The sequence below is a fragment of the Microtus oregoni genome, unplaced genomic scaffold, assembly GCF_018167655.1.
Source record: "Microtus oregoni isolate MIOR12 unplaced genomic scaffold, Mior012 000023F_ref0000262, whole genome shotgun sequence".
Taxonomy (NCBI): Eukaryota; Metazoa; Chordata; class Mammalia; order Rodentia; family Cricetidae; genus Microtus; species Microtus oregoni.
In genome coordinates, this window is record NW_024543082.1 from 6,587,330 (window position 1) to 6,648,277 (window position 60,948).

Consider the following 60,948-nt stretch of genomic DNA (forward strand, 5'->3'; position numbering starts at 1 on the left):
TTGCGGACTCAAAAGGGAGTCCCTCGAGACATGAGAAGTAAGGGTACAATCCACACAGCTATGCCTGCCAAGCAGGCTGGCTGCTAGGGCTAGAGAGCCTATGTCTTAACCTCCTGCCATATGGAGCAGAAGCTGCCAGGCAGGTTTGCTATGAAGGAAACTAGACTCAAAGCTACAGCTTCAGGACAGTAAAAGGAGATTAAATATGCTTCTTTTCCATTCTAAAATTTTGCTTCTTGGTCAAAAATCTTTAGTTTGTAGCTGTATAAATTTATATCCAAGGTAGATTAATTTCAGTACTGTGGTTCTGTAAAAAAGTTTTAAAATCAAAAAAAAGTTTTAAAATCAAAGATTGTAATACATTCAGAGGATTTTAAAATTGTTTAGGCTATCCTGAGTTTTTATTTCTTCCTTATAAAGTTGAGGATTGTTCTTTGAGTTCTGTAAGAAGTTTTGCTATAATTTTAATAAACATTTACATTAAATCTGTAGGTGAGTTCTGTGAGGAATGTTTGTTATTCTTTTTAAAAAAAATGCTCCAAGATCCCCGGGGCAGTAGGCAGCAGAAATGCTGTAGGTCCCAAATGGTGGTAGCGGGCCATGTGGTGGCAGGCAGCGGGCTCTGGGAGCAGCCAGTCCCAGGCAGAGACAGCTGCTGGTCTCAGAGCAGTGGTGGCGGGCTATGTGGCAGCAGGCAGTGGGCCCCAGGCAGAGACGGCTGCTGGTCCCTGAGCAATGGCTGGTTCCAGGCAGGGAGACACATGGCGGGCGGGCAGAAGACAGAAACATGGATAGACATGACATGCATGGTGAGGTTGAATGTTTATTCAGGGAGTTATGGAGGAGGAAGGGTGAAGGGGGGACAGAGAGAGAGGGAGAGAGAGAGAGAGAGAGAGAGAGAGAGAGAGAGAAGAGGAGAAAGAGACAGAGAAGAGGGAAGCAGAGAAGTGGGGAGGGAGGCAGAAGCGAAGCTGCCTCTCCGAGAGGAAGATGGAAAAGAGAACGAGCTCAGGCCAGAAGCTGAAGATCAGCCTGCCTCTGCGGATGGGGAGGGGAATGGGTGTGGCTTGTCTCTTAAAGGGACCAAAACCATAACATTCCCAGGTCTTCCTTATAATAAAAAGCATACACGTCAAGGAAGCAGAAAAGGAAGGGCCCACGATGGTGGCGGGCAGGTCAGAGGTAATGGGAGTGGGCGTGGCTTGTCCCTTAAAGCGACAGGAAAGCACAACAATGTTGCTATAATTTTAATGGACATTTACACTGAATCTGTAGATTGCTTTCAGTGAGATTGTCATTTTTGCTGTGTTTCTTCTACTTTCCCAAGAAAATAGGAGATCTTTTTATTTTCTAATGTCTTAATTTTTTCTTAAAAGAGTTAAAGTTCTTATCATACAAGTTTTTCCATTTGTACAGCCCACTCTTGGGTGGGAGTTGTCTTGTCTCAGCTTGTGGTCCTTTCCTGCTTCCAGGTGTTGCTTCAGGGTGGACTGCTGAGACTCAGGCTCTTACTAAGTTCATCAAGGGCCAGAGTTATACTCTAACAAATGATAATGGTTAAAAATAAAAAACATAACATTTCCGCCTTCACAAGCAGAGATGACAGGACCCAAACTTCTTTCCTGCTTGCTTAGAGTTACTCCAAGATATTTTATAAATTTATGGATATTTAAAAGGATGGTGTCTCATTTATCCTAGGTGTAAAAGAGATATATTTGGGTTGTTTTCAGATTCTGGCTATGATAAAGTAATTCTGCTATGGGCATAGCTGAGCACATGTCCTTATGTTATGGTTAAACAACTTTTGTATTTAGGCCCAAAAGGGGTATTGCTGAGTTTTAAGGTAAATATTTGCCTAATTTTAAAAAAATAGACATAAGGGGGGCCCCCAATGCTGGGGAGACTCTCACTCAGGTCTCAGGATGGCACGGCCCCCCCAGTGACTCATGGGAGACCGTTCTTGCTATGGTCGCATGGGGCTTTGGTTGGCAGGGGAGGAGTTTGGCCCCAAGTGAGGGAAGAGGCCACAGCCCAGTGATCCAAAAGGGTCTTAAAAAATTCCAAAAATTCAATGATGGTTGCAGGGCGGTGACTCCCTGCCTCTCGGGACCACTCCCAGGGTGATCGGCTAGTTCCTAGAACAATACAATGATAATCGCAGGGGGGAAACTCCCTGTTTCTCAAGATTGCGGTCTGGCTTCGTCTTCAGCTGGTTGCTGGGGCAGGGTCACTGAACCGGCTAGTCCTAGATTTTTGATTCTTCTCTTCCTGCGGGAGGAGTTTGGATTTTTCCAGGTCTTTCAATACTATGTATGATCCAAAAGTGACTGCCAGTTTACACCTCCAACACCAGTTTACACTTCCAGCAATGGAGTTTTTTCTTTACCCATATTTTCTTAAGCATAAACTGTTAGTAGTAATTTTTAATCTTTTCCACCCATGTCTTTTTCAGATAGCGTCTCTTCGGGACCCTGGAATAACTGACCAGCCAGGTGGGTTACAATGTACAGTGTCAGATAACTCTAATTTAAAAGAATTTTTTTTTGTAAAAAGCAGCCCAAGGGCATTTGAAGATCTGGTTTCAAATTGCAGGCACCCATATTACAAGTCTATGCTGAGATTTGGGATCGGGACTCAAAGCCTTAGTACAATACATCCACCATAAGACTTTTGAGTCGAAAAGAGAGAGGTATGAGAAATCTTGGGTAGTATGTCTCCTCTGAATGAGGACCATGAGGGAAAGAACTGCCTAACCCCTTCTGGTGGGGGCAGGTGCCTGGCATGGGCCTGCCACTTCAACAACAACGCAAGAAACATATAGGCTCTGGTCCATAATGGCAGTGACTTGAAAAGGGGGAAACTCACAAAGACACAGGGCTAGGCTACCAAGTGAGAACCTGTCTCAGTATACATCATTTTTTTCAATAACTTTCAGATAACTAAATGGAAATACTGTCATCCACTGACAAGCTGAGTTTAGAAAAGCAGTAATTATTTCTTTAAAGCAGTTCAGGGTCCTACAAAGAAAGTCATTATACCACCACTGAAAAAAATTAAAAATCTAATATTTAACAACTTTACAGAAAAATGTACAAATCTGTTGTTCTCAGAATGTTTTGAAAAATCCCCTTCATTTTCTTTTCTCCCTGTGACCCACAGGTATTCATAGTTCTTCTAAAGTATAATCAGAGCATGTGTCCATCTCATAGATATTCTAAAGTATAATCAGAGCATATGTTTGTCTCTGTAGGTTCCCTTTTGTGTAACATTATTTAACCAAATACTGTCTATTTCTCATAGCATTTTCATGTTGATCCTTTTAGGATGGCACTGGAGGATAACATTTTAGTATACCACAGTTACTTTCTATGATCTGTAATGTCAGAAGAATCTTACCTTTCCTCCAGCATTTTACTATCATAAAATAAACATTCTAGGTGTCATTTTCTTTGTTTTTTATTAAACATAAATTTCTTCTGGATAAATTCTACCCATTGGTCAGGGTTGGAAATATTTATGATTCTTTTAATAAAGCACTATTTTACCCTTCAAAAAACTGAATCAATTTATATTGTTTTTATTAATGCTGAGAATATCTTCTCTCCCAAGGCCTTGCAAGCATATATTTTCATAACTATTTGAAAGTTTTTTGTATTTTTTTAGATATAAAATAAAACTTCACAGTAGGTTTAGTTTGCAGTTGTCTTAGTCACAAGATTGTCTTTATATTTTTAAAGTCTTTGCTTACTGTTGGTGTTTTCTTAGTGAACTATCCTTCCATTTTTGTTTAGTGCACAACTGGGAGCCAGCAAAATGGTTCGGAAGGTAAAGGCGCTTGCTGCCAAGTCTGTTCAACCTGAGTTTGATCCCCAGAAACCACCTTGTGGATAGAGAGAACCAACTACATAAAGTTGCCCGCTGACCTCCACATATATGTCATGAGGTGAGAGACACCCACACTAAATAAATGTAAAAAGTATAAACTGTGTTTTTAATAGCTTCTATGTAGTCTTTATGTTTTTTGCCTATTTAACTTTTGCCTCTGTGTAAACATTTTCTCTACCTTCTGAAATTTTAAGTCTTATCTTATTAGTATTCTTCCTATCATAGCTGAAATTATCTAAATAATTACAATTTTAATCTTAAAGATTTATTCTATTATTTTAATTATGTCTATGTGTGTGCACCTGTGTGCAATTATGTGCACAAGAGGTGTCCTCAGAGGCCATAGGACTTGAATTCCCGGAAGTTACAAATGATTATAAACTGACTGATTTGGGTCCTGAGAACTAAATTCAGATCTGAAAGAGTTACACATTTACTTAAACACTGAACCATCTCTCCAGCTCCAAAATGATCTTAATGTGTACAGGAACCTGCAAAAGTCAGAAGAAGGTTTTGGACTCCCTGGAACCAGAGTCATAAGCAGTTGTGAGCTGCCATGTGGATACTAGGAAAGGAACCCAGGTCCTCTGCAACAGTAAAGAAGTACTCTTAACCACTAAGCCATCTTCCTAACTTCCTAAATCTATCTTTTAAATCTTCCTTTCCAGGGCTGGAGGGATGACTCAAAGGGAAAGACTAGCTTCTCTTCCACAGGTCCTGAGTTCAATTCCACCTACCACACTCAGAAATGATGGCTCACAACCATCTGTAGTGAAATCTGATGCCCTCTTCTCTTATGTAGGCATACATGTGGTCAGAACACTGCAGATATAATAAATGAATAAAAGCTTTAATTTTTTTCTACCCATAGTCAAAAGATGATTTCCCAATCTGTTAGTCTTTCCTATATGGGTACATATCTTGTGGTTTTTGTTTTGTTTTGTTTTATAAGGCATTTAATTCTTAATCCGTAAAAGTTAGCTCAATTTGGGAAATAATCAGGCTAGCTTAAAGATAAACAATTATATTTTTACTTATTATAAGGGAAATTCACACCACAAGAATGGAAAGTCCAAGTTCCACTGTATCCTGTGGGAATCACCCAGAGAGAGCAAGCACCTGGTCTGTCCCAGTTTTTCTCCTGGGATCCAGAAAGCCACACCTTAACTAGGTTCCACTTCCTGAAGATGACTGGTTAACAAAGCTTCCCCTATCACCTCCCCCTTTTGTCTAAACAAGATTGACCCAAACCCAATACAACTATATACAATAGGAACAGATACCAAGTATAAAATTACAAACAACATAAGCAATATTAAGCAAGGAACACATGACAAATGTTTTAATAAACATTCTATTTCAAGGAGTTTAAATCTTGCATTGGAAATAAATTTGGCTAAATCATGAGGAAGATAACTATGACTATCTAATCTTCAACGCCATTGAAGGCCTGAGAAGGGAAATAATATTACTTGAGCAGGCAAGAAGTGCAATCAAGCAGCTTTCAAAGCAAGCAGGAAGACAATTGGCTACCTGAGCAATCAGCTAAAGTCTCATTTGCAACACTGAGTCAACCAACTTTGGCTTAAGCCTAATGTAGCTGACAGACCATTTTCAGAGGCAGGAATTTTTTTTAAAAACTGTCTTACCCTGTCTTGGCAAGATTTGACAGTCTTTTTTCTTGTGTCCTGCTTATCCATTCCCGATACCATGTACTTTGTCAGTGGTTGAGGTATGGGCAGTTCCTTGCCCAAAGGCTAGTTTTGCCAAGAAGAAAACACACTCCAAGTGAAGTGTCTTTGGTGCTTAACATTCTCTCTGGAATAGATTGGTACTGTCATGTCTCTTGTCAAGAGAACCCTAAGTTATTTAAATGCCATGTTCCACAGATCCTTGAAGTGGTTGAAGATTACCTATCTAGACAGAATACAATCTCTATGTATCTAAAGAACCTAATTGATCTGACTGTATGTACAACAAATATGAACAACTATTGACCTATAATAATTAATACCTGTATAACTTAAAGACTAAAACTTCATGTCAGAATATTAAATAATCTGTAAACAAATGTGCAACAAATAAGGACAAAGACCTCAAAATGTAAACAATCTATAAGTATGTTCATCAGAGGTAGGAGTAATATATAATGCAATATGAAAATATATATCCTAAAAGTTGTATGAATATACAAAATGTCCTAGGCAGAGATAAGAAATACATATATACAGTCTAATAGAGTAATTTGTATAGGTGTACAAATAATGTAAACAAAAATAATAAATATAATTTGAACTTGTATCAATATATAAAAATTATGCCAATATAAATTATCCATGAATAATAGTTCACAATATTTACTCTATTACCCGCTATTACTATCCCCTCTTTTTTTTAACAGTTTTCACCCCAACCCTCTATGTAATATAAATAGTAATCAGCAACTCCTAAACCGTGTTCCCAGCCCTATAGACCAACTTTTCTGAAAGGGGGGCATTGTCCTCTAAAATTGCTTCTCGCTGACATGGGGATGATATTCTCTTCATGGGATCCTGCAAAAGTAAAGTGATGGTTAAGTTTCAAGATTACTGTCTAGCATAGCTGCAAACGGTTTCCAAGCAGATGATAGGGTTTTTTCCCCAAAGTGCTTATTTGGAGTTCTGGCCAGAATGTCATGAGAAGGTATACCATGTCAACAGCTGGTACCCCAAAACTGGTCTTATAGTAGTGCTATCAGTATTGTGATGTCATCTCAAACAGGTGGAATTGTTGCTGTGGGGCCCCATCTTCTTCCTGGAAACTTCAAAGATTACTGCAAGAAAAGGATCTGTAGGGAAGTCTATTATTCATCATGGAAAGCTTAAACATTATTCATAGAGACATACATTCAAGAAAGAATACAATGTAGACAAATTAGACATGGAGAAGAAAAAAATTTTCTACTTGTTTTTCTTTCTGTCCCATAACAGATAGCTCCCTATTTGAGACAGAAACCCTGATTGGATTTAGAGAAGTACAGAGCCATTGTCCAACTCCAAAGCCAGTTCTACATATTCACATATGTGTGTATGTGTGTATTGATCAGCTGACCTCATAAATCATATTCCCTTTTCTTGATGATCTTTATTGGATAGTTATTTTTCCTTCTGTCATCATCCATACAATCAGGGTCTCTTGAATATTTTTTGAAGATGCACATTTTCCTGTAAAGTGAAGAGTAAATCCCTGCCCCAAACCTATATGGTTTCTTTACCACCTGTATGGTTGTCACCATTGTTGAGGAGCTATAATTTCTCTTTTTAAAAGGGTCTCTCCTTACTACAGAGACAAGTACTACCAACAGATTACAAGAGACAGAAGAAAGAATATCAGACACTGAAGATAACATAGAGAAAATAAACACACTGATCAAAAAAAACAGCAAAACCAACAAATTCTCATAACAAAACATTCAGAAAATCTGGGACACAATAAAAAGACCAAACCTAAGAATTATAGGGGTAGAAGAAGGAGAAGAAGTACACCTCAACGGTCCAGATAATATATTTAATAAAATTATAGAAGAAAACTTTCCCAACCTAAAGAAAGTTATTCCTTTGAAGGTTCAAGAAGCATACAGAACACCGAATAGACTGGACCAAAAAAACCCCATCTCCTTGCCAAATAATAATCAAAACACAAAACATACAGAATAAAGAAAGAATATTAAGAGCTGCAAAGGAAAAAAGCCAAGTTACTTATAAAGTTAAACCTATCAGACTTACACCTAACTTCTCTATGGAAAACAAGAAAGCCAGAAAGTCCTGGATAGATGTACTGCAGTAGCTAAAAGACCATGGATGCAAGCCCAGACTACTATACCCAGCCAAGCTTTCATTCACTATAAATAGAGAAAACAAAATTTTCCAGGATAAAAACAAATTTAAACAATACGTAGTCACAAATCCAGCCTTATAGAAAGTAATAGAAGGAAAATCACAACCCAAGGAGTCCAACAATGCCCACAATAACTCAGACATCTAATGACCCTTCACCAGCACAACTCAAAGAAGGGAAACACACAAACTCTACTACCAAAAAAAAAAAAAGAAAGAAAAGAAAAAATGACCAGAGTTAACAACCACTGGTCATTAATATCACTTAATATCGATGGACTCAACTCACCTATAAAGAGGCACAGGCTAAGAGACTGGATACAAAAACAGGATCCAACATTCTGCTGTTTACAAGAAACACACCTCAACCACAAAGACAGACATCTACTCAGAGTAAAGGGCTGGGAAAAGGTTTATCAAGCAAATGGACCTAAGAAACAAGCAGGTGTGGCCATACTAATTTCTAACAAAGTTGACTTCAAACTAAAATCAATCAGAAGAGATGGAGAGGGACATTTTTTTTACTCATAACAGGAACAATTCATCAGGATGAAATCTCAATCCTGAATATCTATGCCCCTAATATAAAAGCACTCACTTACGTAAAAGAAATATTACTAAAACACAAGGCAGTCATCAAACCACACACACTAATAGTAGGAGATTTTAACACTCCTCTCTCACCAATGGACAGGTCAATCAGACAGAAACCTAACAGAGAAATAAGAGGATTGAGGGAGGTAATGAATCAAATGGACTTAACAGACATCTATAGAACATTCCAGCCAAATAGGAAAGAATATACCTTCTTCTCTGCAGCTCATGGAACCTTCTCAAAAATTGACCACATACTCGGTAACAAAACAAACTTACACAGTAACAAAAGAATATTAGTAACTACTTGTGTCTTATGAGATCACCATGGATTAGTTAGAATTCAACAACAATGCTAACTCCCAGAAAGCCTACAAACTCATGGAAACTGGACAGTCAACTACTGAACCACACCTGGATCAAGAAAGAAATAAAGAAAGAAATTAGTCTTTCCTGAATTCAATGAAAATAAAGAAACAACATACTCGAACTTATGGGACACTATGAAAGCAGTCCTAAGAGGAAAGTTCATCGCACTAAGTGCCCACTTAAAGAAAACAGAGAAAGCACATATTGGAGACTTAACAGCCCACCTGAAATCTCTAGAAAAAAAAGAAGCAGACTCACCTAGGAGGAGTAGAAGATTGGAAATAATCAAACTGAGGGCTGAAATCAACAAAATAGAAACACAGAAAACATTGCAAAGAATCAATGAAACAAAAAGCAGGTTCTTGGAGAAAATCAACAAGATTGATAAACCCCTATCCAAACAAATCAAACGGCAGAGAGAGAATACACAAACTAACAAGATCAGAAATGAAAAGGGAGACATAACCACAGACACAGAGGAAATTCAGAAAATCATTAGATCTTACTACAAAAGCCTGTATGCCACAAAATTGGAAAATGTAAAAGAAATGGACACTTTTTTAGATAAGAACCATATACTAAAGATAGACTAGGACCAGGTGAACAATCTAAATAGGCCTGTTAGTTGCAAAAAATTAGAAGTTGTTATAAAAAAAAAACCTCCCTACCAAAAAAAGCCCAAGTCCAGATGGTTGCAATGCAGAATTCTACCAGAACTCCCAAGAAGACCTAATACCTATACTCCTTAATGTATTTCACAATATAGAAACAGAAACATCATGGCCAAACTCCTTTTATGAAGCTACAGTTATCCTGATACCAAAACCACACAAAGACTCAACCAAGAAAGAGAATTACAGGCCAATCTCACTCATGAACAATGATGTGAAAATCCTCAATAAAATACTGGCAAACCGAATCCAAGAACACATTAGAAAAATTATCCATTATGATCAAGTAGGCTTCATCCCAGGGATGCAGGGCTGGTTCAACATATAAAAATCTATCAATGTAATCCATCATATAAATAAACTGAAAGAAAAAACCATATGATCATTTCATTAGATGCTGAAAAAGCATTTGACAAAATTCAACATCCCTTTATGATAAAGGTCTTAGAGAGATTAGGGATAGAAGGGTCATACCTAACTATAATAAAACCTATTTATAGCAAGCTGACAGCTAACATCAAATTAAATGGGGAGAAACACAAAGCCGTCCCACTAAAATTAGGAACACGACAAGGCTGCCCACTGTCTCCATACCTTTTCAATATAGTGCTTGAAGTTCTAGCAATAGCAATAAGACAACGTAAGGGGATCAAAGGGATTCAAATTGGAAAGGAAGAAGTTAAGCTTTCATTATTTGCAGATGATATGATAGTGTACATGAGCGACCCCAAAAACTCCAGCTAATAAACACCTTTAGTAGTGTGGCAGGATACAAGATCAATTCCAAAAAATCAGTTGCCATCCTATACACAAAGGATAAGGAAGCAGAGAGGGAAATCAGAGAAGCATCACCTTTCACGATAGCCACAAATAGCATAAAATATTTTGGGGTAACTCTAACCAAGGATGTGAAGGATCTATTTGACAAGAACTTTAAGACCTTGAAGAAAGAAATTGAGGAGGATACCAGAAAATGAAAGGATCTCCCTTGCTCTTGGATTGGGAGGATCAACATAGTAAAAATAGCAATTCTACCAAGGGCAATTTATAGATTTAATGCTATTCCCATTAAAATCCCACTGAAATTCTTCACAGATCTTGAGAGGACATTAATCAACTTTATATGGAAAAACAAAAAAAATACAGGATAGCCCAAACAATCTTATACAATAAAGGAATAGCTGGAGGCATTACCACCCCTGACTTCAAACTCTATTACAGAGCTTCAGTATTGAAAACAGCTTGGTATTGGCATAAAAAACGAGAAGTCGATAAATGGAATAGAGTAGAAGACCCAGATTTTATCTTACAAACCTATGAACACCTGATTTTTGATAAAGGAGCTAAAAGTATTCAATAGAAGAAAGAAAGCATCTTCAACAAATGGTTCTGGCAGAACTGGTTGTCAACCTATAGAAGAATGAAAATAGATCCATATCTATCGCAGTGAACAAAAATCAAGTCAAAATGGATTAAAGACCTCAATATCAGTCCGAACACACTGAACCTGAAAGAAGAGAAAGTGGGACGTACTCTACAACATACGGGCACAGATGATCACATCCTACGCATATCCCCAGCAGCACAGTCATTAAGGACAACATTGAGTAAATGGGACATCCTGAAACTGAGAAGCTTCTGTAAAGCAAAGGACACTGTCACTAAGACAAAAAGGCAACCCACTGACTGGGAGAAGATCTTCACCAACCCTACAACAGACAAAGGTCTGAGCTCCCAAATATATAAAGAACTCAAGAAACTAGACTTTAAAATGCTAATTAACCCAATTAAAAAATGGGGCACTGAACTGAACAGAGAATTCTCAACAGAAGAAATTCAAATGGCTAAAAGACACTTAAGGTCATGCTCATCCTCCTTGGTGATCAGGGAAATGCAAATTAAAACAACTTTAGATTCCATCTTACACCTGTCAGAATGGCTAAAATCAAAAACACCAATGATAGCCTTTGCTGGAGAGGTTGTGGAGTAAGGGGCACACTCATCCATTGCTGGTGGGAATGCAAACTTGTGCAACCACTTTGGAAATCAGTGTGGCGATTTCTCAGGAAATTCGGGATCAACCTACCTCAAGATCTAGTAATACCACTCTTGGGAATATACCCAAGAGATACCCTATCATATGACAAAAGCATTTGTTCAGCTATGTTCAAAGCAGCATTATTTTTAATAGCCAGAACCTGGAAACAACCTAGATGCCCTTCAATGGAAGAATGGACGAAGAAAGTATGGAATATATACATATTAGAGTACTACTCAGCGGTAAAAAACAATGACTCCTCGAATTTTCCATGCAAATGGATGGAAATAGAAAACACTATCTTGAGTGAGGTATCCCAGGCCCAAAAAAATGAACATGGGATGTACTCACTCATAATTGGTTTCTAGCCATAAATAAAGGACATTGAGCATATAATTTGTGATCCTAGAGAAGCTAAATTAGAAGGTGAACCCAAAGAAAAACATATAGTCATCTGCCTGGATATGGGAAGTAGACAAGATTGCAGGGCAAAACCTGGGAACTTGGGGGTGAGGTTGCTTTGGGCTAAGGGGAAATGGAGTGAGAACCGTGAGAAGGGGAGAATGGGGGGAGCTTGGGGAAATGGGATGGTTGGGATAAAGGAAGGGTGGACACGGGAGCAGAGAAATATATATCCTAATTAAGGGAGTCATCTTAGGGGTGGCAAGAGACTTGACTCTAGAGTGGCTCGCAGGTATCCAGGGAGATGTCCCCAGCTAGTACTTTGAGCAACTGAGGAGAGGGAACCTGAAATGACCCTATCCTATAGCCATACTGATGAATATCTTGCATATCACCTTAGAACCTTTATCTGGCGATGGATCAAGATAGAGACAGACCCAAATTGGAGCACCGGACTGAGCTCTTAAGATCCAAATGAGGAGCAGAAGGAGGGAGAACATGAGCAAGGAAGTCAGGGCCACGAGGGGTGCACCCACCCACTGTGACAGTGGAACTGATCTATTAGGAGCTCACCAAGGCCGGCAGGACTGGGACTGAATAAACATGGGATGAAACTGGACTTTCAGAACGTGGCAGACAATGAAGGCTGATGAGAAGCCAAGGACAATGGCACTAGGTTTCGATCCTAATATATGAACTGGCTTTGTTGGAGCCTAGCCTGTTTGGATGCTCACCTTCCTGGTCCTGTATTGAAGTGGGAGGACTTTGGACTTCCTGCAGGGCAGGGAATCTGGACTGCTCTTCATTCTCGAGAGGGAAGGGGAATGGAGAGGGGGGAGGGGGAGACGGGTAGGGGAGTGGGGGGAGGGAGCGATGTGTGTGAGGAGGGGGAGGGAAATGGGAAACGGGGAGGAGGCAGAAATTTTTTTTTGCAACAACTAAAAAAATATAAACAATAAAATTTTTTAAAAAAAGGTCTCTCCTTTACAAAGAGAATCTTTATTAATTTTGATGGTATCCATAGTTTTTCTTCTCCTGTGGAAACAAGAGTGAAACCCCTTCCCCAGCGTAGCACATTTCCTGGTTTTCATTGTGAGGTCAACACATCCTTGAAATATACTGGATGATTCAATTCAGAAGTTTTTTTCATTATCCAATGATTCTCTGCTGCTCATGTTCCTTTCTCATTAGTGTTAAGTAAATTCAAGGTTAATAAAGCATTATGCAATCTATTTCTGGGGTGTATTTTCCATCTCTTTCTGTTAGTTCAGCATATCCTTTATAGTGCAATTTGACCTTTATATAACTGCCTGATCGGTAGGATTTTTTTGGGATATCTGTAATATGCTTTATTTTATAATAAGCAAAACACTGCTTCATTTTTATAGAAACATATGCCGGATCATTGTCTGTCTTTATTTGTGTAGGTATACCCATGATGAACATAACTTCCAATAAATATATGATTACTAAATCATCCTTTTCTGAGATTAAGGCAGTTGCCCATTGAAAATCTGAATATGTGTTTATGGTGTGGTATACACATTTTAATTTACCAAATTCTGTTAAGTAGAACACATCATTCTGCCAAATCTCATTCCTTTGAGTACCCTTTGGGTTACTCCCTGCAGGCAACGGTGTTTGATTATAAAAAGAGCAAGTAGGATACCACTTTGTAATCTCCTTAGCTTGTTGCCATGTAACAGAAAATGCTTTCTTTAAACCATTGCTATTGACATGATGTTTTTTGTGAAATTCAGAGGCCTGCAACATACTTCCAATCAATAATTAATCAATTTCTGCATTACCTCGTGCTAGAGGACCTGACAGACCCATATGGGATTGGATGTATGTTATATATATAGGACAAAGCCTATTCCTGATTATGTCTTGCACCTGGATGAATAATGAAATCAATTCTGTATCATCTGGTATAAATTCAGCAGTTTCAATATGCAAGATAACTCTTTCTGCATATTTTGAATCAGTAACTACATTGAGAGGTTTTTTAAAATGCCCTAGTAACATAAGAGTAGCATATAATTCTGCCTTTTGGACAGAATTATAAGGGCTTTATTCTATCTTACTTAATTCTTCTCATCTGTAATCTGCCTTCGCTGATTTATTTGCATCATTATAGGATGTACAGTATAAAATGTCCAGTTACTGGTGCATCACATACAATCTGAAGAAGAATCCAAGAAGTTCTCTTTATAAGGATAAGTCTGCTGCTTTGGGGATAATTACTGTTAATTACTCCCCCAAAAATAGCACAAGCTCTTTGCCAGGGTTATTATCTTCCCATTAACTTTTTTATTTTATCAGCAGTAAAAGGCACTATAATCTCTGCTGGGTCTATACCTGCTAATTGATAAAGTCTCAATTTCCCTTTTATATTTAATTCAGATACTTTTTTCCACATAAGTTTTTAATTTTTTTTTAAATTTATTTATTTGTTAAGGATTTCTGCCTCGTCCCCGCAACCGCTTCCCATTTCCCTCCCCCTCCCCCGATCAAGTCCCCCTGTGGTAAAAAGATCCATTCTAAGATAATATCATCCCTCTGCATTAATATTCATGTCAGAGAAATTAGGAGAAATTCTGGAAAACAATATGACTAGAATACAATAAAGATTTGGATTCACGCTATCCACATGTGCCTCTTGCAATTTTTCCTCAATAATCATCAATTCCTTTTCTGCTTCAGCTGTTAATTCTCTGGGACTATTTAATTCTTTATCACCCTCTAAGGTTTTGCTTAAATCAATTATTAAATCAGCTGTTACCCCAACAGCTGGTCATAGACTGGAAATGTCTCCTAATAATCTTTGAAAGTCATTAAGAGTCAGTAACTGGTCTCTCCTAATTTGTGCCTTTTATGTTTTAATTTTCTGTAAACCTATTCTATAACCTAAGTAATTAACAGAATCAATCACCTCTTTGAATCTTATTAGGAGCAATTTGTAATCACCATTTAGGCAAAACTTTCTCCTTTTTTGGCAAAACTTTCTTTACTTCTTCAAACATCCTTTCTAAAGTATTTAGAATCAGATAATAAAATGACATCCATGTAATGGTAAATTATAGACTTAGAAAATTGTTTACATATTATTTCCAATGGCTGGCTGGCTGACAAAGTATTGGTATAGGCTGGGGCTATTGAGCATTCTTGTGGAAAGGAAGTACATTGATATCTCCTAATATGCTGAGAATTATTTTAAGTAGGTACTTTTTCTTGTAAAGTTATAGTGAAGAAAGAAAAAATTCTTTAAACCAATAACAATGAGAGGTCATCCCTTTGGTAACAGAGAGGGCAGACGAATTCCAGATTGCAGAGGGCCCATAGGTTGAAAAACCTTGTTGATAGTTGTAAAATATGTCACCATTCTCCATTTTCCAGATTTCTTCTTAACAACAAATTCAGGAAAATTCCAAGAACTGGTGATTCTTCTATATGTCGAGCTTCTAGTTGCTCCTATATAAACTGTTCTAAAGACTGCAACTTTTCCTCAACTAGGGGCCACTGCTTAACCCATATTTGCTTTTCAGTCAACCAGCTTAAAGGCAGGATTGTTGGTACATCTGAAGGGTTATCAATTGCTTTGTGTTCTTGTACAGCCTGAATGTCCAGTGTCTGTTGTCTGTAATATCTTCTAACATTTTCCTCAGAAATATATGTTTTTGGGGCTGTAGAAATGTTAATCTGGCTATTGCAATGCTACAATTGGTCATAAACCCACAAATTCACTACAATATTGGCGATATATATGGCCTTAGTTTTCCTATTTGCCCTTCTAGCCCTATGAATCCATCTCGTGCTTTGTCTTACCCAAGATAGGGTTCCAATTCCCCAGAACTGAACATCTACCTCCTTAAGAGTCCAATTCAGATGCCAAGATTCTGGAGTAATGACACTTACATCAGCACCCGTGTCTAATAAGCCTTCAATAAAATTGCCATTTATACACAGTCTTAACTTTGGTATTTGTTCATTTATAGAAGTGTGCCAAAATTTACTTTCCTATCAGTCCTCTGTCCTATCAGAGTTCTTGACTCATCCTCCACATTTATCCCATCATTTAGATCAGCATTGCTTTTTATAGCAGCCATTAGATTTTTTTTCTTTTTTTAAAAAAGATTTATTTATTTATTACATATACAGCATTCTGCTTGCATGTGTACTTGCAGGCCAGAAGAGGGCACCAGATCTCATTACAGATGGTTGTGAGCCACCATGTGGTTGCTGGGAATTGAACTCAGGACCTCTGGAAGATCTCTGAGCTATCTCTCCAGTCCCGCATTAGATTTTTAATTTTCCTGGTGAGACACGTGATGGAGGAAGGTCATTGGCTAATAAAGGCACTGCCCTGGCCCATTTTATTGGTTACAGGATAGGTGGGAGGAGTAAACAGAACAAAATGCTGGGAGGAAGAGGAAGTGAGCTCAGAGTCGCGACAGCTCTGCTCTCAGGAGCAGACGCCTCAGCAGAGACGTCATGCCCTGCTCCCAGCATGAAGCTCCGACCCAGGATGGACATAGGCTAGTATCTCCCCGGTAAGCGCACCTTGGGGTGCTACACACAGATGATTAGAAATGAGCTAAATTAATATGTGAGAATTAGCCTAGAAGAGAATGGGCCAAGCGGTGCTTAAAAGAATACAGTGTCTGTGTGTTGTTATTTCGGAGCATAAGCTAGCCGAGCAGGCGGCCAGGGTGCTGGGAACGCAGCCCCGCTGCTCTTACTACTACAGACACGTTCTTCACAGTAAATGAGAATGCCTGGACCACATTCATCATGGGGGCCTCTGAGAGGACTCCACAGTGTTTCCCAATGGAATCAGGTTGACTTGTCTATCTTTCATTGACCCACATTCATTGGTCCAATGTTGACCTTTGCCACACACCTCCTACATACATCTGAAGGCTGATTCCTCCTATTTCTGTCATTCCCAGAGGAGGTATTATTCATAAAAATCTATTGTCTACAATCCCTTCTCAGATTTCCCATTCTACCACAATAAAACATTTGGTATTTTGATGTCTTCTCTTACCATTGCAAATTGCTTCTCCTACCCAAGCTTCAGTGCTATAGTCAAGTGTCTTGATATTTATAGTATGCAAGCCCATTTATCCATGGGTGCTGATCTGATCTTTAAAGGCCCAAGGATCCTTTTGCACTCTATGTTGGGAGTCTCATAAGCCAAAGATTCAATTGTTATACATCTGGCTTCTGGGTCAGTTATTCCTATTTGTACAGCCCTTGTTAATCTTTGCAACAAGTCACTAAAAGGCTCCCTCTGACCCTGTTTAACCCTAAGATATGATTCAATTCTCTTTCCTAGTTCCTGAATTCTATCTCAAGCCTTTAAAACTGCTGTGCTACAAAGGGAAAGGGTGTGGTCATCATAAAGAGCTTGATCCTGAGGATCAGAGTAAAGACCTTCACCTAGAATTTGATCTAGGGAAATCTCATGTCTTTTTGCTTTTTCTTGTTGCTATAAAATTTTCACTTCCTCTTTAAGATAGCATCTCCAAAGCAATTGTGGTCCACTTTCTAGGACTGCTGAGGTTAACTGAGCCCAATCTTGAGGCATGGCCTTGCTACTGAAAGTCCATGTTTTGACCACTTCCCTAACAAAGGACAAATGTATTCCATAATCCACAATTGCTTAATTTCTTTTAGATCAGTCATACATATGGGCTCCCATATGCATTCTTTGACAACCTAATGGTACTTGGAGCAAGATACTTTTTCAGGTGTTATTACTGGAAAGACAGGTAGAACTCTGGGGAAGCTATTTTGGAGATTTTTATATACTGATGATGTTAAATTTTGCCTGTTTACCTTTTGTTCCTGGTCATCAAATTCAATTATTTCCTCAATCATTTCAAATCTGTTTACCACAGCCTTTTGTAATGTCTGGACCCCCTGTCCAGTGTTCTACTCTAATGATCTCATTGAGGATTCCAAGGAATAAAGTCTGTCCAGTAGAGATAATGTCTCATCCTTAAAAATAATCTTCATGGCATGCATATTACCTTCTTGGAGAGATATTCTATCAGTCAATCTGTGATACCTCCTTCACAGAATCCAATTGATACATTCAACAGTGCAAATTCTCTCAAATAATGTTTCAGCATCCACTGTCATTGATTGGGTTTTATGTGTCAAAGCGACTGTTTTCTTCTCCAGAGTGCTGAATCTCCCTTTAAATAAATTACTATCAGTCTGTACCATTTCCAAAAGCATCTCAGTTGACAGATTCTTGTTAGTTAAATTCTTAGAATTGTCTTTCAGATGTACAATCTCTTTTTTGAGAAGTTTGTTGTCAGTCTATACCACTTATAAAAGTACCTCACTCAACTGAGTTTTGTTAGTCAAAGTGTTTGTATTCTCCTTTAGATGTACACCCTCCTCTTCAAGAAGTTTCGTACTAGTCTGTACCATGTCTAAAAGTACCTCAGTTGACTGAATATTGTTAGTTAAGGTGGCCGTGTCCTTCTTCAGATTCCCAACTTCTTTCATAAGTAGCCTGGATTCAGTCTGTAACGACTGAACCATTTCTAAAAATGCCTCATTTTTGGCCCTATTGTCAAACAATATTTTTAAGAAAAAAATATTGAGGACAAGACTAAGTCCCAGAAATAAAAATAGTGGATGTAGAAGGTACATCACATATATTTTGTAAAACCTTACACATGGAGTAAGTGAAGAGGCTATAAAAACTTGGAAAGTTAGGTTGTCTGACATATTGCCTTTTTCAATCAGCAACTTATGAATTATAAATCTCACCTGTGGTTTAATTAGCTGGAGTAGGTGCAATAACCATTACCTGCCACTTACAAAACTAACTTTGCAGGGCATATCAGTCCTCACATGGCTGGTCTGAAATCTGATTTTAGAGCAAAATGTTGAAAGATAAATCACAGACTGTATGCTCTGTGGATGTCTGTGGCTGTTCAACAGCCTCACAAGACAGTCAGCAGAGGGAGGCAGATGCCTCCTGCTCAGGACAGAGGGTGTGTTGCCGGCAGTGGCATGACAGAGCTGGGCTGGGTGTGAACTCCTCAGTTCTTGCCCCCAGTGGTGGTGGCAGTGCTGGTCATGAGCTCCTCGGCCTTTTCTACCTTGGCCTCCTGCAACTCCCCTGCAACTCCCGTGATTGCAGGGAACCAGAAGTCAGGCGGTAGCAGCGGCCAATATGCAGGAATTCTATGCTGGCCAGAGCCACCAGAGACTCTAGTGGTGCCATGAACCAGGCACCAACTGTAGAAGTTAGTTCGATTTGGGAAATAACCAGGCTAGTTTAAAGAAAAACAGTTATATTTTTACTTATAAGGGGAAACTCATGCCACAAGAATGGAAAGTCAAAGTTCCACTGTATCCCGTGGGAATAACCCAGAGAGAGTAAGTACCTGATCAGTCCCAGTTTTTCTCCTGGGCTCCAGGAAGCCACGCCTTAACTAGATTCCACTTCTTAAAGATGATTGGCTAACAAGGCTTCCCCCATCATTAATCTACCTGTAAGTTATTTTGCAGAGAATGGTGGGAGGTGTGGATTTTTAATGCCTATTTCCTCCATATTTATAAAACCCCAAATTTGTATCATAACTTCTTTGGTGTCTAGAATACCATTTTGATACTCTTTTCCATTTATTTTCCCATACAAAAATAAAATTACATTAATTCCATAAAGAATTTCATTATCAACACCATAGTAAGCTATGCTGAGTGGGAGTACATGGGCATGGTCCTGGCAAAGCTCAGTCTACATTAATTTTGATGTCTCTGTGAGAAAAACATAGTACATTCTCCATGTTACCCTCCCCCACAAAGGTCCAGAATTCTAGTTCTTGCCTCTTGGGATATCTGAGGATTCTATTCTGCTGTCTGTGCCTGCTCAGAGTTTTCAGACTACATCCTCATTTGTCTCTGGAATTTCACAGGTATCAGTGAGGACTTTGCAGCTCTCTCTCTACAGCATAAGCAGTAAGCTTCCAGGGGCACAATGTCTGGAATGGATCAGCAGAGTGCCTGGATTCAGTTGTCTTTAAGCTTCTCCCTAGCTGGATTCTTGTTCTTCTGATTCTTGGTGACTGACTCTGTTTCTCTCCTCTGCCTCAAAACTTCCTGCTTTCTCTATTTTGTTGAGATTTGTTGGTATCTGTAAATAGGGATAATGACTGGCCATAGCTAATCTACCCCCAATTCCCAAAGCTTTTCTGGCCATCCAGTGGGGTGAGTTGCCTGCTGCTGGCTATCTTTACTCCATTCCACCCTTCCCCCCCAAGCCTGCCTTTTCATCTGAAAGATCCTTGGATTCCACAACACAGCCTGCTTCAGGGAGGGGGGAATCTGAGGCCTGCTCCTGTGCTGAGGGATCTAAGAGAGGGCAGACCAAGAAAAACTCCCAAGTACATCATTAGCCACAGCAAAGTTTAGTCCAGGATGCCAAGACTCTGCTGGCCACATTTGAAGAAAGAGGTGGGCAGGCACCAATACAAGAATTCCTCCACAATCCTGAAAAGCAACATGGTAACACCAGAATCCAGTGAACACACAACAGAAAGACTTCAACATCCTAACCCAGAAGAAGTAGAAGAAATCAACTTTAAACGTAACCTTATGAAAATGATGGAGACCCTTAAACAGGAAATGAAAAACTCCCTTAAACAAATAGAAGAGAAGACAAACAATAAGTTAGAAGAAATTAATAAATCCCTCAAAAATACACAGGAAAACAACAAAACAAACCAATCAAACAGGTAAAGGAAAGAGTTCAAGACCTGAAGACCAAAATGGAGGTAATAAAGAAAACACAAACTGAGGGATGGCTGGATATGGAAAATATGGGTAAATGAACAGGAACTACATAGACAAGTAAAACAACAGAATACAAGAGATAGAAGAAAGGATCTAGGTGATGAAGATACTATAGAGGAAATAAATGTATTGATCAAAGAAAACAGAAAATCCAACAAATTCTTAACACAAAACATCCAGTAACTCTGGAACACCATGAAAAGACCAAACCTAAGAATAATAGGGGTAGAAGAAGAAGAAGAATTATAGCTCAAAGGCCCAGAAAATATATTCAACAAAATTATTGAAGAAAACTTTCCCAACCTAAAGGATATTCCTATGAAGGTACAAGAAGCTTACAGAACACCAAATAGACTGGATTAAAAAAAATCCATTAGCCATATAATAAACAAAACACAAAACATACAGAATAAAGAAAGAATATTAAGAGCTGCAAAGGAAAAAGGTCAAGTAACATATAAAGGGAAACCTATCACCCGACTTCTCTATGAAAACCATGAAAGCCAGAAGGTCTTGGATAGATGTGCTGCAGACACTAAGAGACCATTGATGCAAGCCAACACTACTATACCCAGCAAAGCTTGCATTCACCATTGATGGAGAAAACAAGATATTCCAGGACAAAAACAGATTTAAACAATACATATCCACAAACACAGCCTTACAGAAAGTACTAGAAGGAAAGCCTCAACACAAGGAAACCAACAACACCCACAATAACATAGATATCTGACAACCCTCCACCAACTCAACCAAAGAAGAGAAACACACAAACACCACCACCATAAAAATAACTGGGGTTAACAACCAATGGTCATTAATATCATTTAATATCAATGAATCCAATTCACCAATACAAGGCACAGGTTAAGAGAATGGATCCGAAAACAGGATCCAACATTCTGCTGTTTACAAGAAACACACCTCAACCTCAAAGACAGACATTACCTCAGAGTAAAGGGTTGCAAAAAGAAGAGTCAACTACTGAACCACCCCTGGACCAAGGAAGAAAGAAATTAATGTCTTCCTTAAATTCAATGAAAATAAAGACACAACATACCCCAAACTATGGGAACTATGAAAGCAGTGCTAAGAGAAAAGTTCATAGCACTAAGTGCCCACATAAAGAAAATGGAGAAATCTCACATTAGAGACTTAATAGAACACCTGAAAGCTCCAGAAAAAAAGAAGCAGACTCATCCAGGAGAAGTAGAAGACTGGAAACAATCAAACAGAGGGCTGAAATCAACAAAATAGAAACACGGAAAATAATCCAAAGAATCAATGAAACAAAGAAGTGGTTCTTTGAAAAAAGTCAACCAGATTGACAAACCCCTATCCAAACTAATCAAAAAGAAGATGGAGAACACTCAAATTAAGAAATTAACAAGATCAGAAATGAAAAGGGGGATATAACCACAGACACTGAGGAAATTCAGAGAATTATTAGGTCTTACTACAAAAGCATGTATGCCACAAAATTGGAAAAATGTAAGAGAAATGGACATTTTTAAGATAAATAATGTATACCAAAATTAAATCAAGAGCAGGTGAACAATTTAAATAAACCTGTAAGTTGGGAGGAAATTGAAGCTGTCATCAAAAACCTCCCAATCAAAAAAAGCCTAGGATCAGTTGGTTTTAGTGCAGAATTCTATCAAAACTTTCAAGAAGAGCTAATGCCTATACTCCTTAATGAGTTCCACATAATAGAAACAGGAGTCATTGCCAAACCCCTTTTATGAAGCTACAGTTACCCTGATGCCAAAAGCACACAAATACTCAACCAAGATAGAGAATTACAGACCAATCTCACTCATGAACATCGATGCAAAAATTCTCAATGAAATACTGGCAAACTGAATCCAAGAACACATCAAAAAGGAATTATCCATTATGTTCAAGAAGGTTTCATCCCAGAGATGCAGGGCTGGTTCAATATATGAAAAATCTATCAGTGTAATCCATCATATAAATAAACTGAAAGAAAAAAACATATGATCGTTCCATTAGATGCTGAAAGGCATTTGACAAAATTCGACACCCCTTTATGATAAAGGTCTTGGATAGATTAGGGATACAAGGATCATATCTAAATATAAAAAAGCAATATAGAGCAAGCCAAGAGCCAACATCAAATTAAATGGAGAGAAACTCAAAGCCATTCCACAAAATCAGGAAGAAGACAAGTCTATCCACTCTCTCAATATCTCTTCAACATAGTGCTTGAAGTTCTATCAATAGCAATAAGATAATATAAGGAGATCAAAGGGATTTGAATTGGAAAGGAAGAAGTCAAACTTTAGTTCTTTGCTGATGATATGATAGTGTACATGAGTGACTGCAAAAATTCTATCAAAGAACTCCTACAGCTGATAAATATGTTCGGTGATGTGGCAGGGTACAAGATCAACTCAAATGAGTCAGTAGCCCTGCTATACACAAAGTATAAAGAAGCAGAGAGGGAAATCAGAGAAACATCACCTTTCATGATAGCCATAAATAGCACAAAATATCTCAGAGTAACGCTAACCAAGGAAGTGAAAGATCTATTGACATGAACTTTAATTCTTTGAAGAAAAATTGAAGAGGATGCCAGAAAAATGGAAGGATCTCCCATACTCTTAGGTTGGTAGGATCAACATAGGAAAAATGGCAATTCTACCAAAGGCAATCTATAGATTCAATGCAATCCTCATCAAAATCCCAACAAAATTCTTCACAGACCTTGAGAGAATAATAATCAATTTTATATGGAAAAACAAAAACCCAAGATAGCCAAACAATCCTATACCCAAGAGCTGCCCAATCATACTACAAAAACTTTTGTTCAACCATGTTCCATAGCAGCATTGTTTGTAATAGCCAGAACCTAGAAACAACCTAGATATAGCTCAATGGAAGAATGGATAAAGAAAGTATGGCACATCTACACATTAGAGTATTACTCAGCAGGAAAAAAGAGTGACATCTTGAATTTTGCATGCAAATGGATAGAAATAGAAAACACTATCCCGTGTGAGATAACCCAGACCCAAAAATATGAATATGAACCTCTGTCCAGTGATGGATGGAGATAGAGACAGCGACCCACTCCAGAGGACTGGACTGAGCTCCCAAGGTCCAGTTGAAGAGCTGAAGGAGGGAGAACATGAGCAAGGAAGTCAGGACCACCAGGTGTTGGTGCACCCACTAAGACAGTGTGCTTGAGCTAATGGGAGCTCACCAAATCCAGCTGCACGGGGACTGAATAAGCATGGGATCAAACTGAACTCTCTGAATGTGGCTGACAATTGGGGCAGACCGAGAAGCCAATAATAATGGCACTGGGATTTTTCTCTACTGCATGTACTGGCCTTTGGGGATCCTATTTTATTTGGATGCATACCTTTTTAAGCCTGGATTGAGCAGAGGGACTTCGAATTCCCACAGGGCAGGGTACCCTGCCATCTCTCAGGACCTGAGAGGGAGAGAGGGAGGAAGAGTTGGGGAATAGGAGGAAAGTGGGAGGAAAGAAGGAAGAAGAAATTTTGATTGGTATTATTTTAAAAGTTATTTTAAAAAGCTTTACAGATATACAATAAATAAGAAGATTCAAACAAAAATAAAATTTAGGAGGAAATAAAAAAACCTGAAAAAAATTAAAACCTGAAAGAGCTTGGAAAGAAATTCTAGAAACAAAAGAACATATTCAAGCATGGCTTTTTGGTAGTCAGCATTTTGGGGGGCTATGGGCTCCATTTGCTGGTGGTAAGCAGGGACACCACGGATCCTTTAAAAGAGGTCTTTCTAAGTCAGCATTGGCAGCCAAGGCTGTGAGGCTTCTTCATTTTTCTATATTCTTTATTCTTCTACATTCTTTACTCTTCCAATTTTCTTTCTTTAGCTGTTACAAATTCCCAAGCGAATATATAGCCATTCACTAACAATTTGTTGTTAATGAAAAGCTACAAGTCAGATTCTTGGGGACGCAGGTATTCTTTGAGATACATAGAAAATCTTATCAGTTAATATATATCTAACAGCAGCTGCAGCTGTGGCAACGTTCCAGCCGTCCAGCTGTCTCTTAAAGAGGCCACTATAGGTTACAAAAAATACTGAGAGATCTAAAGAAAAAATAAGAATATGTGCATTATTTTACATTTCTTAAGTGTGATTAATAATATCTGGACATGGTTGGTCAGTTAGGTGCTATTGATCTCTTCAAGGACTATGATACTCCAAAGATAGACACTTGCAATACCACACTAATTCATCATAAATCTTGAAGGACAAGATCTAGCAAGGCTAGACACCTGCAATTCCACTCTGTGAAACTTCCTCCTGTGATCTCTCCAGAAGGACTTCCCTCTGGCCCAATCATCCTGTCAGGGAGGTAATTATAGAGAACAGGCTTCTAAGTTTATTTTTTATGGCAGTGTGGGGCAAAAGGTTTGAGTGCCTTTTTTTATTTGTGAGGATATACAGTTTGGGGAAAAGTCATCCTACAAAGAGAACACAGGAAAACTCTGCCCAACATATAAGGAATACACTGCAGGGGAGATAGCCAGCAATTAAAAAGGCAGTGTTTTTCACAGGCCGTGACAATGTGAATTTAACCTCCAGCAGACGCATAAGTCTCTGGTGGGTTGGCCTTCTAAATGTCAGGTGATCTACTACATAACCTTATGTATAGCAATTGAACCTGGCTGAGCAACAAACACACACCAAGCACCAACTGTCTACAAGGTTCTATATCCTGACACACAAGAGTCTTCCTGTTCTACTTAATATAAAAGGTTGCCTGACCTCCTGGGCATATTTCTCACTGTAGGGAGGGAAGTGGTGGCCTTTTCCAGTCAATCCTGTTTTTAAACTTTCCATTTACACAATGGTTTCACTTTAACATTTACACAAGGGTTTTACTTTTAAAGTAAAAACCAAACAACTAACATTCTACAAGAAAGATAGCCATGGAACATGATCAAAGGTCTTGGAATGGAACAAATTGATGTTGGGCTTAAGTACCAACACCAAAACCAAACCAACCAAATCAACCAAAAGCAAAAGGCAATGACAAAAAAATAAAACAAACAAACAAATACAATCAGGCATGTTGCACACATCTTTAACCCCAGCTCTCAGAAGGCTGATGCAGGCAGATCGAGATTCAAGACCAATCTGGTCCACAAAGAGAGTTCAAGAGCTGCACAGAGAGACTATGTATCAAGAAAACAAGCAGCAGGAGAGGTTCTACTAGTTGCCAGCGGTTCAATGAAAGATACAGAAGGTGACTTCATATTAGGCAGCACCCCTGATAGAACTCAAGAATGAGATCAGACTTCCTCAGCAAAAATTTGAAATCCTTTATGTTTTTCTGTCCTAAAACTTTTCTCTCTGTGTATGCACAGGTGTGAGTGTGTTTACAGGTGCATTTAGAGGTCAGAGGGTGATGTTAGATGTCTTTATTTCTGTCTACCCTCAAATTTGCTTCGTTTGTTTTGAGACAGGGTCTCACTATATAGCCCTGGCTGTCCTGGAACTTGGGCTATGAAGTCCAGGTTGGCCTGGGATAGCCTGCCACTGCCTCCCAATTCCTGGAATTAAAGGCATGTGCCACATTGCCCAGATGCACCCGATTTCTTCAGACAAGGTCTCTCAGTGAACCTGGAGCCCATGGTTTGGTTTTGGCTAGACTAACTAGCCAGTGAGCTCCAGGAATCCTTCCGTCTCCACTCCCCAGGGCTAATCTTACAAGTGTATGTCATCGCACCAACTCTTACAATGGTGCTGCGGGTCTGAGCTCATGTGTTCTCACGTTATGATCTCCCCAGCACATGCCCTTCATATTTTGCCTTCCAAGAACGAGATACACTCTAGAAATGACCGGCAAGCAGACTTCTGCTTTTATTAGAAACTACATCTACTTAACATGAAAACTGTTACAAAGTTTATTCTGCACAAAGATTGAGGCCTATCCTACTGCGGCCTCCAAACAAATTTCTCTTGAAAGTGGACAGACGTCTTCCCAGTGCTTTCCTAATTCAATTCCTTTTGCTTTCAGCTCCTCCTTGACACATGCCAGGTAATGAGGATCGGGGTAGCCAAAACTGCATGAAGAAAAAGGAATCCTGTTAGCTTCCTCCCAAATAATTCTCAAGAATCTGTACAATAGCCGGGTATGGTGGCACAGGCCTTTAATCCCAGCACTGGGATGGTGACAGCAGTCAGATCTCTGTGAGTCTGGAGCCAGCCTGGGCCACACAGTGAGACCCTGCCTCTAAACAGCAACAAAAAAATCTGTACAGTTTACATCTGAGCATCTAATATTCTGAGATCCAGCATCCTCAGGCAATCAGACAGTGGCTGGTATCTAGTCACTGAAGTGTCCAGCTAACTGAACAGCATCTGTTTTCCACACATTGCTTAACACCTTAGCTCATTCCAAGTACGGATGCACATAATGTTATAAAAGCCAAATTCTACAGAGAAGGTAATCATACGATAGTAGGACTTTCAAATTCTACAGAGAAGGTAATCATACTATAGTAGGACTTTCAAAATGGGAAACTTGACAAGGTCTCAGGATATTTTTCTTTTGGATGCCACAAGTACAGGAACTCTGAGATTTATGAAGTATAGTCAGATTTCCTGGGATACATCGCCCACCATCTTGGGGCTCTTTATAATGAAGACTTTCTTTCTACCATGTTTCATCCATGTGAGTTTAGCCTCTTTGTGGACTTATGGGAAGATGTGAGTGAGGAAGAGTAAGATGACCTTAAAAGAAATCAAAGCAGGGCTGGAGACATGGCTCAGAGGTTAAGAGCACTGGCTGTGCTTCCAGAAGACCCTGGTTAAATTCCCAACACCCACATGTCAGCTCACACCTGTTTGTAACTTCGGGGGATCTGACAGCCTCACACAGACATAAATGTAGGCAAAACAAAAACGTAAATAAGAACAAACATTTTTTAAAAAGTCAAAGCAAGTATTCTTAGGATCTACCTTTCAAATTGACATGAAACACTAAAATTAAATCAACTTGGGCACCATTCATCTTGGGTTCTGAAACCCCATCTTTTGATGCATTTTTGGGAGTGGCATAGAAACAAGGTTACTCTGTGTAGACCTGACTGTCATGAAATTCTGTCTGCAGACTAGGCTGGCCTCCAACTAGAGATCCACCTGCCTCTGTCTCTTAAGTACTGGGATTAAAGGTGTGCACCACCACTGCTCAGCTTTGATGCAAAATTTAATAACCAAGTCATATATTATGAATGGCAGAATAGAAGGTTGGAGGGATCAATTTTTTTTTTCAAGACAGCCTCAAACTCAGATATCCAGATGTCTCTGCCTCCCAAATTCTGGGATTCAAGGCACATTCTACCACTACCCACCTCAAACCATTTTTTTCTCTTTGAAGTTATCATTATAGATTAGTATTTTTTCTTTCTTTTTTTTTTTTGGTTTTTTGAGACAGGGCTTTCACTGTAGCTTTGGAGACTGTCCTAGAACTAGCTCTTGTAGACCAGGATGGCCTCATACTCACAGAGATATGACTGTCTCTGACTTCCTTGAGCTGGAATTAAAGAATGTGCTACCAGCACCTGGCTCATTTTCATAATTAGTGATTGATGTGGGAAAGGCCCAGTCCATTGTCAGTAGTGCCAGTCCTGGGCTGGTGGTCATGGGTGGGTATAAGAAAGCTGATTGAACAAGCCATGGGGCATAAGCCATGAAGTAACATTCTTCCACTGCCTCTGCATCAGCTCCTCCAGTTTCCTGCCTGTTTTGAGTTCCTTCCTCTCTTCCCTCAGTGACTATGACTCAGGAGATGTAAACCAAATACACCCTTTCTTCCCTAGGTGCTTTTGGTTATCACAGCAACAGACCCTAACTAAGACACTGGGCTAACATCTACTGCTAGTATGTTGTTTCATACCACAGCCTCATACTGCAGCACTTCACACTCCCTATAATTTGTTCAGCAACCATTACATTTCAAAGCGCTCTTACTTTCCTGGTGCTCCAAACGTGGATGTTTTATGACTGATGCCATTCCATGTAACGACATCAGACATTCCTGGTACTCGAGAGTCTCGTATTGTGAAAATCAGCCCTTTGATAAAGGCTTCTCTGAGTAGATCCAAGACGTGTCTTCCCTCCTGATTATCAGGCAAGTATGCAGTTCGTCGTGTTCCACTATAAGGCTTTCCTGGGTTTGGGTGCTCATCCTGTATGAGGAAAGGAAAATGTTAGATAAAAAATGGCATGCCTCTGAAATTTGCTATACTAAAGGTGTGTGCATTATAGGTGAAGCCTATGAAAACCAGGAACAAAATGTTGTTTGGCTCATATTCTGAATAATTCAGAGTTCTCCTCTTTAGATTATAGTCGTACCCACCCAACTCCCCCCATCCTGACATATAGTCTCTACCTTAAAAAAAAGACATGAAAGTCTAGATGCACAGCTTGGCAGTGCTTTCTTGGCATGCACAAGGGGCTGCGTTCAGCCCCAACACTGTTGAAACAGCTGAAAAGACATCCAAGTTCTAAGTGAACAGTATGGCCTCTAGCTATTATGTCCCTACCACAATCACCTAATGAGTTCCCAGGAAAATCAGTGTCTAAGAGGCTACAGGACGACCCCTTGGGTGCTGGAACTCTAGCAGAGTCAAAAGAACCTCACGTTCCCTGGTACACTTACTGTTTGGATGCCTCTTTCTATAATGTAGTGAATCTCAATTGAGCCACAGTCTTCATAACCCGGTAGTGACTGTCTTGAAGTGGTAAAAGTCATGGTTCCTTTTGGCTGGTTCCCTTTCTGGATACCGTAGGACATCTGACACAGAGGACAGACAGGCTTGATTGACAAGGCCTTGGTGATACAAGAGGAGCAGAATTCATGCTTGCACTTAGGGAGCACACGCTTGTTGATAATGGTATCCATGCAGATGGCACAGGAATCTTCATTATCATTCCCCTTCAAGGCCCCAGAGCTGTCAGCAGAGCCTCTGAGAGGAGGTGAAGCTGCATTTGCGTCATTCCTGTCGATATCCATGGGTGTCTCGTGATCCACATTTATTCTCTCTCCAGACGGTAGGGACAGTCCCATTCTTTTGAAGACATACTGCTTTTTCTCTGGAGGCTGATTAGGCAAATCAATTAAAGTCATTGACTTGATATATCACAAAGTGTGTATTTGGGTGCTTTTTTTTAAGTCAAGAGCACTGCTGGTCTTCCAGAGGACCTGAGTTCAGTTCCTACAACCATCAGTATTGGACTCTGATGCTCTTTTCTAGCATAAGCCCTACATGCTGGTAGAACACTCACTCATACACTAAAATAAATAATTTTTTTAAAAAAAAGTTCAATCAAGATCCCTTATCATGAGGCTCAAAAATATCAGGTGAAATTCCCTACTGGATTTAAAATCTTACACCCTGTCACACAGTACCCTTTCCTGTCCTTAGCTCTCTCCCTTGCTCACTGCCTCCCCCTCCTCTTGCCTCATTGAGCTTCAGTTCCTGTGAGGCCTGTGCATGTGCTTCCCTCAGCCTAGAATGTTCTTACTGCAAAACCAGGAAGCTAGAGAAAGGTCTGACTTTTCCTATTTTACAGCTGGGCCTGAGTTTCAGTTTCCTAAAAGGACAATGAGCGAGACAGCAAGCACCAGGCCTGAGGCACCTCCTACAGTACCTCAAAGCAGTGACCAAAAAGGACAGTTCCAGTAAGCTCCCTAAAACAAACATGCACTGCCTTGCCCAAGTATGCAGCAAAATGGTATAACTATAACCACAGCCAACTAAATTGTACTAATGCAACTGTTGATTGATTAACCAATTATATTTGAGGTGACCTAACTGTCACCAAAACTCCCCTTAGCTGTGCTTAAAAGAAGCCTGCCTGCTCCCCTCTGGGTTGTCGCCATTTTGTACAGGTGGACGGCCTCACATATGCTGATAAAAATCACTCCTTGCTCTTACATTCTGATTGAGTCTGGGGTCTTCCTTCAGTGTTTCCTTGGACCCCACACTAGGTCCTTTAATTTACTCATGTTCTCTAGATGAAGCATCATGTGGGTTTGTTTGTTTACACCCTGTTTAGGATGGTGGCTCTGTCACTGTTCTCATCCTCCTTTATTCTTCCCGCACTTGTCACTGGACAGAATTCTATAATACATCTGTTTACTCTTCTTTGTTTCCCTTACTCGATGTCAAGGCCCTAAGAGCAGTCCACACTGTGTCTGTGCCCCAAGCCCCATGACAGTGCCTGCCACACCTTACCCAGCCTTATCATTTACTGAATGCATTTTTTAATGGCAGGTGCCTGTTCATCATTTAAGCCTCAGGCTCAATGTCACCTCAGCAAGAAGGTCTCCCATCTTCCCCTTGCATGCCTTCACCCTGTTCCTCTCTGACGCAAAACTCCTTTTTTATTCTCCTACCACATCTCTGTCTTTGAAGTGCTTTCCCTCAGTTCATTCACTTCCTTACAGTCTGCAGACCCCCTTACTCACTACAGGCTGCATGAGGACAGGAATCTTGTCCCTGTTTATTCACTTCAGTAGCCCAGTGCCTAGAGCAGGACCTAGCTCACAGCTAGTGCCCAGCTAAGTCTGCTGAACCAAAAGAGCTGAAGTGGTGACCTAGGGGCAGTTGTAGCAACAGTGCCAGCTCTTCTGTCAACACTCACCATATGGACAATAGTGTCATCAGAATTATAACCAAGCTCTTCATCAGATGATGCTTCATCCAGAGACTGTGTCAAAGATGAAGGTCTGGGTCTCTGGCCCTCCACTGGCTTTTTTGTGGTTTCCAGGAAAATGGCCTCAGGTTTGGCATCAATCACCATTTCATGGTCTCTCTTTTTCAGAACTCTCTTCTTAGCTTCAGGGGAGACATAAAACTCACACATTCACAATGAGAGCAAACTTATAGATGACACCCCAGTGTCCTCTCTGAGTTGATTCTAGGAACTTCTGAAGACACCAAAATCCAGAGATGTCCCTTATATGCAGGACTTTCACACAAGCTATCCATATTCTCCCATGTGTTTTTTGTTTGCTTGTTTTTGTCTATTTGATTGAGATATGGTCTCACTATGGAGTCCTTACTGCCCTGGAACTCCCTAAATAGACCATGCTGGACTTCAACTCACAAACTTCTGCCTATCTCTGCATCTAGAGTACTGGGATTAAAGGCATATGTCACCACACCTAACCTTCCATAGACTTTTAAGAATCTGTAGATGACTTTAATCCATCACACAAGGTAAGCACTCTGGAAATACATATTATGTTGTATTATTTAGTTGGATGAACCCTATGATGTAGGATTACTGTCTAAATTTCCTCAGGATCAAATCATTCTGTCCTGAAGGTAAGCACCTAAAAACAGAAGGTAAACCAATTAAAATAGCTTGAGGAATTCCCTGAAACTGACAAGATTCTCTAGGTTCCTCCTTGCTAGAGTTATCAATAAAAACGGCCTAGAGTCGGTCTGAGCTGGCAGAACAGAGCACAAGGAAGACTCAGAAAACCAGTAATGACTCTAAGAGTAGACAAGCTGCAATGATGACAACTGACCTGTACCTGAAAGAATCAGAAACAAACCACATTGCCTAGCAGAGGTTTATACCAGACCTACTTGGAAAGGACGCTCCCCAACCTTCTGAGCTGCCTGTAGCGTTTGCTGTGTGCTCCAGAATCACAGCTTTGTGAGCTGTGCTGGACTCTGGTGCTGTAGCTGTCTTTGAGTCATTTCTGCAGGAGCAGAAAGTAACCTCTCACCCATATATGCCTGTAAGTAACCTTAATAAAAGTCATTGGTTCACCATGTTGGGCTTTGGTGGTAGCCTTCTTTTGGTCTGTTGTGGGATTCCTATATGAGGTGAGTGGACATGTGTGTTGTGTTTCCCCAGGAAGAGCTTTGTATTCCAGAACAGAGGACCTGAGCAGTTGTCTGGCATTCTGGAATAGCAGGTTTTTAGTGGGAGAAAGTTATCTGGAACTCAAGAATAGGCAGCTTAAGCTTTACTGTAGAACATCATTTGTTTTTTAGAAGCCACGTATATACTCTGGGCATGATGGTATACACCCATATTCCTAGCACTTTAATGGTAGAGATAAGGGTAAAGGGATCATGAGTTCAAGTCCAGCCAAGAACATATGATGAAACTCTGTCTCAGAGAGGTAACAGCAAATCTATGCTGTAATTGTCTCTAATTCTAATTTCTATGACATAGAATAATATTCCCTGTATATTTAAGTTGGGAACCCCCTGAAAACTAATAACCAAAAAGCTTAGAATAATTAAATGTACAATAATTAGCTGATTCACAGAAAAGAATACATGAGAATTTCCCCATGTTTCCACAGTGCATCTGCAGGGATTTTTTTCTTTTTTTCTCTTTCTTTTTTAGTTTTTGTTTTTGGTATTTGGAGACAGGGTTTGTCTGTAGCTGTGGAGCCTGTCCTGGAACTAGGTCTTGGAGAGCAGGCTGGCCTAGAATTGACAGAGGAAGTCTGCCTCTTCCTCTAGAGTGCTGGAAATAATGGTGTGCACCACTACCGGGCTTTTAATTTTTTAAAACTGATCATATATTACTTTTGTATTCTTTAGAAACAAGTCAATGGAATCGTTATTTACAACAGAAAGGTGCTTTGGGTATAGCTCAGTTTGAGAAGCACTTGCCTAGCTGGCACAAGGCCCTCGGTTCCTGCTCCAATCCTCATCCCAACTTGCTTTTTCCTCTCAAGACTGTCTGCTGGGAAAATGGGCAACTCAGATAGCAAATGGAAGTTATCCCTAGGAAGCAGCCAGACCAGGTCAGGGGCTGGGCACATCTAAAGTGCTGTCCCCTGCTGTGGGATGGAAGAAGTCTGTGGGCAGTAGAGGCTCCCAGGGGCAGTGCCACACTCTCCTGTGTTCTCCTTCGAAGCATGAATGGGTCTGTTTAAATACCTGCATGGCTGCCTTTGCACCTGTCCCTGACCCTGTTTTGCTGCCCCGACTAACCTGCCCTTTTTAAGAAGTTCACCTCGAATGTGTTGGGGGCACTGGGTCCCATGGGCTGAACACCACACTCCCTGCCTTCTGAATTCCGGCTCTCAAAGTATATTTTTAGTTTGCTGTAGACATAGGGCATGGACTTCTGGAGCCTAACTAGTAGCGGGGATGGTAGGCAGGAACTGGAAGCCGTTGTTGGCATCTTGCTTTTGTGGATCTCAGCTGTCTGTCTCAGAGATGGATGTCTGGGTCTCAATTCCTCCACTGGCTTTTTCGTGGTTTCCAGGAAAATGGCCATAGTTTTGCCATCTATCACTATCTGGTGCTTTCTCTTTTTTAGCACTCTCTTCTTAGCTTCAGGGGAGATATGAAACACGCATTCACACAGAAATAAGAGAGAACTTACAGATGACCTCCAGTGTCCTCTCTGGGAAGTCACTAAACCCGATCAAATTCACTAGGTTCCCTCCCTCCCCCCCCCCCCCCCGCCGCTAGATTAATCACTAAGACTGCTGAGAGTCCCGTTGAGACCAGCAGAATAGAGCTGCAAGGAAGACTCAGAAATGCAGCACTGACTCTAAGAGAAGACAAGCTGCAATGATGACACCAGACCATGTACATGGAAAAATCAAAAACCAACCGAGGTGCATGGAAGAGGTTTAGACCAGAGCTACTTGGAAAGGACGCTCTCCAACCTGCTGATCTGCCTGCAGCCTTTGCTGTATGCTTCAGACTGATGGCTTTGCGAGCTGTGCTGGGCTCTGGTGCAGCAGCTGTCTTTGAGTCATTTCTGCTCCTCTAAGTAACCCCTCACCCATACACCTGTAAGACCCTCAATAAAAGTCATTGGTTCACCCTGTCAGGCTTTGTTCTCTTGTGGGCTCACTATCTGAGGTGAGTGGGCATGTGTGTTGTGTCTTCCAGAAAATGTTTTTTATCCCAATAAGAATAGAGGATCTGAGCAATTATGTCTGACATCTGGAATAGCTGGTTGTTGATGGGTGAAAGTTATTCAGAACTCAAATGTAGGCAGCATAACTTTTACTATAGAACATCATTTGGTTATTAGAAGCCATGATTCTAGTCTGGGAATGGTGGTATACACTTATAATCCTAGCACTTTAATGGTAGAGGTAATGATAAGGGAATCATGAGTTCAAGGCCAGTAGAGAGTGAATAGCGAGTGAGTCACTCTCTTTCTGGGGATAGATCCACAGGGACTCTGGAGGCCACTTTCTGACCTGGTACCCAGTAACATTTGGCTCATGAAAGAAAAGATGGGCATAGAATTGGGCAGAAGGAGGCAATTATCTGAATTTGAGCCCAGCCTGGTCCACCTAGAAACACTGTCTCAAAAGCAAAACAAAAGTTTCAGGCCAGCATGGCTACATGGTAAAATACTGTCAAAAACAAAGTAAACTGGGTGGTGGTGGCACACACCCTTAACCCCAGCACTTTGGAGACCGAGGTAGGATTTCTAGTTTGAGCCCAGCCAGGGTAACAGGAGCTAGTGCCAGGACAGTTAAGTCTGTTCCTCAGAGAAATTCTATTTTGCAATACAAAACAAAAAAAACAAAACAAAACAAAACAAAACAACAACAATAAAAAAATAAACCCTGCTAAAATAATGTTAAACTCAGAGGTGGGACAATGGCTGACACCCATGAGCACATAACTTACTTTCATCTTTTAAGATGCGCTGAACTGTGACACTTTGTCCTTGAGGGCCTGTGGCCGTGTTTGTCCTCAAGTTCACTGTGAAGTCCTGATTATTAATTTTGACAACAGTGCTCTTGTGATTTGCCTGCTGTGCATCCTCCAACTGCATGGTAGCTATTTTGTCGAAACAGTGTGTGATGTTGTTGACAATATATCGCCATTCCACGAATGTGAGGACATAGTCTGCCTGGCTTTCCTTCTCTTTAGCCAATCGGATGCTCTTGATCAAGTTTTCAATCTCATCTCTAGCTCCTATCACATCTCTGCTGATTCCTGCAACTTTAATCAAAGGCGCCTTCTGGTCCAGCTCAATGACGATGTTCAGCCTCTCCTGCAGCTCATTCAGCTTCTTGTACTCCTTCTCTCCAAAGTCTCTGACACACTCATCGTCACTGCGATAGGGTAGCTGCTCCTGGGCGATCAGATTCTGTATCCAGGAGATCGTGTGTTCCACACTGTCTTCATCTTTGCCACATACTTGGAAAACTGTCTGCTCTGTTTTCTTCTCCAAAAACAAGGTCTTCTGTTTGCGTGAAGTGTGCTTTGGAAAGCCTAAAAAGGCTAAAAAGAAAATGAAAATTAATATTTTCTTTACTCCCTTCAGCATCAAGGTAAGGAAAATGTATTTTATAAAAGTGAACAACTCACAGGAGATCCTAGACAGTAGAGACGTCTGGGGAGAAGCTGGGGAGCCTTCTCTGTCTTTCATGTTGTCATAAAAAACACTCAGGATATGAGACTGGGAGATAACAACTTTGACTTTCTTCACAGCCCGCACTGATGTTTTCTGGATAAATTCTTCAATGGCATCCATTATGGCTCTAGCAACTGCATCTGGGTCCTGTTGAGCACTTCCTTTAAAACACATACAAAAGACAAGGTTAAGATCCACCAGCTTAAAAGGCTGCTACATAAACTAGCAATTCCAGATGTCACAGGAAATAAAAATGCCTGGCCCCATCCTAATCGCTATATAGTTCTCTAACATGATGTCATCAAATAGTTTTGACATCCTAGACACAGTGGGGAGGAGTTTCTGTTCCATGCTGTCCACAGGCCAATGCTCCAGGACAAGACCCTGAAACCCGTTCTGATTGGTGACATTCACATCTGTCCTTTTCAGATGATCCTGGCTCCCAGGGTAACTCCCCTCCCATTACAGAGTCCAGGTGACTTCCTCCTTGATTTACTAGAGTCTTCAAAAGATCATAAAAGGCAAAAAATAAGAAGAAAAAATGATAATGTATCTTGAAACAACATGGTCCTTACAGAACAATCTTAGCATCTGATAGATTTTATGCATGTCTGGGGATTCTGCCAGATACCTCTGGGAACCTGATTTAAACTAAGGTAATATAAGGCTGTAAGATACTTGTTATAATCTGTAATTTTAGCCTATTAGTTACCCTGAGACTCCACGATGTCTTTCTTCCCCATACTCTGCACTATTTTTGCTGCCCAGCAGAATTCAAATCAGCCACTGAGTAGATCCACTCCTGTCTTCACTATGTTCAGATCTTGTTTCTCAAGCCCTCAAAGCAAGGTAAGACTGGGGAATAGCCCAAAGTGAATAGCAGCTGCCGAAGTCACATGACAGGCAGTGTAAAAGTCTCCTGGGAAAGCTGGTTTGATCAACTGAGAGCCCATCTGAATTATCCCTGTTAATGGTGCCCACCGCTGGGGCAGGAAATTACAGCAGATGCCTTTGACTAACCTTGTAGACAATTGTGGATACACAGTTCACTCCTCCTGCCTCTATCCTTCCCATCATTGGGACCACCGGTGCACATAAATGCACCCTGCTCATTTTCTTCCTTCTACTTAAAGAACCCACAGGCTTTGCTCTTTCCCTAGTAGATGGGGAACCTTGGAGTGAGGAAACTGTCTACTCCTAGGGAAGGTGTCCCTGTCATCACCCAGACCCAGTGAGGACCAAACCCATGCGGAAGTGGACACTTCGGGATGGAGCCTGGACAGCCTGTGGCTACGGACCTGTGCCAATGGCTGGTAGGCAAATGGATGAGTAGTTCCGTTGTTCACATTCTTCCAAAACACAGGAAACTGATCTCTTCACGTCATTCCCACCAACAACATGAATAATACTCTTGCATCTCAGTGATCCACCTTCAGTAACTATGTACTCACTGTTCTGCTGAGCTGTGAAACATGAGCAGATTCAGAGTCAGACGCTGACCTGCGCTTGGAGAAAGCAAGATGTCTGATTTCATGAGAAAACGTTTTATGAATTAAAAGTTCACAAAATACCACATATCATGAAATTTGGGGATTAATTTCTCTTAACTGTTAAATATCTTTCCACTTTTAACATTTTTCATATGGAATTCTTTCATAAAATATATGATATTAAGATGAATACATGAGTCTCAAAATAAAACAAAACCAAAACAGATTAATACATTGTCTTCCTAGCCCAAGGCCCTTCCTCGGTTTCCTCACTGCCTCCCACAGTCAATCTTCCACTTACGATCTGGCACCAAGAAGCAGCATCGCTCCTTACCCAAGACAGAAAATTCCTTCTCCACATTTGGTCGTGCAGCTTCCAAAATTGCTTTGGAGACTCCTACATGAGAAAATCAAGATGGTGACCTGACCAGAAAGACGCCTTTTTGTCTCAACACACCCCGTCATAGAGCAGTAAGGACAGAGGAGACATTTTCAAAAATGTTGCCAATTGTAAAAAAGCCCATTGAATTAACTTTAAAGATATTAGTTAACAGGAACAAGCCCAAGTCAACAAACCATTTTGTCTATAGAAACACTTCTTCAAAGGATCTATCACACTGATTCTTGCATGAGACAGAATCCATCTCACTAAGTACCTGATTTGAGAGTAAACGTGTTTGATGTTGAATTGACAATCACATCTGCCACTTCTTTGGTGATGTCCCCCATGGCCACTTGGAAGAGGATTGGGCCAATATTCATTTCATGCACTCCTAACGTAGGGCTGGAGAGCCTCCCATAAAACCCTGTCCAGAGGAAAGATTAGACAGAATCAGGCACCAAGTCATCAGAAGCAAGAATAGCTGAGGTTGCAGGCTGCTCTATCACTGTATTGGCTGCCATTTACTGTGGCCCTGGCTCTGGGCTGGGACAGGAGGATGGCTTGAATTTAGGAGTTTTGGGGCCATCCTAGGCAACATGGCAAAACCTTGCTTCATAAAAAGCTCCAGTGAACCCCAAACAAGATGAACTCAGAAACAGAAATCCACGTGTGACACAGAAGTGTTGGCTTGTATTGTCTCTTAAGGTGTCTCTTGGAAAAGCCATGACACATGATCCATTGGAGGTGGTAGTCTCATCAGTAATTTAAAAATCCCATTCTACAGCTTATATGACCTGGCCCACCTTTCCCTTCGCCCCGAGTTGCTTAAACAGGCCACTGTCTTTTATACTCACATGCATGGAATATCATTTAATTTTCATTTAATATGTTCCACAGTTTGACTTATCAAAGAAATGATCACCATCATCCTTTCCCTGTCATTGAACAGTTACTTGGTAACAAGAAATCACTGGTCAACTTAAACACTTTACTGTACCTTGGGTGTCACTTGGATTTCCATGACTCCTTTTGTCAAATTCATCTGAAAATGCCTGGAAACACAAACACTGTTTTAACCATTATACTCCCTATGCGATCAGTGAATTTGCATCCTGGGAGCTTCTGATTCTGTATGCACACATGTAGTGATTTGTATCGTAAAGCACACATGTAGTGATGTGGATCGTAAAGCCTTTGTGCATGACTTTGAGTGACATGTTTCAGCAAAGCCTTTGCTATGTTTGGGTTGATCGGTGGAGGCTAAGAATTGTTTTGAGACTGTTTAAACCTTGAAGAAATGTTGTCTCTCTGGAGACTCTGCACTTGGTGCTCTGTGAGAGCTTGCAGCTGTAATGACCTTTATCTGAAGACACTCCTGGCAACCTGGGGTTCTTACTTTAGATTACAGCATTCCATAATGTGTGGGCTGTCTGCTTTCACAGGCAGGAAAAGCAAGATGACTACAGGATCTGGAACTTTTCCCAGACTCTGTTAACTTTGTATATGCTTGAATGAAGTAACCAGAGTGAGCTAGTGCGAGCTGGGTGTCAGTCTCTTCCATAAGGATGAAACCCTCTGCTCCTTCAGAAAATGAAGACTTGGCATCTTGGTGAGCTTCTCTCTCTATTGTGGCATTCACATCAGGATTCACATAATATACATACACATGCCTATATCCCCAGTGTGTGTGTGTGTGTGTGTGTGTGTGTGTGTGTGTGTGTGTGTGTTTGTAGGACTGAGATAGAAGGACTACTGGGACTTGCTGTCTGCCAGGAAACATTAGTTTCCTCCAACAAGAATACAAAACGAGAATTGTCCTTGCATGACTCCCAACATCTGGACCTTCCTCCCACCCACCTGCCCACTGCTTCCTCACAAAGGACCCACAGATGGGTTCCCAAAACCGAGCTCCCTCGTCCACTCCAGCACCCAAAGTCACGCTTCCTGGTGTCATTGGTTAAATTCCTATCCTCTGCATTCCCCATGCTCTCTCACACCTGTAACTGACAGAAGCCAGCACTAGATGGAGCAGACTCGACAGATGGGAAATGATGAAGATGAGGAGAGCCGTGCAGTGTCCCCTACTATGGACCACAGTTACCGGGATGTAGTGAGCCATCCCAGAGCCCTTCAGATCCTTACAGAAACACCCATCTCTATTGCTAAGTGATTTGGGAAGAAGTCCAGCGTCCATGGGAAATGTTTGAAGGCCCGAGTAGGAGAGCATGAAATTTTGTTCAGTCCTTTCTCTCCACCCTGTCTTCCTTTGGCCCTCAATAAAGCTGGCAGAGGCCAGTGATATCACTGCACATTGTTGGTGACAGGGATACTCACCTTGACATTCTGCACACCTTCTACCACCAGCCGGATTTTAAGGCCTTCTGGAGACACCAGCACATATTCCTGTGTCTGCAGTGTTTCCCCAGGTACCACTAATTCCAATGCTTGTAAACAAGAAGAGGAAGCTATGTGGGAGGGAGTGGCTTTATATGTAGTTTCTACAGCTTCAGCAAAGGCCCCAGCAACCTTTGCAGATATGTCCACCAGATAAATCTTTTTCAAGATGTGCCTGTCTGGCTTGTTTTGGAAGTTGTCTTTGATGGCAGAAACAATGGTGGCCACACACTGGTCTAAGGGAAAGCCAAAGATTCCAGAACTGATAGCTGGCATGGCTATGGATTGACACTTGACCTCCTCAGCTAAGGTGAGACTTTGTTCCACAGCTCTCTTTAACAGGCTCACGCACTCCTGGGCCTTATTTCCATCCCACCGAGGCCCTACTGCGTGGATGACATGACGGCAAGGGAGCTTGCCTGGTTTTGAGATAACGGCATTGCCAGTTTTGACCATGCCACCATTTCTCACTATTTTGTCACATTCTGCTTGAAGTTCAGGGCCAGCTGCATTTGAAAGAGCGAGGGCCAGACCATCAATGTGTTTCAGATGCTCGTTTGCTGCATTCACGACCACATCGGCAGGAAACTGAGCCAGGTCTCCCTGCTGTACAATCAGCGTGACTCCAGGGGCTATGTCCTTCTGTAAGAGGCACTTCTGCTCGTTAAGGCTGCCTTTGTCCTTCTCTGCTCCCTCCTGGAGCTCAATGATGCATCCATACAGGCGTTTGATCTCGCTTTTGTAATAGGATGCTTTGTCCTGGAAGAAGTGCCTAGCACCAGGCTTATCAATCTGGAACCTTTTAATGCAGACTGAATCCCTGATTTGCCTGACCATGTCCATGCACTCTAGAACTTTGCTCTTGGAGCCAGTTAGTAAAATGCCTTTTGGTTCATCTTCCAGCTTAAAACGTGCCTGCACATTGGCCTTTTTTATCTTTGGCCAGAATAGCTTCCTGTCTGACCTTAAATACTCAAAAATCAGGACCGATTCAATTTTAACCAGTCTTTCAATTTTCATGGTGTTTTCCAAGAACTCAAAAAGTTGTCCATAGATTTCATTTACTTGTTTCACACAGCCTGCAATGATGACCTCAGCCGGGGTTTCTGAAGTTAATTCATCCTTTATCGTAATGCTTGCTCTGGAGGAGTGTCTCTTTTGCAGAGAGTGAATTTTCTTTTTCCACGCATTGCCTCTAAAAACTTCCTTGTCTTCAACATCAATGATTTTATAACTCAAAGCATCAAGCATTTTCTTCTCTGCTTCTGCCAGGGCTCTGAAAGAACAGGCCATCAAAAGAAGCGCTGTACCATTCAGTTCATACGTGGCAAGAATTTTCTGTGCCTCAAAAAGAGTCTTGGAGAATTCCTGACTGTCTACTTGTTGCAGAAACATGAAGACTTCAGAAGGAATCGGGACGTCTTTCTGAGCCATGGAATACACCTTTTCCTTGATGTCACACTTTACTTTATACACATCTGCACGGAATCCCTTAAAGCACAGGTGCTGAGTGGCAGCATCGTAATGAATCTCCATCTCTGGGTTCTCTTTCCTTAGATCATCCAGGAAACCACTCTGATGCAAAAGAAAATGTTTCCCCGGAGAAATGGCCACGTTCTCCTTCAGACTCTGCTCCTCCTTTCGGACCTTCTCCGTGGTGCTGTCTATTAACTCCTTGATTTTCTGGCCGATGTCTTGGACATCTTCTGATTTCCCGGCTAAGGTGAGACTCTCCTTATCAAACTCAATGAGAACCCTGTCATCTCCTACCTCATGCTGTATGATGTCCCACACTGGCGGATACACTTCAAACACCTTAACTTCGTACTTAGCCTTGATGTCAGACAGCACCTTGGAGGCGTCTCTCTGCCAGGTCTTGATGCTTGGTCTGTGACTGACTAAAGTGGCAGCAGGTCTGACGGTCACTGTGCCGTTGATGTCAGACCATGTTAGCTCGCAGTGACAGCGTCTCATTTTGTCATTTATCTCCTCAATCAGATGGTTATGTTTTTGAAAGAACTTCCACAAAGGAAGGCCCAGTGACTCTTGGAAAGATGCTGGAAGCTTGACCAGTGGCTTCTCCTCGCCATACAAGGCTGTGCCCAGAGAAGGATAATAGGGGAAGACAGACAGTGGCATCCTGTTGAAACTGTGCTTCTTGGCCAGAATGGTGTCTAACACTTTTGATACAAAATAAACAGACAAACAAACAAATACATAAATAAATTACATTAATCTCAATGTCATGCATTTCCAAAGACACAAAACAACAACAAAAACTTTTCAGGAGGGTAAAAGTCTCTGCTGTTTGTAGAACTCAAAAGTGACATTCTCCCGTGTGCTCAGCTGTAGACTGATGCTAACCGCAACAAGACAGACTCCATTTAGGGCTATGATGACTTTATACCCAAATTGCTCTACACTGAAATCATGCTGAGTCTATTGTTTTTCTGATGTCACTGATGTATATGGCACAATAAGAAACAGATACAAATTTAGACACAAGCATGGTGTTGGTGTTTATACAAACACAAGGAATGGTTTAAGGGCTGGAGAAATGGCACATCAGCTAAGAGCACTAGGCTGATCTTCAAAAGGACCTGGGTTCAATTTCCAGCACCCACAAAGCAGCCCACAACAGTCTGTAACTCCTGTTCCAGGGGATTCAACACCTTCACACAGATGTACGTGCGGACAAGACAACAATTAATATACAATAAAAAATGAATAAATAATGTGTTTTTAAGAAAAGATTTTTTTTCCAGGCAGCGGTAGTGCATGCCTAAATCCCAGCACTCGGGAGGCAAAGGCAGGTAGAGATCTGTGATTTCCAGGCAAGCCTGTTCTATAAGAGTTAGTTCCAGGGCAGCTTGAACTGTTACACTGAGAAAAATAGAAGAAAAAGGAGGAAAAGGAGGAGGAGGAGAAGGAGGAGAAGAAGGAGGAAGAAAAAGGAGGAGAAGGAGGAGAAAAAGAAGAAGAAGAAGAAGAAGAAGAAGAAGAAGAAGAAGAAGAAGAGGAAGAGGAAGAAGAGGAGGAGGAGGAGGAGGAGGAGGAGGAGGAGGAGGAGGAGGAGGGAAAAGAAGGAGAAGGAGAAGAATGAGAAGAAGTTTAATCCTCCAGGTGGGTCACTCTGCATTCTGTCCCAGAATTTAACTCCCATAGCTAACTTCATTTCTCAGAAGAAGAGAATTGTGACAGCACTATGTGTCAATTTCCCAAGGGCTTTACATGAATGTCCTGTGTTTACTCTTGACAGTGGCCTTCTCAGGTAGAGATTCTATTACACCCATAGATGGAGGTGAGAAAGCCGAGGCTGGGGAAAGTCAGGGTTCTATAAACCCAGGCAAGTATCGGAGCTAATTGCCAGTGTGAGCCAACCCAGATCCCATGGTCTTGTTCCTATACCAAATCAAAATCGTCCTCACAGTCATTGGAGAGTCCAGCCCCAGAGGTCACAATTTAGTAAGGCCTTCCCCATTATATCTCCCAGTCACCATGTGTACCAGGACAGCATCCACAACCCACCCTGACTGAATGCTCACGTTCTCTCTCTTTCTCCAGGACTCTCCTCACTTTGTTTTAGCTGTTGGCACGTGTAAGTAGTATCAGCATGGAAATTAGAATCAATCCCGCAACAACTTGGATTTAAATGGCACCCATGGCAGATGGATGCTAAAACATGATACCCTGGTGAAGGACTCAGTCCTAGGGCAGGTATCAGGCCTGAGGGAAGGAATGTGACTTTCAGAGGCCCAACCTCCCACAGGGCTCCAGAGAGGCTGGACAGCCTGAGTGACCTCCAGCTCAGACTCAGCACCCCCTTAGGCCAAGCACTGCTGAGGGACTGTTTCCTTTCCTCCTACAGCATCCTCTGAGGTAACTCCAACACTACCACTACAGATGAGAAAACAGAAGGTTTGAGGACTCACAAAGGTCACCATGCCCGTGACCACCAATCAGGATTGTAACTCAAGTCTGTCTGACTCAAGAACCACTGATGATGTCATCAACAACAGGACTTTCATCTCCTCCTGAGGTTATGACAAATCCCCATTATCCGGTCTCAGCACAGGGACAGTACAGGGGGAACAGGAATGCTTTCTAGAACTCTACATGCTTCTGAGTCCATTTCTCCCTAAACCTGTTGATTAGAGAATCAATGCAGGGACATAAAACACAGATCTATGGCTGTGAGTACGGCCTGTCAATGTTCCTAGAATGGCGACATTCAGTCACAGGCTGGACTCGTCAGAGACTCTCCCTGTCTGTCATGAGCTTGTGCTGCTTCTCCAAAGCCTGCCTTACTGCCCTCGTTCTGCACCAAATCCAGATGAATGAGAGATTGGTGCCATTTCTGACAGATTAAGGAATGACTGAAATGGCCAACCATCCAGGTCTTGTCCAAGTGGCAGGCCAAGACACATTACCTTTGCAGTCTGAAAACTCAACCAGCGCCGAGCTGTCTTCTGGGAAACACTCAACCTGGGTGACTCTTCCACCCCCGTTGAAAGGGTTTTCAAAGTAGAGCTGCAGCTGGTATTCATCTATCCCAGGAGGCAGGTTTTCCACCCTAACTACATTTGTTGTTTCCAGAAGTCTCGGGGCAAGCTGCAGCTGTTGGTTCCAATGGTGACCCATACAATCAATAATAAATTTTTTGGTATCTACAAACAAAAAAAAAAGAGAGAGAGAGAGAAAATTTTGGTGACATATCTACATGGTATGAAAGAAATGTTTTTGAAGTCAATTGCTGTATTTTCTGCTACTGAGGTGTTCTTTGGCCATGGCCAACCCTACTGAGTTGCCACCCCTCAGTGACACCCCCTCTCCATTTTCTCAAGACCCTGATGCCTACTCTGCCTGCAGGCAGGAGCCCACATCCACAGCCAGGCTCCTGACTCCAAACACGCATCCAAGTCACACTTTCAGCTTTATTTTCATGTTGCCATGAAAAGTTAGTCATGAATCTGGTGGTGGTGCCGCATGCCTTTAATGCCAGCACTTGGAAGACAGAAACAAGCTGATCTCTGTGAGTTTGAGACCAGCCTGGTCTACAGAGCTAGTTCCAGGACAGCTAAAGATGCACAAAGAAACCCTGCCTCAAAAAACCAAAGTCAAAACCAAAAAAAAAAAAAAAAAAGCCAACTGTAACGGCGTAAATGAATGCAGACAGAGTGTAAAAATATATATATATAGCTTTAATGTAGAAATAGACTTACAGAACCACCGTTCCCGCGGAGACCAGGAAAGCAGAAGCGAGTGCTCGGAGCTTGCTCGCCAAATTTATAGGCAGACATTAGCCCGAGGCGAACACGCCCCTTAAGGGGCGGGACTTATCCCTACATCTCCCCTTTTTGTCTAAATAAGACAGAACTAAACCAAATACAACTACATACAATAACAACAAATAATAAATACAACAAACAATATTGAGAACAAAAGCTTTGCTAAACATTCTATCTCAAGAAGTCCAAATAATGTAAAGAGTAACTACAATTATATAATCTTCAACTCAGTCAAAGATCTGAGAAGGGAATAAACACTACTCAACAAACGAGATATATCCAAAATGTGCAACAATTGACAGAGACAACTGACTACCTGGGCAATCACCCAAAGTCTCGTTTGCAATGTTGAGTCAACCAATTTTGGCTAAGGCCTAACATAACTGACATACCATTATTAAAGGCAAGGAACTTTTCAAAACTATCTTACCCTGTCTTGGCAGGATATGACAGTCCTGTTTTATCCATTGATGCACACTCTGTATCTGTGTCAGTGGTTGAGGTATGGGCATTTCTTTGCCCAAAGGCCAGTTCTGCCAAATAGAAAGGCTCCAGGTGTAGTGTTTTTGGTGCTCAACATTCTCTCGGGAATTGAGCGGTGTTGCCAGGAGCAATTGTGTCTCACTATTATGAAACTCTGAGTTAGATTAAAGGCCATTTTCTACAGCTCTTTGAAGAGGTTGAAGATTATCTATCTATACTGAGTATAATCTCTATATATCTAAAGAACCTGATTAGTCTAATTATAAATGACAAACTTAGATGACAATTAGTCTATATAATTCTCAATATCTATCTAACTTAAAGACTAAGACAATAAACAACTGTGTAACAAATGAGGATAATGACCTCCAAATATAAACACTGTACAAATATACATTGCAATATGGCAAATATACATCAATGCACAAACATTATATAAGTATCTTAATCAGAGGTAGAAATGTACATTGCAATATGGTAAATATATACAATATATATATCAATACAATATATGTCAATACATAAAAATGTTTTAAACAGACATAGAAACATGCATGCATACAATAGTCCATATAATTTAACTTTGTTTCAATATACAAGAATTGATACCAATATATTTGTCTAAAAGCAGTAACTCACAATTATAAATCTATTATCCCATCATTCCCTCTTTTTTTTTTTTTCAAAATGATCCTTGAGCTTATAAAATTCCTCCCCAAACCCTCAATCATATACTAATTATAATCAACCCCTAAATGATGTCCCTAAACCCAAGGGCTAGCTCAGTCGGTAGAGCATGAGACTCTTAATCTCAGGGTCGTGGGTTCGAGCCCCACGTTGGGCGCCAAAATGTAACGGCGTAAATGAATGCAGACAGAGTGTAAAAATATATATATATAGCTTTAATGTAGAAATAGACTTACAGAACCACCGTTCCCGCGGAGACCAGGAAAGCAGAAGCGAGTGCTCGGAGCTTGCTCGCCAAATTTATAGGCAGACATTAGCCCGAGGCGAACACGCCCCTTAAGGGGCGGGACTTATCCCTACATCCAACAACGACAAAAACCAACTAGTCATGTTTTTGACATTCCTTTTGTCCTTGTACTGTGTCTGCACGCCCATGTCTGCAATGCCCGTATCTGCAGGGCCAGTGTCTGCACCGCCTGTGTCTGCAGCATCCGTGGCTGCAGCGCCTGTGTCTGCAGCATCCGTGTCTGTAGCGCCTGTGTCTTCAGTGCCCGTGTCTGCAGTGCCCATGTGTGAGATGTTCTTCTCCAACATGGGATACAGAGGTATTTTTGTTTTATTGTTATGTTGAGAATTAAATTGAACCATGGTAACAAAATAGGGCTATGTCTACAGCCCTACCTCCTTTATTTTTTTCAGTTGATCTATTTATCTTCAAGACTCATCCTAACTGTCTCTTTAAATTAACAGATTGGATGGTGGGTCTGTCATGTGCCAATCATTGTGCTGGGATCTGAGAAAGTCCTTGCTTGTATATCACTGGGAAGATATGGGTATTGAGCACAGTTGAATTGCCTTTTGGAGCTCCAATCAGGACCAGATGAAACAGGGACTGAGACTCAGAGTGTATAAGGACTATATATGGTCTCTAATTTGAACACTAAAGCAGGGGTTGCCAAATGGATAAGAGGAGGGAGCAGTGCCAGTATGAACAAGCGTGGTGTCCTGTGGAGATGGTCAGGTGACACTGCTGGAGGACACACTCAGGTGGGGACAACTATGCACGGTCCTGTCTCCACCCCTCTCAGGTTACTACACCTGGGAGACAGACTCTCTTTCGTCTCCATTATTCATTGACACACATGCCTCCCTCCTCCTCCCAGACTTAGTTCTTCTAGAGAGGGAACTATGATTTTAGGGACCTTTGTGCCACCACCCCTAAACCAATACCTGGCCCATAACAGTGGCCATAGTTTGGAAGGAAACTGTCCCTGAGGCCCATGTGTTAAAGCCTTAGTCCTCACCCAGGTGCTATGGGAAGTAGTGGATCCTTTAACAAGTGAGGCCTGTGGGAAATGTCCCAGTCATTGATGGGGGAGATAGGGAACAAGATGACCCCCTCTCTGTCTCTGTCTCTGTCTCTCTCTGTCTGTCTTTCTCTGTCTCTCTCTCCTCCATGCTACCACCATGCAGACTGCCTCAACATAAGCCCCAGGGCAGCAGGACTAACTGACCATGAACTGAAGCCACCCCAATTGTGAACTGGTATAAACCTCTCTTTTTGGAGACTGATGACCTCAGGTGTTTATTACAGTAACAGAAGCTAACACAGAATGCACTCACGATTGTTGCTCAATGAAGCAAGATCATTTCAATTTAAATTTCCCTTTATGGGTCTGGAGAGATGGCTCAGAGGTTAACAGCCCTTGTAGCCTTTGCAGAGGACTGTGATTCAGTTCCCAGCATCCACTTGGAAGCCCACAACCATCTGTAACTCCAGTTACATGGAATCCAATGCCCTCTACTGGCTGCTTCAGGCACTGCGTGCATGTGGTACACAGATACATGCAGGCATGTACACATAAAATAAACAAATCTTTAAATGTCCCTTTATAATAAATAATAATAAATTTCTAATAAGTGTCTTTAACAAATCCTTAACATGCCTGAAGAAGTATCTCACTTAATCTTCACAGGAATTTACATAAGTAAGATCATCCCCATTTTATGGATGAGTGGATGAGGACCAGAGAAAATTATAACTTGGTCATCTTCATACAACTAGTTAAGTGACAAGACCAGAATTCTGACCACACCCCTTGTGAACTTGACTGACACCCACTGCTGTGCCCGTGGGACATGGGGCTTAGATTTGGAAATCTGCCATGTTTTAGGTGGAGCTGGGTCTTGCTTATGACAATGACCTAACAGAGCAGTAATTTTCTTTTCCATGTTTATGTGTGTGCACATGCCAATGCATGTGTGTGCGTGCAACTGGACGTCAGAGGGCAACTTGTATGAGTCCCAGGGATCAAACTCAGCCTGTCAGACTTGGGGGCAGTGCCTTTGCCCATTCTGCCATCTTGCTGGCTGGGGCACTCATTTTCTACATTAAGTGGGCTCTCTCTTCTCCACATGTATGACCATGAAAGGGTTACATCATGAGAAGTGCTGTGTGGTTATATGATAGGAAAAAGGGGAGTGGAAGTTGGCTGCCCGGGCTCAATCTCTCAGCAACATTGAGCCCTGTCACAGGGTTGTTGAAAGGAAGGAATAAATTAACTCATGCAGAGATTGGCAGGTGCCTGACACTGAGCACTAAGGGTAAGTCTGTTGGCATCATTGCCTTACAGAAGTTTGGCATGGTGACAGGCCAGTCTTAACTCCTCCTGGGGAAGTAGAGGAAGAGTTTCAAGTCCTCCAGTTAGAATCACCTGGGACTTACTATTTCTCACCCCACCCCACCCCATCTCACCCCACCCACTCAAGCAAACATATAATAAAGTGCAGTATATTAAACAGACCTAAATTAGATCTCAAAATAAATTTGTTCATCTTTCGAAAATCTGAGGGGAAAAGCCACCTGTATTGGCTTAGAGGCCCTGTTTACACAATACAACAAAGTGTCACATACTCAGAGATGTCCCAAACTCTGGGGTGTGGTGGACAGAAGTCTGGGGATGCAGGGCCTCCCTGGGCCTGGGGCTCACCTATAGGCTTCTGAAAGGTAACCACGGCAACGCCAAAATCTCGGATCACTTCCACCTTAAAGTCGGTACAGGGGAAGCCGCTTATATTCTCCACCAGGAAGGTCAGCACTATGTCAGTCACCTTCTCAGGCAGGTTTTCAAAAGCCACCATGGAGGGAACAGTTTCACATTCTTTGGAGACATCTTCCTTTTTTTCTGATCTGTTGCTGGGAGAATGTGTTGTATCCAAATCATCTGAGGAAATCAGAAATGACAATGACAGGTGTAAAGTATTAAATCGTGGTTCTATTATGTAAATTATCCTAAGACAATCTTCCTCCCTTTCCCATATCTTGGCTAACTCTGCTAAAAAGAAACATTAGGTAGTGGATCTTTTGCTTTAGTGAATTAAAAATTAAAATGTAGCCAGGCATGGTAGTGTACACCTTTAGTCCTAGCACTTAGGAGGCTGAGGCAGGCAGATCTCTGCTGTGAGACAATTTTCTTCTACCCTGTAAAGATTTGTTGCCTGTATTGTTTTAATAAAACACTGATTGGCCAGTAGCCATGCAGGACGTATAGGTGGGGTGACCAGGGAGGAAGTATAGCAGGGGCAACCAGAACAGGAAAATTCTAGGAATAGAAAAGACTGAGTCAACAGTCGTCACCCAGACGCAGAGGAAGCAAGATCAGAATGCCTTGCTGATGAAAGGTACCAAGCCATGTGGTTAACAAAGACAAGAATTATGGGTTAATGTAAGGTTTAAGAGTTTATAAGAAGCCTGAGCTAATAGGTCAAGCTGTTTATAATTTCTGTATGCTTCCTTGGGACTGAACAGCTGTGGACCATGTGGGGCAGAAACCTTAGTCAACAGATTTCTGTGAGTTCAAGGCCAGCCTGGTCTACAGAGGAAGTTCAAAAACAAAGAAAAACAAAATTCTAAAATGTAATACCGTGAGTTTTTGTTGCTCTTGTTGTTAGTAAATTATAAACAAAAAGTAGCATTGGTTTCTTTTCCTTTGTTGTTGTTGTTGTCATCACTAACTCAATTTCATTTACTTTTTCTGCTCTGTCTTTCTGAGGAAGGGGAATCCTCCCTCATATATGTCTTTCAAGTACTTGACTGTGGTTACAGAACCAAGCTTCTACAGTCAGGGTAGAGTCTTCATCTCTGTGCTGCGGCACACGGCAGACAGCTGAGGCTCATCAGGTGACCACTGCATTAGAGAACTACTGTTGGCCTCCCCCAGGAGCAAAGGTATAGGAAGCTGTGTACATACTCGTGCTAAACAAAGTAAGAGTTTAAGGATTACACTGTAACAGCATCAGTGAGGAATGACTGGCTGGGTTAGACAGCTTGCTGTGTCAGTGTGAGGGTTGGAGCTTGAATCTCCAGCCCCCTTGTAAAGAGCGGGGCATGGCTACATGTGCCCAGTGTGGAGAGCAGAAATGGGCAGATCCCAAGAGCTCCCTGACCAACAAGCCTAGACAAAAGGGCAAACTTAGGTTCAGTGAGAGACCCAGTCTCCAGGGCGGAAGGCAGAGTTATGGAGGGAAAGAGTTCATTTCCCTATGACTTGGGTGTCTGCATATCTTGGTTGCTCTTGCTCACCTTATCCAGTATGGTTCTTCATTTGGTGCCCTTTTCATGGGTATTATTAGCTGTTCCTTCATTTAACTCTGGGCAGGACATGGCCCTGCCCACCGACCAGGAAACAGGAAACTCCACCCCAGTCCCAGTGCTGGCTGTTTCCTGTAGTAGATGAGGCTTGTGCTCAGAAGGTAGGGTCCATCTAAAATATACCCAGTGCTCACCTCACAGAGCACTGCTACCCAGAGAGGCACACAGCAAGCATCCACTGTCCTGTCCTGTCCTGTCCTTCCTATTACTGGCCACCAAAACACAAGTGTCTATCACTATTTCCCAGATCTTCCTCTCCTCTCTTCAGCTGTAGACATCTCCCAACACCAAACAAGCTGGTCCCATTCCTCAGAAGGAAGCCCAAAGAGCTGGAGGCTCCCTTGGGGTTTGTGAGCAGCATGTTACATACTGCTTAATGGCATTACATAGACTAGCTTTATACCTGGAACTGGTGCAGTGTGCAGAGTTCATAGAGGTGGTGAATACACCTCTGTCATGACGGACTGGGCGGAGCCAAAAGGCAAAGAAGCCTTAGCCCACATCATGCTGCTGCTTAGCATTTTACGAAGCACTCCTGGACAGGAAAGGATTACAGATACACAATAGGACAGATTCAGACATAAAAGACCTCTAAATGAGACACAGTGTGTTTTAAAATATATATATAGGCTTGGGAGGGAGCAGAAAGTGTAAAGAGACAATAAATGTAATATAAGAGTACAGACAGTCATAGATTAAAGGAGTAAAGTTAGTAAAATATTTAACTTGTAGAAAAAGTAATACAGCAAGAAAAATAAGCCACATAAAGAAGGAAATGCACATAGAGTCTGGATTATGAATATTATTTGCTACATTTTATTTTGTGACTGTGAAAGAACTAAGTACAAAGACACTTTTCATTGTACAGACTGCTAAACTAAACCAACATATATGCTTTAAATGTTTCTTGACTTCATAATTTGATCTAAAGATTTGTTACTTTGGAAAAAAGTTCTGCATTTGTTTCTACAGAGGATGAGACCTGTGGGTGTCTTCCAGACTAATGTGGTCTGATGGACCAAGACCCCCTGAAAGATTGCTGTGAACACCCCCCAAAATACTTTGCCCAACAAAAATCAGGAAGCAGTTTGGAGAGAACTATGCCCAAATTCCCAAATAATGTGTAAAAATGCTTGTTTACATACTAAGGGGGTGTGGTTTAGTGATAAAAATTTTAGGTAAATTTTGTTATATATATTTCTTCTCTTGATTAAGGCATTGTGTTTGTGTAGCTCATTTAAAAATGCAATGTATAATTAAGAAATATAGGCTAATAGATAATCATCTATAGTAGTCAAGTTTGTATTCATGTTAGTTAGGTTTCTAGATATTCTTCAACTCTTTCAGAGCTCTTCAGAATATGGCATTTAAAATACTTTAAAAATTTAGGACTTTTCATGACAGTGAGACATATCTGCTCCTGACAGCACCAATTACTTCAAGAGAAAGACAGGCATCAAAGAGGCTCCTCATGGAGTTTGTTAGCCATTTGGGCAAAAACCTGCTCTTCCCTGGACTGCTTGATGTTATGTTATATGAACTGGAGATGCAGGACCCACAGAGAAAGGACTGATAAACTTGCCTAAAGGGGTTCCTGCTTCATAAAAGAATCTGCCAGCCATTCTGCAGGACACAGAAAAAAGTAACTGACAAACTGTCAATATAGGCAGAACTGTCTTTGAAATTTCCTGCTTCATGGAAAAGTCTGCAAGGTACTATGGGCCTGTAAGCTGAAGATAGATGCTCCAATGATGCAGAAGAACTTTGGGTGACTGTAAACACAGCAAGATGTTTCTGTCAGTTCTAGAGTTTTGGAAGTTGCTCACACTGCACTTCCTGTTTACTTAGGTAATATTATATCCTTCTGGAGTCTTTGATGGAGTTGAAGAATAGATAGTTATAGTTATACTTTTCTTTAGTTATGATAAGAGATAAAGTAGATGTAAATGTTGTAATTGTAGTTCTTGCTTAGTACCTGTCTTGTTATATGTAATTTTACTATGTTAAAGTTAAAACCATCCTTTTTATTTAAACAGGAAGGGGAAATGGTGTGGGAAGTCATTCTGTCTATGTATTACTTTTATTGGTTAATGAATTAATAAACTGCTTTGGGCCTATAGCAGGGCAGAACAGAGCTAGTTGAGGGAAACTAAACTGAATGCTGAGAGGTAGAAGGAAGAGTCAGGAGAAGCCATGTAGCCTCTGCCAGAGACAGACACACCAGAACTTGATTCAGTAGGCCACAGCCATGTGGCAATACACAGATTAACAGAGATGGATTAATTTAGGATATAACAGCTAGCTAGAAATATGCTTAAGCTATCGGCCAAACAGTATTGCAAATAATATGGTTTCTGAGTGATTATTTTGTGGCCGGGAATGAATGAGCAGCCTCCTAAAACACAAGCTACTTGTTTAATAAACACAAACTGCCTGATGAACACTAGAGTTGCCTTAGTGGAGACTTACCTTTTCCTGCAGTACCTTTTTTAGTCTTCGATTCCTAAAACCAAAACAGTAAGAGAGCATTAATATGAGAATCAATTCTTTCTGTTTATTTGGTTGGTTGGTTTTTGTTGGTTTAGTTGTTTTTTTTTTTTTTTTTCGAGACAGGGTTTCTCTGTGTAACTTGTTCTTGTTGTTTCAGAACTCACTCTGTAGACCAGGCTGGCCTCAATCTCAAAAAGATCCAACTGCCTCTATGTCGCATGTGCTGGGATTATAGACTTGTGTCTCCACCGCCCAGCGACTGTGAATCATTTCATATATAAATAAAACACTTCTTGGGCCAGACTGGAGATGTAAATTAATTGAAATGATAATGACACATTTGAATACTAGGCTAGTGAATGGATCAAAAGCTACATGTCACATGGTGTCTTCTTTGCTGGTCACAATAATCACTGATGAAATGAGACACACACAGTAGACTCCCGTGAGGCAGCTTAGCCAGAGGTTTGCCTGACTTGGCACTTAGTTCGTGTTTACTGTATGAACATGGGTGCATGTGCTTCAGAGAGGTCCCTGACAATCTTCTTCACAGCTGAGGGAACAGCACACACGGGGTACACTGCTGGCCTCAAGATGATGGAAACAGAACAGCAGGCTTCTGGTTATAAAGACACCAAGACCAATGGATACAACTTTGACATCCCAAATATATTACTATTGAGCTCCCCAGTCTTGACTCTTCCAAAAGTGACAAAAAATGACAGCTTCTCCATTGCTTACAGTCCTTGCCCTCTCCATAGTCCCAAACTGCCATTCTCAGGCTAGTGTGACTTAGGCCCTCATCAACCATTTTTCTTTTTGAGACACAGTCTCATTGTCTGGACTCACTATTTAGATCTGGCTAGCCTTGAACTCATAAAGATCCTCCTACTTCTCCCTCCCGAGTGCTGGGATTAAAGGTGGGTGCCACCTCACCTAGCTCATCTACCCCATATTCATCATAGAGAATCCAAGCACCTTGGAATAACACCCCATGTCCTTACCTTTTCTGGAACTGCCTCCTTAGAGACTGAGGCTTCATCTGGGTCTTTGGGCAACCGGACAGTTAACTTGAATGTCCCTTTTCCTGGCCACACTAACTCATGATTGTCTTTCGCCAGAACATTCTGCCTAACTGAAACGTTAAAAAAAGAAAAAAAATATTTTAAGCCAAATTGCAAGCACTCTTTACCTACATAATTAGTCCATGATTTCTACAAATTTATTGTTATGAGCCAGCAGCTCAGCCCATCTCCCTAAGCAGCAAGCCCTTGTAAAAGAAGGAGAACTCAGCACGGGGATGTGAATGTCACTGTGCGTGCATTATTCATGTTGTAGATGTGTGGGCATATGGAGCAGTGCACACCCCTGGTCACGTGGAGGCCACAGCAGGACACTGGGTATTTCCCTGCATTGCTCTCTGCCTTCCGGCCTGGAGATGGGGTTTCTCACTTAACCTGAAGTTCGGTTGTTGGTTAGGCTTTCTGTGATCTGCCCATTTCTGCCCTCTACACTGGGCACATGGAGCCATGCCCAGCTGTTTACAAGGGGGCTGGAGATTCAAACTCCAGCCCTCACTCTTACACAGCAAGTTATCTAACCCAGTGAGCCATTCCCCTGCCCCTAAACTTACTGGGGTGGTGTTGTTTATTTGTTTATGTTATTTATTATGACAAGGTCTTACTATGCAGCCCTGGTTGACCTAGAACTTGCTCTGTAGACCAGGCTGGACTCAAACTCACAGAGACCTGCCTGCCTCTGTTTCTCACATGCTGGGGTCAAAGCATATGCTGCCACGCCCAGATTACTTTTTAATATTCATTGCTTTATCTTAGTTATTGAGTGTACACCAAGGGCCTTGAGATTACAAACATGGTTGCCAGCTCATGTTCATTAGGAAGGTCCAGGAAACTTTAAGAAGTGAAGCCTAGAGGAAGTCAGATTCCCCCTGGAGAAGGGATGATCCTGGGACCCCAGCCCTTTTCTCCTTTCTGTATCACTACATAGCCAAGAGTTCCCGATAGGGTGTACTACCTTGTGCCATTGGCTCAAAAGCAGCAGGCCAAATGACTATTAACCAAAATCTCCAAAATTGTTGCGCCCAGATAAACCCTTCCTCTATTAAAGGTGATTATCTTGGATATGTTATCACACAAGGGAACTCTGGTGAATCCCGTCAGCATCCTGCTACACAAATCCTACTTACACAGCCTCAGTATTCTTACTGACTACTGAGGTCAGTAGAATTGTTTTGAGCCAGTCAGTGCATTACATTGAAGAAACATAGAGTGTAGTAGTACAGAACCTGTACTGTACTCAGTGGGCTCTGAAGGTGGGAATATTTATAATTACAGGGACAACTGGGTACACGGGGTGAGAGCCATGCTGTACAGAGGTGACCCAGTTGTTCATCATCAGAATGAACAGGAATCCAGCCATTAGATTGAAATGATAAACAACCCACATATGGTAGTAAAGGGGAAAAAAACAAGAATAGAGGAGATATTGCAAAAACAGAATTAGAACACCAGACAGCTGACCTTAGTGAAACTCAACGGAATCCAAAGACTTGCCATTTGATTTGCAATTTACCCACAGTCTAGCTGAGTGGCTATAAAGAAATAAACACTCTGGAGCAAAGGTTTCCCATTGAAAGTATTTTCTAGGAACACTGTCAACAACATGAAGAGCTAAGAAAATGTGAACTGTGATATCAGAAGCTGCAGCCAGAGAGAGAAGAGGAAAATCTGTCGCTCACACTATGGAGAAGCAGAAAGGAACAGGGAGGGGCGCGGGCATCATAGAGAACAGGAAAGGAGCAGGAAGGGGCATGTCCAACATAGAGAAACAAAAGGAACAGGAGGGGCATGGCCAAGGAAAAAGATACCTGAGCCCTGGTGTTCACAGATATAGCAAAACATCAGGGTCCCCTTGTTCTCTGATGGACAGCTAGTCTGATGAGCTCAGAGCCTGTCACAAAGGGAAACATGATGGCTCTCCCACCTCAACCATGAAGTCGGTAGGTCTAGTGACTTCATGTAGATGTCCACACAGATACAGACGTTGGAATCCCCTGAGAAGGAACATGGGACTCTAATTCTACTCTATGAGTAGTCAGGAGTTTCCAGAGAAGCTGTACAGGCTGGTGAGGGGACTGAGGACTGTGTGACCTCAGTGTGACCTCTGTGTGAACAGTATGAAGCCTGTTCCCAAATGTCCTGCACCTCTGTGTTACATTCCTCCTCTTTCCTGGACTTTGGTGAAGTCTATCCAAGGCATCCAAGCATGGCCGTCTCTTCCTAGATGTATGCATTCCAGGGGATCTGATGCCCTCTTTTGACCTCTGTAAGCACTACATGCATGTGTTATATAGACATATAAAGAGCAAACACCCATACACATGCAATAAAAATAGATTTTTTTATGTATGCATGTATGGTTTTCAGAGACAGGGTTTCTCTGTGTAACAGTTCTGGCTGTCCTGGTATTTGCTTTGTAGACCAGTCTAACTTTAAACCCACAGAGATCTGTGTGCCTCTGCTTCCCTAGTGCTGGGATTAAAGGCGTGCCCCACCACTGACCTGTCAAAGCTTTTTTTTTTTTTTGAAGAATATGAGTTCCCTTACTTCAATAATACCTAGGCCCTCACTTAATAAACAGGAGACCATTTAGGACTAGAATTTATGATAAAGTGTATCCACCTGAAATGGGGTTACAGGGATTTGAGTTTGGGTCTGAGAGTATAGCTCACTGTCCTAAGGGGGAAAAAAAAACCCAGTTGACCTACAAAGGTGAGACCTCCCTGTTGGTACTGGTATACACTACTGCACTGGTAGGCTCAGTAGTACTGCCCAGCTGGTGTAGGTTTACATGAATTCATGTCTGCTCAGGGTATTTCTGTGAAGGAGGGTGGGGCCTCTATAGGAAAGGAAAGCTGCTGCCCTAGGACTGCAGGGTAAATCTGCTGGGAAATTCCAGCTGCCTTGCTGAGGAGGAAGTGGGGCCTCAAATAGGAAACTGAAAGTGAATAGAAGTTCTAGTCACCCCAAAGACTGGCCTGCAACAATGTTCCATTTTAGTGTTCTGAGTAATCTGTGCTGGGAGTGAATGAGAGGAATCAGCTGAGCCACCTGGGAGAAGAGGGGGCTGTGGACTGGGAGCCCCTGAGGGAGAAAGCTGAGAAGGGGGTGTGAGCCCAGCCTTCACCTCAGCTACCCAGGGCCTGCTGCGAAGCCTACAGCTGGGATTGGATCCTCACAACCATACTTCCCCGTGATGTGTATGTCACTAAACTACCAGTATCTTAGAGATCTCCATTTTGCTGGTTTGAGGCTCTCAATAAAGAACAGAGATTTTTCAGACTTCAGCATATCCCGGTCACTTCAGAGTGCTGGTGGCAAATGCTTCCCCACTCACCCACATTCTCTGTACTAAAGTGTCTAGAATAGAGCTGGGCCGGGTCTAGTTCCCCCCGACGTCCCTGTGACCAGGATGCAGTAGTCTGTACCCCTAACATGCAATCAGCATTGGGAGAGAGCTCAAGAGAAGAACACACTCCATAAGGGTTGTGTCTACTGGGATAGTGACAGCTGGGATCAAACTGGGAACCCTCTAACCCTCTGAGGTGGTTCTCAACCTGTGGGTCACGACCCCTATGAGGGTCAAAGGTCCTTTCTCAGAAGTAGCCTAAGACCATCAGAAACAGAGATATTTACATTACACTTCATAGCAGTAGCAGAATTACAGATATGAAGTAGCAACAAAAACAATTTTATGATTGGGGATCACCACAGCATGTATTATAGGGTTGTAGCAGTGAGAAGGTTGAGAACCACTGCTCTAGGAAAAGAGAAAATGAGAAAACAGGTTTTGCTACCAGCTGTCTGTGGAGCATGCCCTGGTGAAATGAAACCTAGGACAATAAGGTTCTCACCCAGGCTTTCTGAAAACCTGTGTCTACACCCCCTACACCAGTCTCTCTCTACTTTTTTTCTTCTTGGATCCCTGATGGGTTGTTAACTACAGCCTTGCTTCCTAGGCCTCTTTGCCCCTCCTCTGCCCCAAATGTTTCTCCAAATTCAAGGAGAAGGAGGAATTGTCTACATTCTGAGGATGACCCTGGTCTACAAAATCTTAGGTGGGAACTGATGGTGGCCTTCCAGAAGCCACAGGTCTGGGGCTTCCAGTCACCCACCTGATAAAGCAAACAAGGCTGGGCCTCCCTTGCAGATTGCAGACAGGAGTGGGGAACTTTCAACTACTCTACTGTTCTGGAGCCTCTCAGAGATGAGGGAACCCCACCGCCACCCCACTTCCAACCCCACCCAGGCTCAAAGCCACCTGAGGCCACCCTGGGGCAGAGGACAAAGCAGGAACTTTGTCCAGGCTGTGCCACCAGAGCTCCTGGGCTTTTCCCTCCTCAAGCTCACCTCGCAAGGACACCCCTCCCTAGCTAGAACCCCGCGGTGCTAGATGATCTACAATTCCTCAAGATTCTTAATTTAACTGTACCACTTGAATAATAAAAACGGGAAAATTAAAGAAGGAAGAAGAGAGAGAGGGAGGGAGGGTGAGAGAGAGAGAGAGAGAGAGAGAGAGAGAGAGAGAGAGAGAAGGTTCACAACAGCCAGGAAACTCATGGAAGAGAAAGGGGAACAACCACCACTACAGAATGTGCTTTCCACCCAGATTTGGCCCCCAGGACCTCCTGCTCCCATGAAGCTGTAGCCCAATACTGGACCTGCCATCCATGGCTCCAAACCCTGCAGGGTGTGACCTTTGTGTCCCTCACCGTCCTCTGGAGAGAAGAGCACCAGAAAGCTGGCAGGGCTCCCAGGCTGCAGGACAACTTCACACTCCCCTCCGCCTGACTTCTTCCGGCTCTGAAAGTATGCTTGCAACTTGTTGATTAAGGTCTTCGGAAGGTCGGGGCCCCAAGACCCTTCCACCAGCAGCGGGAAGGGTCCAGATGCTGCCATCCTGGCAGGCCTGCGAAACCTCGACTGCCCAGTCACCCAAAGCAGCTCAGAGTTCACTTTGAGTTAACTTCTCTTTTGCTTTCTGTTTCAACTAGCTGTCCCTGGATGGGAATAGTGTAAACCCCACCCCTATCCCCCCCACACACCCAAGGACCCTGGGCACTCCCAGTTCCCTCTTTCTTCTCCCTCCCTCAACAGAAGTGAGTCAACCCCAGGGAGCTGGCAGTCCCATGGACTCTGGTCTCCAGTGCACCTTATACAGTGGCTCCCTAGCGGGGCTCAGCCTGCACTTCACCCCAGCCACAGCTGAGCTTTACTCCATCCCTAGGATAACTTCAGTATACACAAAACCCACATTGTATGACAGAAGAAAAGGGGCTCACAAATGGTCCTCTACAGATACTCCCTGTTCACTTGGGGACCACCCCTCAGAATTTGATCTGCCTTTTTCCTACTTCTGAATTCTATTTTCTCATTCGTGAACACTGTGTCTAAAAACTCCCAGTTTTGAGAAACGTGTGCTAGACACCAACCAATGCTTTCTGGGTGTACAAGGGAGGGACACAGATGTGGGGACGCAGGAGAGAAGACAGTAAATGGGTGTTGCTGGAGCAGGAGAGCAGGGGCTCCCAGCCTAATTAAGGGAAGGACAGAAGAGCTTATGGGCAGGTGGACATGGCACCTGAAGCCTAAGGACTATGGAGAAAGGACCTTAGAGGATTGGGGGAGGGGAGACTCTGGGTGGTGACTCACATGCACAGAATCACTAGGGCTGCTGCATGGTGCTGGAGTGAACACAAGAAAAAGAAGGCTACCGACCTGCACACTCCAGAGAGGTCTGGAGGAAATGTGGGTTCTAAGCTGCCACTGAAGACAGCATTTTCTGAAGGATATGAAAAGTTTGTCCTGGAGTCGGGCAAGAGACTGGATCCTAGAGCAGGAATGAAGAGGGCTGACTGGGACAGGGGTAAGAAGAGCTGGGACCATGTGTGTCCTCAACATGCAATGAGTGGATGTGTGAGACAGTTAGAGGCTTTGCCACT

The 60,948-nt window shown here is 41.9% G+C and overlaps 1 protein-coding gene across 1 annotated transcript; it reads right to left on the reverse strand.

The window, feature by feature from the left end:
• Positions 1–26,528: 26,528 nt before the first annotated feature.
• On the reverse strand, positions 26,529–59,905 carry LOC121462060 (protein mono-ADP-ribosyltransferase PARP14-like). The gene is made up of 16 exons (XM_041673480.1): positions 59,719–59,905; positions 54,932–55,062; positions 53,907–53,940; positions 49,777–50,010; positions 44,759–44,995; positions 40,269–42,508; positions 38,932–38,986; positions 38,209–38,358; positions 37,887–37,949; positions 37,361–37,525; positions 36,017–36,223; positions 35,330–35,929; positions 31,335–31,528; positions 29,347–29,787; positions 28,656–28,873; positions 26,529–26,746 (listed from the first exon to the last, which is right to left on the reverse strand). The coding sequence occupies exons 1-16, from the start codon at positions 59,903–59,905 to the stop codon at positions 26,611–26,613; spliced, it is 5,292 nt and encodes a 1,763-aa protein (XP_041529414.1). The 3' UTR covers positions 26,529–26,610.
• Positions 59,906–60,948: the final 1,043 nt, after the last annotated feature.

Bases quoted from the DNA above. Each gene is read 5' to 3' on its own strand.
- LOC121462060 (XM_041673480.1), bottom strand. From the start codon at position 59,905: ATGGCAGCATCTGGACCCTTCCCGCTGCTGGTGGAAGGGTCTTGGGGC. The intron at 38,359-38,931 runs GTACAGTAAAGT...TCCTCTGGACAG, and splicing joins AAATCCAAGTGACACCCAAG to GGTTTTATGGGAGGCTCTCC. The intron at 29,788-31,334 runs GTGAGTGTTGAC...TTGCCTAATCAG, and splicing joins ATGACACTATTGTCCATATG to CCTCCAGAGAAAAAGCAGTA.